This window comes from Dermacentor andersoni, chromosome 11 (genome assembly GCF_023375885.2).
Source record: "Dermacentor andersoni chromosome 11, qqDerAnde1_hic_scaffold, whole genome shotgun sequence".
In the NCBI taxonomy this organism is placed as follows: domain Eukaryota; kingdom Metazoa; phylum Arthropoda; class Arachnida; order Ixodida; family Ixodidae; genus Dermacentor; species Dermacentor andersoni.
Genome location: NC_092824.1, coordinates 41,615,817 through 41,687,905, shown reverse-complemented (window position 1 = coordinate 41,687,905; position 72,089 = coordinate 41,615,817).

The window sequence follows — 72,089 nt, the reverse complement described above, 5'->3', positions numbered from 1 at the left end:
ACATTTCTCTATCACCTGATTGATAGTGTGAATATTGACACGTGTACTTATATTTATCGGGCGACCACGTTTCGCCGTCTAACAAATCTTATCGCACAGCGCGGGACGCGCTTGCATGTATCCGAAGTTTCTGGAAAGTTATCGATGCTTCTATCCGCAGTCTGTTGTCGCGGAACCTTGTGTTATCTGATTTATTCGCCTGACGCGAATGGTGTAGAACTTTGTGGAAGGCACGCAGGTCCCAACGATTAGTCTGGAACATTCGACGATTCTGTATAAAAGCCGACGCGCTTGACCCGCTGATCATATTTTCGACGATCGCCGACTGTGTTCGCCGCTTTCGTTGTGCTATAAGTGTAGCCTGTTTTGTGGGCACAGGTTCGCCCAATAAAATCTAGTTTTGCCTTTCACAGTATTGCCACTGTGTTCTTAACGTCACCACCACGTGACATCTGGTGGAGGTGCTTTTCGTTCATGTACCGGACGCCCCCGACAAGCCGTGATCCAAGCCCGGACCGCAAAGAGAACACCAACGTAGTCCCGGAGCATCGAGCAAGCCGCCGTCTTCAACAGCTGCCCCCGGAGCACGGACTTCTACCTGAGAAGACCAAGAAGATTGTGGACAAGGCAACCCCAATGGCAGCCCCAGCGTCCCCCATCGTGCTGCAGCAGCCCAGGGAACCTCCGACGTTCCGCGGATCAACATTTGAGGACCCGGAAACCTGGCTCGAGACGTATGAGAGGGTCGCTAGGTTTAACAGTTGGGACAGCGACGACAAGCTGCGGCATGTCTATTTCGCACTGGAAGACGCCGCCAGGACCTGGTTCGAGAATCGAGAAGCCACCTTAACGACGTGGGACCTGTTCCGAAGCGGCTTCTTGCAAACGTTTACAAGCGTCGTGCGAAAAGAGCGAGCCCAAGCACTACTAGAAACTAGAGTGCAGCTGCCAAACGAGACGATCGCGATCTTCACGGAAGAGATGGCCCGTCTTTTCCGGCACGCGGACCCGGAAATGTCAGAAGAGAAAAAAGTCCGCTTCCTGATGCGGGGCGTCAAGCAAGAACTTTTCGCAGGACTTATTCGTAACCCGCCGAAGACCGTAGCTGAGTTTTCGGCAGAGGCATCGACGATCGAGAAAACTCTGGAGATGCGCACCCGGCAATATAACCGCCAGGGGCTCACGCCGCAGTACGCCATCCAAGGACTGGATTCCGGCGACCTTCAGGAGACCATCAGGGCCATTGTGCGCGAAGAACTGCGCAAGGTCCTGCCTTCGTCGCAGCCCCAAGTGGCTTCGATCGCCGACATCGTCAAAGAAGAGGTGCACCGATCGCTTGGAGTTCCCGAGCTGCAACCACAATTACCGCAGCCCCAGCCAGAAGCGATGACATACGCCGCCGTCGCACGCCGTCAAGGTCCCCCTCCGCGATCACGCCAGGGCCCTGCAACGACGCAATCCCGTCGTCCGCCGCCGCCGCCGCCAGCACGCCCACCCGTCGCCCAGCGTACCTACGCGAGGAAGACGGACATTTGGCGAGCCCCCGACCACCGCCCGCTCTGCTATCACTGCGGAGAAGCCGGCCATGTGTACCGCCGATGCCCATACTGCGACCTGGGATTGCGAGGGTTCGCCGTCGACGCACCGCGCCCTCGGGAAGGTCAACGCCCTCGTGACATCGCCGACTACCTCGCCGCTACTCAGTGGAGCCCTCGACGACCGTCCCGTTCGCCGTCACCAGGCCGCTACCTGTCGCCACAGCGCCGACCATACACTGGCCCAGCCCGGGGTCGGTCCGTCAGCCCATATCCCGAAAACTAAAAGCAGCAACCGATGGAGGTGCGGTTGCTGTTCGTCGAACTGACGAAGATCCTCCGCCGCCGACGAAGACGCCGAAAAGACTACCTCGACGACATAACAACGACGTCACACCGCCGTCCCGACGAAGTCTGGCAGGAAAGAACACGCCGACGAAAGACCACTTGACGACGCCACGTACCAACCACAGGTCAACTCGACGCAGCCGTGATCCGACGCTGAGGCCTAACTGTAACGCAAGACAAAGAACCACCGACCTCGACGTGCTTCTCGACGGCCACGCAGTTACCGCCTCAGTAGACACAGGAGCCGATTACTCCGTCATGAGTGGACCTATCGCAGCCCAATTGAAGAAAGTTAAGACTGCATGGGAAGGTCCGTTAATTCGGACCGCTGGAGGACATCTCATCACGCCGAGTGGAATCTGCACGGCAAGAATTACCATTCATGACCGGACTTACCCTGCCACCTTCGTTATCCTGCAACAGTGTTCACGAGACGTCATTCTCGGCATGGACTTCCTGAACCAACACGGCGCAATCATCGACCTGAAGTCGAAGTCAATAACGCTGTCGGAAGATCAAGCGATACCGCCGGAGAGCCCTCGTAGTCACCACGCCTTGAGTGTGCTCGAAGATCAAGTGAGCATCCCGCCTCGCTCCAGCATTGTTATTTCGGTCGGCACCGAAACACCCACTGACGTAGAAGGCGTCATCGAAGGCGACCAACGTTTGCTGCTCGACCGTGAAATTTGCGTCGCAAGAGGGATCGCTCGCCTGCACGGAGGAAACACGAAAGTGTTGCTGACAAACTTCAGCCAGGAGTTCAAGCACATCAACAAGGGCACGGCGATCGCATACATCGAGGAAATTCAGGAAACCAGCGATGCCTTTGTCATCTCGGATTCTGTTGCATCTACCCCGACGACCGTGGTTCCCGAGCCAGACTTCGACATAAATCCAAGTCTCCCCGTGATTAAGCAGCAACAGCTCAGAAGTCTGCTTCGACGATACAAAGACTGCTTTTCGACGTCATCGAGGATTCGACAAACACCAGTCGCAAAGCATCGCATAATAACCGAAGAGTGCGCTCGACCACTACGCCAGAGCCCTTACCGAGTTTCGACGCGAGAACGCGAAGCTATACGACAACAAGTCGACGAAATGCTGCGCGACGACATCATCCAGCCGTCGAAAAGCCCGTGGGCGTCTCCAGTTGTTTTAGTGAAGAAAAAGGACGGAACCCTACGTTTCTGCGTCGATTATCGTCGACTGAACAAAATCACGAAGAAAGACGTATACCCCCTCCCACGGATAGACGACGCATTGGATCGGCTCTGCAATGCAAAATACTTCTCATCGATGGACCTCAAGTCTGGCTACTGGCAAATAGAAGTCGACGAAAGGGATCGCGAAAAGACCGCCTTCATCACGCCAGACGGCCTCTATGAATTCAAGGTTATGCCATTTGGACTGTGCTCGGCGCCTGCAACGTTCCAGCGCGTGATGGACACGGTGTTAGCAGGATTGAAGTGGCAGACGTGTCTTGTTTACTTGGATGACGTCGTTGTCTTCGCCGGAAATTTCGACGATCACCTTAAGCGGCTCGCGACGGTATCAGAGGCCATCAAGTCATCAGGGCTCACTCTGAAGCCGGAAAAGTGTCGCTTCGCTTACGATGAGCTTCTATTCCTAGGCCACGTCATCAGCAAATCTGGAGTACGCCCTGACCCGCAGAAGACAGCTGCCATCGTAAAGTTCCCGCAGCCAATCGACAAGAAGGCAGTGCGCAGATTCCTTGGCATGTGTGCCTACTATAGGCGCTTTGTCAAGGACTTTTCACGTATCGCTGAGCCACTGACACAGCTAACTAAATGTGACGTCGAGTTCAAGTGAGAAACGCCGCAGGCCGACGCATTTTAAGAACTCAAACGACGCATGCAGTCACCGCCCGTACTTGCGCACTTCGACGAGCACGCCGATACTGAAATCCACACTGACGCCAGTAGCCTAGGCCTCGGTGCCGTGCTAGTCCAGAGAAAAGATGGTCATGAACACGTGATAGCTTACGCTAGCCGGTCGTTGTCAAAAGCGGAAGGCAATTATTCTACGACTGAAAAGGAATGCCTCGCCATCATTTGGGCTACAGCAAAATTCCGCCCTTACCTCTATGGCAGGCCATTCAAAGTCGTCAGCGACCATCACGCGTTGTGTTGGTTAGCTAACTTAAAGGACCCTTCAGGACGGCTGGCCCGGTGGAGCCTCAGACTACAAGAATATGACGTCACGGTAATATACAAGTCCGGAAGAAAACACTCCGACGCCGACTGCTTATCACGTGCCCCCATCGATCCCCCGCCGCAAGACGACGAGGATGACGACGCCTTCCTTGGAATAATAAGCGCGGAAGACTTCACTAAACAGCAGCGAGCAGACCCGGAGTTAAAAGGCCTCGTCGAATACTTGGAAGGGAACACCGACGTTGTCCCTAGGGCATTTAAGCGCGGGTTGTCTTCGTTCACGCTACAAAACAACCTGCTCGTGAAGAAGAACTTCTCACCAGTCCGCGCCAGCTACCTTCTTGTTGTACCGTCAGCGCTGCGTCCAGAAGTACTGCACGCCCTACACGACGACCCAACCGCTGGGCACCTCGGATTCTCCCGGACGCTGTCGAGGATACAGGAAAGGTATTACTGGCCGCGTCTGACCGCCGACGTCGCCCGTTACGTCAAGACATGCCGAGACTGTCAGCGGCGCAAGACACCACCGACAAGGCCAGCAGGGTTACTACAGCCGATCGAACCTCCTCGTCGACCATTCCAGCAGATTGGGATGGATTTGTTGGGGCCGTTTCCGACGTCAACATCCGGGAATAAGTGGATCGTCGTGGCGACGGACTATCTCACCCACTTTGCTGAAACTAAAGCTCTACCGAAAGGCAGCGCAGCCGAAGTGGCGAAATTTTTCGTCGAGAACATCCTGCTGCGACATGGTGCCCCAGAAATCCTCATCGCCGACAGAGGAACGGCTTTTACAGCAGAGCTCACCCAAGCCATTCTGCAGTACAGCCAGACAAGTCACAGGAGGACAACTGCCTACCATCCGCAGACGAATGGTCTCACGGAGCGCCTGAACAAGACCCTCGCCGACATGCAAGCAATGTACGTCGACGTGGAACACAAGACCTGGGATGCCGTCCTGCCGTACGTAACATTCGCTTACAACACGGCGGTGCAAGAAACAACACAGATCACGCCGTTTAAGCTGGTTTACGGCAGGAATCCGACGACGACGCTCGACGCCATGCTGCCGCACGTCACTGACGAGGAAAATCTTGACGTCGCTAGCTATCTCCAGCGCGCCGAAGAAGCCCGACAGCTCGCCCGCCTGCGGATCAAGAACAAGCAGAGGACCGACAGCCGACACTACAACCTCCGACGACGCTTTGTCGAGTACCAGCCCGGTGACCGCGTTTGGGTTTGGACCCCTATACGCCGACGAGGACTGAGCGAGAAGCTCTTGCGTCGCTATTTCGGACCGTACAAGATCATCCGACGTATTGGCGCACTGGACTATGAGGTCGTGCCAGACGGCATTTCGCTGTCACAGCGACGCCGCTCACGACCTGAAGTTGTCCACGTTGTGCGACTCAAGCCGTACCACCAGCGTTGACGAACTTTGGGACTTCGCGTAACTGACCTTTGGACTTGCTTTATTTTCGTTGTTTTGTTAATTATGTTTAATAAGTGTCCTTTTGTGTTTCGCTCTTATATTTGTAGCATCGGGACGATGCTTTTTAAGAGGGGGGTATTGACACGTGTACTTATATTTATCGGGTGACCACGTTTCGCCGTCTAACAAATCTTATCGCACAGCGCGGGACGCGCTTGCATGTATCCGAAGTTTCTGGAAAGTTATCGATGCTTCTATCCGCAGTCTGTTGTCACGGAACCTTGTGTTATCTGATTTATTCGCCTGACGCGAATGGTGTAGAACTTTGTGGAAGGCACGCAGGTCCCAACGATTAGTCTGGAACATTCGACGATTCTGTATAAAAGCCGACGCGCTTGACCCGCTGATCAGATTTTCGACGATCGCCGACTGTGTTCGCCGCTTTCGTTGTGCTATAAGTGTAGCCTGTTTTGTGGGCACAGGTTCGCCCAATAAAATCTAGTTTTGCCTTTCACAGTATTGCCACTGTGTTCTTAACGTCACCACCACGTGACAATATGGTATATTGTTGAGTAGCCTTTACGGAATCCTGCCTGGTCCTTTGCTTGACAGAAGTGTCAGGCGTTCCTGATTCTATTTGCGATTACCTTAGTAAATAGTTTGTAGGCAACTTACAGTAAGCTGATCGGTCTATATTTTTTAAGTCTTTGGCGTCCCCTTTCTTATGGATTAGGATTATTTAAGCGTTCTTCCAAGACTCCAGTACGCTCGAGGTCATGAGGCATTGCGTATAGAGGGTGGCCAGTTTCTCTAGAACAATCTGCCCACCATCCTTCAACAAATGTGACGTTACCTGATCCTCCCCAGCTGCCCCCCCCTTTGCATAGCTCCCAAGGCTTTCTTTGCATCTTCCGGCGTTACCTGTGGGATTTCGAATTCCTCTAGACTATTCTCTCTTCCATTATCGTCGTGCGTGCCACTGGTGCTGTATAAATCTCTATAGATCTCCTCAGCCACATGAACTATCTCATTCATATTAGTAATGATATTGCCGGCTTTGTCTCTTAACGCATACATCTGATCCTTGCCAATTCCTAGTTTCTTCTTCACTGCTTTTAGGCTTCCTGCGTTCCTGAGAGCATGTTCAATTCTATCCATATTATATTTCCGTATGTCAGCTTTTTTACGCTTGTTGATTAACTTCGAAAGTTCTGCCAGTTCTGTTCTAGCTTTAGGGTTAGATGCTTTCAAACATTGGCGTTTCTTGATCAGATCTTTCGTCTCCTGCGATAGCTTACTGGTATCTAGCTTACTGTATAACAATAGGGGGTGCTAGGGGGTCAGAGCTCCTCAAGCTGTTCTTACAGCTTTTACCTGTCCTCCTCGTAACTTTTTCTTGTTGCGCAATAAAATTGAATGCAATTCAAACACTTTAATAATAATAGTATAATCGAGACTACACATTGTCGTTTTTTTTCAACCTAGTGTTTGTCGTCTTCTTCAGAATCTTGTCACCGCCAGCAGAATAAAGTTATGTATAAAGGAACCCACTGGGGCCCATCAAGCGCTACCTTTACCCAGCTGTCTGAAATCTAATTATGTGCTAGTACACAATGCCCAGGTAACAACAAAAACCGAGTTTCCTTAACATGAGGTCGAACGAACAAGTGTAACGACCGGTGCAGTAGTGAATAATTAGTGCTCTCTTGCGACATAAGAACTGACTGGCACCTTGCGAGCAATATTGTTACGGTTAATGTTAAACCGGCTTTATTTAAGGGCCGAGATTGATGGTGAAGTCAAGATGGCGTCCCGAGGCTGCACACGGTAACGTCTTGTTCCTCTTGTGCTCGCCCGGCTCATGCCGTCGCAATCCCCGGTTGCCAGGTGAAGCCCGCTGGGCAAGTCCAAATCACTCGGAAAGCGTAGGGTGAAACCACTTAAGACGGGCAACATGTACTAACTGGGTCCGGCTAGACCGACGACCAGCGGACGTCAAGCATGCCACCACGTACGTCAAGTCACTCAAGCGATCTACAATGACGAATAGGTCCGTGTACTGGGGTAAAAGCTTTTCGCATAAGCCACGTTTACGTTCCGGAGTCCAGAACCACACAAAGTTTCCTTTAGCGTACAGTGCATGTGTTGGTGGGCTAGTTGGTTAAGCATGATTACAAAGACGGCGCCGAATAAAACAACACACGAAGAAGGGGAACACGAGACAGCACGTAGGCGCACTAACAACTGAGTGTTTTATTTCTTGACATAGTAATATATAGCTGCTGTCAAGGATCAAAACAACAAGAATAAACAGGGCAGTCATCTGCATCGCATAGGGAAGCCAAGATACAGAATAACTTTTAGGTGTCACTCTCAAGATACGCCAGTTCCTTTGTCGAAAGCGAAACTGAGGCTTCACTGATACAAACACCGCGCTTTTTTATCTCAAGCGCTTCCAATATCTCCCTTGTGAGTTGATGGTCCGCTCAGTACAGAACACTGGTTCTGTACACAGCCGTCTTTGTAATAATTTAGCGTACAAGACAGACTGGTGTCGGCTGTCATAGCGCTCTTTCGATCGGTGTTGCGATGCCACAGTACGAAGGCGAGCGATACGCCGGGCTTCTTCGGCAAGACAAAGCGTCTTGGCAACAGAGTACTCGCTGTGAAAGTCAAACGGTAGTATAGTGTCAATGCAGCTTAGCGGTGAACGTGCGTAAAGGAGATAAAAAATCTAATCGGTCGCCTCATGCTTTGCAGTAATATAAGCATAGGTGATGAAGGGGAGTACGTCATCCCAGTCCTTGTGATCGGAAGATACGTACATGGCCAGCATGTTAGTTAGAGTTCTGTTCGTACGGTCTACAAGCCCATTTGTCTGAGGGTGATAAGGCGTTGAATGACGGAACTGCGAGCTGCAGAGATGAAGCAGTTCTTCCACGGCGTCCGCAACGAACTGACGACCTCGATCGCTAATGATGACACGGGGGGGACCATGTCGCAGAATAATGAATCGAAGCAAAAACGTCGCAACGGACGCAGCTGTTGAAGATGGTACGGCCGCCGTATCCGCGTAACGGGTCAGATGGTCGACACATACGATCACCCATCGGTTGTCGTTAGGTGATCGGGGAAATGGGCCCAGAAGATCGATACCCGCCTATTCAAATGGCAGGCGAGGCGGCGGCAGAGGTTGGAGAAGACCTGGCGGAGTGGTCGTAGGGCGCTTGTAGCGTTGACATTATTCGCAACTGGCGACGTAGTGCTTGACTGTGTCCCGCATTTTGGGCCAGTAAAAACGCTCCTGTGTCCGGTTCAAAGTTCTGATGAATCCTAGATGGGCAGAGGTCACATCGTCGTGCCTGGCTCTCAGTATGCCCGTTCGCAGACTCTGCGGCACCACCAGAAGGTAGCGTGCGCCTTCTTGTAAAGCAGGCCGTCGCGGACGCAAAATCGACCGGTGGCTCCAGGACGCGATGCGGCTACAAATAGAGGTTCCAAACTAATATCATTTTCCTGCTCTGCTTTGAAAGTCGTCGAGTCTGGGAATGTAGATGAAATGGAAGCGAAACAGTCATCAAAATTGTCTTCGTCACACTCCGTCGTCTTCAGAGGAAGGCGGGAGAGACAGTCCGCGTCTGCGTGGCGACGCCCGGACTTGTAGGAAATAACGAAGTCGTACTCCTGCACACAAATTTGAGGCGCCGTTCACTACTCTTACGACAGAGCGTGGTACAAGTACATCTTTCTTTGCGCAGCTCGACGTAAGTGGCTGGACTTGCGCGTCAAACGATGAAAGGTTGGCAGCAGCGAAGTTGATGGGGATACGTGACAGCGACCAAGGCGGTAGCAGCAAATCCTTCGAAAGAACACAATAGTTTTTCACTGGTAAGGATGTGTCGGCAAGGGTGGCGAGAAGCGCGCTATTCAAAGTAATTTCGAGTGTGCCACAGTTAACGGATGCACCACAATCTTGAAGAAAGTCAATCCCGAGAATCACATCATGAGTGCACCGCGGTAGTACGAGAAATTCTGTTTTAAGATCTTCTCCTCCGAACAAAACACTTGCAACACAAATGCCAAGGGGAACTAGGCACTCTCCACTGACACCACGAAACGTCACATCACCATTCCAGTGGAACATAACTTTCCGACTCAGCCTCTCTTTGAAAGTCACACTCATGACGGAAACGGTAGCACCAGTATCCACTAATGCTGTTGCAGGTATACTATCAATTAACACACGCACTTTGTTCTTCACCATCATAATAGGCAGTGGAGTATTTCGCAGAGACGCAGTCTGTCCGGCGACCTTACCTCCATCGGCCGCGCCGGCTAGTTTCCCGACGGCGGTGGTGACGCAGCACGTCGCCGTGGTGAAGGTGAACGGCGTTGGCGACTGGTTGGGGGCGTCAGGCAGCGGTCTGAAGCTGGCGAGCCACTCCTTCTACTATATTGACGGAAGATATTCCGGGGTGGCGCGCCTGCGGTGTTTGCACTATCAGGGTCTGTCGGCCAACGGCCGTCATAACAGTCACGTTCAATATTAGGCCAAGATGGTGGTGGGCCATATATTGTCCGTCGGCGCTGGCGACAAAAATGAGCAATGTGTCCTGAGGCGCCACACCTGTAACACACAGGCGATGCGCGACCGACGTTGTAAACGTCGGGGTCAACCCTGGGACGCTGCGAATAATAAACGCGATATCTTCCGAATTCCGATTTGTGGTGGTAGCTCGATGAGTTCGTTGATCGTGCGTCGCGTCGTCGGGAAAGGTACGTCGGTGCTGTCGCAGCTGATCGTCTCGACACTCTGCAACGCCTGGCATGGCAGACAATGCGGACACAGCAGATGCATGTTCTTGAGGTTGGTTGGAAGCGCAACCAAGCTGTTCGACATCCGCCCCTTTGGTGTGTCCTTCAAGTTCTTCGCGGACGATTTGCCTTATAGTTGCCGCAAGGTCAAATCGAAAACCGTAGTTGTCACTTTCGTCAACGCTTGCCACCGTTGTGACATTTGCTAACCTGCCGAACTTAGGCGTGATACGGCACAGCTTCAAGGCCTCAAATGTGCGGCAATGCTTGATGAGGTCGGCGACCGAGGCGAGACTCCTTTCCGATAAAATAATTGTACACATCCTCGGCTATGTCTTTGAGAAGGTGTCCAATATTGTCCTCTTCGGACGTTCGAGGATTGACTGTTCTGCAAAGCTTCAGGATTGCCTCAATGTACGTAGTACAGGTCTCACCTGGTACTTGAGCGCGCTGAAGCAATGTCTGCTCCGCCCGCTTCCTTTTCGTGGTGGAATCGCCGAAGCACTCGCTAAGGTGAGTAACGAAGGTGTCCCACGTTGTGCAGATATCTTCATGGTTCTCGAACCACACAAGCGCAGTGTCTGTGAGGAACAGAACCACATTCTCGAGCTGAGCCGTGGAGTTCCAGCCGCTGTACTTGCTCACACGCTTGTAGTGGGTGAGCCGTTCCTCCACGTCCTCGCTGAATTTTCCTGAGAAAGGGTGGGGCTACATCTGATGCATCCAGGCGCCGGTTGTTCGCACTGGAGCAGCCAGAGAAGGCTGTTGGTCACCGCTGTGGGACATCGGGATCTCAAGTGGTGTTGGGGGCAGTCGAGCGAGGCGTCGGCTCCGGCGTGGTACTTGCTGCAGCAGCTCCGTCGTCTTCGTCGAAGTACCCCGCACCTCCACCACAAAACTGTTACGGTTAATGTTAAGCCGGCTTTATATAAGGGCCGAGATTGATGGTGAAGTCAAGATGGCGTCCCGAGGCTGTACACGCTAACGTCTTCTTCCTCTTCTGTTCGGCCGGCTCATGCCGTAGCAATATTATGTGTGGCACATTGCTAGGAATATTGTATACGGTCAAGCATATGACCATGAATTTAGCCACAATAATTGGAGAATATTCAGGAAGACGGGTAGCAGAGCTCCATAATAGTGTTTCAGAGTAAGTACCCTATCGCTGATTTCTCATCTTTCTGTGAAGCTGTTTTGGACACTGCATTAGTGAGGGAAAATCTTCCAGATTCTGATTAACGAGTCGGACTAGTGTCTGTTTGGTTATGAATTTAGCATTCTTCGGAAAGACGTAAAGAAATTTACAAGCATTAGATGTCTCTATTGAAGCGAAACATAGAAGTTATCCTTCTTTAACGTTTGTGTTTGCTAAAAGGGTCTGCGTAAACAAGACCTGGGGGAGCTTCTATCTCGGCCACATAGAATAAAAAGAATAGCTCCGGTTGTGCGAGATGCACCAGGAAACTTGTCTCGGGAACGTATTCGTATGTTCTAAGAAATGTTGTTGCTATTAGGAGCTCCGAATGTGATCTTTTGCTTCTAGATACAGCAGGGAGTTCGCAACATACTTAGGGACGCCAAGACACTGATGTATGGCCCGTCTCTCTAAAATAAATAAAGGGTTAACTTATAAGTTGGTGGGCCAGATATCAACACACAATTAAATTCAAGAATGGGTGTTAAGCCCGATAATGTAAAGTAGAGTATCCAAGCTTCCTGTTGCATTTTCTTGTGAATCGATTCCACCTTCGCTCACAAGTTTTTTTTATATCAGGACGCCAATCTAGGCCAGGTTCGTAAATTACTCATATGTACCTAGTAGTGTCAACCTGTGGAAGCAGTTGATTCTGATACACGAGAGATAAGGAAACCGGTTAACTCGAAAAGAATGCAGGAAAGGCACTTGTATTAATGTTAAGGACCACGCGCAAGTTATCCAGCCAGATCCCAAGAAAATTTATATGCTAGCAAGATTTGGCGAAACATGTGACTATCTTTAGCGGAAGCAAAGAATGCGATGTCATGAACACACACAAATAGCCTTACATTCGGTATATTTGTAATATCGTTTAGTAGTATATTAAACAATAGTGGAGAAAGCACTGAACCCTGAGGTGCACCTCTTGTCTTGGAGAACCACTCAGAATGATGCTTTACATCTAGGCAGAAAAATCTCCTTCCGAGCAAGAAATCCTTAATCCAACCCATGATATATGATGGTAGGTTTAAGGCAGCATGTTTACACAGTAGAATGCTGTATTCTACGCTATCAGAGGTTTTTGCAAGATTTAGTGTTACGAGGGCTGAAACTTCTAAGTTTCTGTTAGCTAACAGTATTTTATGTTCTAATTCAACAAATGCGCGGAAGAAGTGGAGTAACCAATGCAAAATCCAACCTATGCGATGCCTAATGCACTATTTAACAAACATACTCTGATAGATGATTACCAACAACTCAATTATTTTACTATGTCGAAAGTTTCTGCGATTGGCCAGATGTCCAAATCAAGCCCTTTTTCGGTGTTTTTAGAAGCCACGTAAATTTAGCTATCTTCCACTCGTTACATAGGAATGTTTCCTCAAGGGAAATTTTCATAATATTCAGCAACTTTCCCTTAAAATAATGGGCCAGGAACTTCAGCATGCTTACAGACATGCAATGATAACCCGGAACTACCGATCTCATACGAGCTACGGCAGAAGTTCCAGCGATTCCTCCTCTTTAAGGTCATTCCACTGTGTCGGCATTCTGAACTCAAGTGAACACAGTTCCTGAAATCGAAACTGAAGGCCACGTGCAATAAAATCAAAATTAGATTGGGGTACTTGGATCAGTACATTGGTCATCACTGGGGTCAATACGACGGCGTTCAATATGTTGCTGACAGAAGGTTTCTTGTCGTGCTCCACGAAAGTCTAAAGGGCTTTACTATTTTTGCAGTCAGATAAGTAAGTGTTCGCATCAGCCTTATAATCATCTTTAGCTTTTGCAATTGTCTTTTAAAGGTGGCAGCAGAAAACATTTAGTTAGTTGTATTTAGAGTGCTCTGATTATGAAGAAGGCTCTCCTACGAAGCTTTCCTAAGACGATATACCCCTTCAGGTTCTTCAGTCCACCACGGCGAACTTTTTTTGTTCGAGTTGAAACTATTACAGTAAATTTGGACTGCTGTATTTCGTCAATCAGATATTTTAGAACCTGCTCCGTAGGCTTAGCGTCATCAAGCGAAGTTAAGAGTTAATAGCAGCTTGAACAATCTTTTTATAAGTATTGCTGTTGAGAAATTTCATCGTTTTCTTAGTTACCCTCTGCGAGAAGCACATAAAAGAGAAAAATCAGTGGATCACTGGAACTTTCGCTATCTAGAGGTGCTCATGATGACACGCTAACTATAGCAGCTGCCAGAGTTTGGTCAATCACTCTCCTTGAATCTCGGCGCATCAATGTTACACACCGTCTATCATGCGGCGAACATTTTTTGATGATAGCCACCGACCATAGTTCACCACTAGTATCTGAGCGGTAACCCTACATGATATGATATGAATTAAAGTCCGTTGCAATGAGAACTCTTCCCATTTTCTCAATAAACCTTCAAAGTAGTCTGTTCTACCGACCGCCACAACAAAGTAAACATTTAGTACAATAATGATAGCACATCTTGGAAGAAATAAATCAATAGCCAACAGTTCAGATTCAGAATAATAGCCCTGTGATGCATATATTCAGGACACCATAGCAGTTACACGCCCGCCACACCCACCAATGGGGTCTACTCTGAATATGCAAAAATTATAAAAAGAAGATGATTTGACAGGTGTCAGCCAAGATTCTTGTAAAAACACTATGTCTGGGTCATTGGTAAAATAAGGCGTTGAAAATCAATTAGGGAGACAAACAGAGCGGCAATTCCTTTGGGGAGCTTTTAACTCAGCCATGATCTCTCCAAGACTGAAGAGGCAACTGCCTCTTTCCATACATCAATCGGTTTCGTGCTCGTAGGCCCTTTCTTGCTTTTTGTCAGAGAATGATCATGTTTGGTTGGCGAAAATGAGAAGCCCTGCGCATATGCACCACATTCACCATTTCCACATCAGTGCCAACATTTGTTGTAGACGTGCTAGCTAGGCCATTTGTGGTTGGCAACATTATATGTTATTTACTCAAAAGGGAGGGCACGGATGGTATGTTAGAAGCTCAATGAGGTCGGGTGGGTGAGTTTATAAATGTATGCGATTAAGTTACATGCACTTTATGCCATATAGCGTGCGATAATGCACAGGAAAAGGTAGTTTTTAGGTTATCTAGTACGCCACTCAGTGTCCCCTCCATAGCTGCGACTACTGATGTCATTGTACTTTTTTCTAGAACATCCACGGATGGTCTCAATACAATACGCATTTATTTTTGCTACACCTTAAAAGTGCATATGCGTCTGTTCTGGAGCACCTGTTGTGATGAATAATTTCCAGTATTCTCGTATCATCGGATCTTTTTGGACACTGTTGAGCCTACAGCTCGAGGCTCCAGAGCAGTTCATCTTTTTTGTTGAGACGCCGGTGCACATCGTCCAAAAGGAACACGCAATATGCATGTAGCAATATTATAGCATGTGGTCATCTTTAACCCTGCCTAAATCTAATTACCAAAGTGTCTTTGCGTTTGTTTCAATTGAAAGGCGGTCACCATGGCAGGGAGTTGAACTTGCACGTTGTGTTTTAGCACGAGAACGTCACATGTACAGGGCCACCATTACTAACGCTAGCTACACGTTTCAATTTCTTATGACAAGCTCCGTTGTCGGAAGAAGAAGGATGATGAAAAGAACGAAAGATATCACGTGCATTGACAAACGCGGAACATCAGCTAGCCATGGAATCAGGCTACAGTATATTCTGAGTTCATCGCTTGGGAGGATCAATGACCTACAAGTGGTGCCGAAGCTGAGGAATGAACCAGGGAGGGACCTTTATCATGAACTAGGAACCAGATCTCTGCTGATCGAAGCTGCCATGGCCAAAATATGCGGCAAATTCGTTCCGCTGTCGAGTAGTGAATTTACCGGCAAGGTCGAACACCGAGCTCACTGCTTCACTGACATCGATCGAGCTTAGAGTACAAAACCTTTCGGTGTCTTCACCTGTAGTGATTACTGCTGGCTATTTCTCAAAAGAAACGTAGCGAACCTGCATAATGGGCTCAAAGCCATCTAGACTTCCTTAGGCTGGACATTGCATTGTCCAGTAGCTTCACGTGCTACCGTCACGCAATGCAACCAGACAATTGTACAGGAAATATCCGTGAGAGAACGTAACATCACTTCAGATAACTAGTGGGACTTCTTAATCAAGGGGATAAAATCCGATCTACACAATATTAAGAATTATGTAGAACAAGTTCTCGATTACTTCAACAGCACTACAATTGCCGTTACGAATTTTCACTCCCATGGAAGCCGACGATTTTCAAGCTTAACGAACAATTAAACCCAAAGCTGCATCTAAATGAACTACTTAGGAAGCTTGGCCCCTAGTTTCTGTAAAAATATGACGTCGCCGTACGCAATTACGCCAAAGACGGTGTAGCCGAGATGGTCACCGACGATAAGCACAAGACCCAGTTAATAACGACCCTAACGACGGACTAATGTGTGAGGAACGTACGCCAAAGAAAGGGTGGTTTTTGTGTTTCCTCCCAATCAAGAAAATACATTTCGCTAAACGACAGCCAGTGCACCGGAACGAAGCTTTATGCCGATCTCATGGGACAGGAACTTCGGTTGAGAAGGCGTTGTATTGCTTTAGTAGCATATATGGAAAAAACGTTCTTTCCTATGGGCATTGTCACCAAAGACCGAGCGACTTTGCGTTAACTATGTCGGGTGATAGTGCCTACGACCGGTCGGCTTTGTCTAGCGATCGTCTCTCACATATTATTAGAGTGCCATTGAGCATGAGTTATCGTGCATTCCCCATGACAGTGACCAACCGCCATCATCTTGAGGAAGCCCCATCAGTTTACCGCGAAGCTACAAAGGCATTTGGGTTCCATATATGTTGACGAAATTTTAGCAGAAGTGCACTTTGTCGAAGAGGCAGCAATGCTGCGGTAAGAAGCACCGATAACTTCGCAAGCACCCCTATCAAGCTGCACAAGTGGTCTTCGAACGACCCACGCGTTTTTGGCATGCAATTGACGGCACCTACGGAATTACTTCTCGGGAAATTTACAGGACTAGTGAAGGTCAATGGATTGGTAAGGCATGCTGACACTAATGGCTTGTCGTTCAGCCTCATAAACAGTATGGAGATTGTTCCGCCAAGAACGGATAGCCAGCGCTTAATTCTTCCGCCGATTTGTCTCCTATGCCATCCTTTCGGCATGCTGCCCCCTTTTAGAAAGACGAAGATCCGTTCTGAAAAGCGTTCCAGCAAAGGCGTCTACTAGGAAGAGCAGCTGCCTCATGGCGCTCTTGAGAATGAAAAAAATCGGTGCAATAAACATTCAGAGTTTTGCGATATTGAAATTACCTTGTTCTCCGGCAAGACGTACTTGGGCCTGGTGACAAGTACGCGCTGCAGTTCTTCGTTTAGGCCATTAAGTCAGCCTACGGCGGCGTTTGCTACATTTGCACAGCAGCAAATACGAATGACAAAAGCTGAATGATAGTATTGTGCAAGTCAAGTGTAGCGCCAATGAAGGAGACAAGCCTTTCCAGACTCGAGCTGCTAGCCTGCCTCATCTCGGCAGGAATGGGAGAATACCTACGTGAATAGCTAGCTAAAGACATAACATCCCTTCAGTTTTAGACAGACTCAATAATTACACGGGGCTGAATTACCAGGAATCTTAACAGATTACCAGATAGAAAGACTTCATTTCCTATAGGGTAGCGGAGATTCAAAGCAAAACCGACATCAAATTATGGAGCTGTTCCTGGGAATCCAAACCCTGCCGATTTCTGACGTGAAGAAGGTATTCCAGACAACTAACAACAAATTCGCGCTGGTTAACAGGACCCCGTTCGCCTAATTCTGAAGAGAATGAAAGGCCACCGACCCATACACCCAAGTCCACCAATCTTCCATTGTGTTTACGGAGGAACGCCCTCGGCGGAAATCAACCTTAGAAGTCTGCATGCACTCGACCACAAGTATTAGAGGTCCATAAATACAGCTCTGTTGTTCCACTACACTGTTAATACATTTCGCATCTATGCTAAAGCGAGAATGGCAGCCCTGGGGAGGTCTTAATGCAGAACTAATAAAAACCGATGAATTATACAGGATAAAGGAGCTTCAAAGTTCCGTTTATTTGCAAAAAAATGTGTTGCGTCTCTAGTTACTCTTCAAAAAGTTTGCATCCTTTGGCTCTTAACTTGTACAACTATAATCGCCACGTTTCTTGTCCGCATTTCCTTCCTTTGAAGCTACCAGCATGGAACTTTAAGTTCAGGAACGGCGTTCGCGTCATCAGCGTGACATCGCATTCTTGACAGGAAAGCAGTGAGCGCTGTTTTCAAGAAAGGAAACGCAACCAATACAGGTGACGATTATTGTTGCGGGATAAGATAAGTCCTTTTTCTAAAGGTAATTGAGCTGAGCATATAAGATATGGGCCATTTTGGGTGCCACTTGTTTTTAAGATATGGATGGAGCTCTTCGGGTCGGCATACGTCTAATGTTCAGCAAGTTATATGAAGAATTACATCCAATAATATCACCAAATGACTAATAATACTGCAACATCCGTGTCATATAGCATCATCGACAACTTCATGCAGTAATTCGCTATACTCTTATGCAAATAAGGGAAATATGATAGATAATACGACGACAGCAGTTAGTCAAGAAAGTCATCGGAGGATACGTTGTGTCGAACGCTACAACTTCAGACCTCTGTACGAAGTAGCTGCCCCATTACCACATGAAAGAAAGACCACTTCGGAAGCCTTGCAAGCAACAAGACTAGACTTTGCCGGTCCCCTCTACGTTAAACTAAGCGAACAGGACAACATGGGCCACGGCCGAAACGTTAAAACAATAAAAATGCAATTTTCGTAAGTGGGCGCCTTCGTTTGTTCAACTAACTAAATATATATATATATATATATATATATATATTGATAAGGGCTCTACTTCTACACATAGCTGAAAACTGAATAACTCATTTTTACCTACAGTGCGTACATCAAAAATGGACAAACAAGAGGAGAGACGTAACAGCAGCACTGACTTAAGACTAAACGTTTATTGCTTAGAAACATTCACACATATAGAAAAACACTCAAGTTGAATGCATGAAGCAGCCATTTTGTCCTTGGCTCTTTTCAAAGCGGATGACAATGAACATTATAAACAACATCATAATTTGTTTTTTCTTTGTTTGGGATAATATTTATCATTGCTGTCAAAAATACCATGTAAGCAATGGGTGAATTAGCAGGCACTGGATATTATGACGGGGGTAGCTGGAGAAGTATGGGAGAGGTCTTTACCCTGCAGTGGGCGTAACCAGGCTGCTGCTGCTATTGATGATGACGGATATTATGTGCAAAATACAGCCTCCCTCCATTTTCAACTCTTTGTTTTACACAGGTGTGGCTTTGAAACTACTTCTCTTGGCCCTCGTGCCGGTTGTTTACGGCGGCGAAAGTGCCGAGTCTGCTGCTAATAGACGTAAGTATGCGTGTAAAATCCTTCTTCCTTCTATTCTTGTTTGTCTTCTGTTTGACATTTTGAGTTTTCGTTTCCATTTCTTTCTTCTTTCCAATGTTATTGATCAAGAGAGGCGGCTATTGCTGCTTTGCGTTGCGTCACAAAACTCTTACGCTGAGAGTTTAAGGAATGGTTTAAACTTTGCCTCTGGCAGATTGCACAAACATGGTCCTTGAACAGCTCCACTCGATGTGGTGGACATTACTTGCACAGCAAATCAAAATACGTTCTTCACTAAGTACGAGAAATTCACGGAGGGTTTTAATATTCCCTAATGCAACATTTCAGCGCAGCTGCTTAGGTAGCTTGAATTTACGATGTATTGAGGCAAATGATTTGTATCTGAACGGCCGCGCCTTTTTGGCGGCGGCGCTGAGCCCCTTCTCGGGCAGCTCGTTTCGCTGCAGCGGCAGACGAAGCACTTCCAGTGGTTGCGTCGTTCATTTTTCACAAAAAAAAGCGTCAACACGGGAACGCGTGCCTCTCGTAGAGTGCATTCTCTAGCGGGGTTGCCATAGACGAAGTAGCCTATGAGCTAGGGCTTTGTTTCCATACATTGCATCGGCGGACGTGATCTCCGCATATCTTAGTATTTACGTCATTGGAGACCGCATGGCGGCGCATGGTACAACGGCGCTACCTCGTAGCAGGTAGCCCCGATGGAGCAGGTCTCCTGCGGCACTCCGCTTTCCTCCTGACATGTTCGCCATGCTGTCCTCCTCCGCATTCGTACTCATGCTCTCTTTGCTATTGCCAGCTTTCATGCTCCGCTGCGATCCGCGTTCGCTCTCTTCTTTTATCCTTCGGTGACGGAGCAGCTCTAGTGTGGCCCTGCTCTCCCCCCCCCCCCCCCCCCCCCGCGGACATTAGTTGCAGAATAACTTCAGAGCAGTAATCGGCTAATTACAGATAAATTCACTAATAAGCGTGTAAATAATTACCTCACGGTACACATTACCGGGTAATGTACACAGGGATGCTGTGCACATGACCGGTGACAGTTTGCCGTGTCACCGGCCATGTGCACCGTATCCCTCTATTTTCAATTGTGCACCCTCGCCGCTAACAGACCTTCGGTCGGTGCCTCACCCACCGGGCTTACCCATTCTCCCCTTTATAAGAACCCTACTTATATATACTGTGCGGAGAAAAGAATATGTCGTCTTGAAAAATACATGTCCACTTGTCGAAACATTGGCTCCCGTTCACCTTGTTCTCGTTTCGTTCATCAATTTAGATATTGTGATACGATTTCTACACCTGCGTTCTCTTCGCAGAGGGGAAGCAGTCAGTAGCTTTCACTGTCTTTGTATCGAGGTTTGTAAGGTAGTCTTCCAAAACACTAGGCCGTTATTGGTAGGGCAAATGTCTAGCACTGTTCGCAAAAATATTCTTACACTGGGAAAAGAGAACAAGGTCGTCGACGGTGAAAAGGACGAAGTGGCAAGAGCCCCTCGGGATTCTCGGCAGCTGTGTGTATACGCTTTCTAAATACAACGTGTAAATAGCTTTATACTCGTGACGTTTTGGTGGACGTGCGGGGTACGCGTCTTCGCCACGGAGCTCCGCAGCAGACGTCTCACCAAGCCTGGGACGATGCTTCCAGTGAAAGGCACCGCATCTGCAGCTGCAATGCCGACTACGCATACCCAGTACATTGCTCAACCTCAGCAGCAAGACCCCGGCAAGTTCATCGGCCTCGATGGTGTTGACCTGGAAGAAAGGTTGAAGATGTATGAGCGCGTCAGCAAGGTGAGCAGGAGGGATCCAACCATATTGCTGGCCAATGTCGTGTTCTACCTCGACGGAACACCGCGAACGTAGTTTTACACACGCGAGAAAGAGCTGACCGGCTGGTGACTTGTTGAAAGAAAAGCTGTCCGTCGTTTTTGGTAATCCGACCGGTCGACAACTAGCCGCCAAGCAACAACTCGCCACACGTGCCCAAACTGCTACCGAGTCGTATGTCTCCTGCATTCAGGAGGTCCAGGCCCTCTGTCATAAAATCGACAAGTCCATGCCAGAGGCAGAGAAGGCTGGACACATTATCAAAGGCATCGCGGACGACGCATTCAACCTCCTGGTCTTTAGAAACTTATCGACGATCAACGCCATCATGAAGGAATGCCGCCGTTTCAAGCAGGCGAAGAGTCGCCGTATATAGAATCAGCTTACACGGCTTCCAAATACTTCAGTGACCTCCTCCTGTACCGACCCCACCGACCAATCTAGCTTGCGACCTCCAAGCGAAAACGTGACCCGAATTGTGCGCCACGAACTAAAAGCAGCGTTTCCTGCCTCGCCTCAACAGACGTCTTGGAACAACACTGCTGAGACGATATCGCTGATCCAGTCCGTGGTTCGCCACGAAATCGCTAATATGGCTCTTCCCAGTGCCTGCTCCTTGAGTCGCCCTGACACCCGCCCTGCTCCTAAGACTCGGTCCTATCGTAGCCCACTTCACAGTGTCCGTAATCGCTACACTACCAGGAATCCATCGGGCTGGTGTACAGCTGACGACAGGCCGATTTGTTTCTGCTTTGTTGCGGCTCCGGCAGTGATGGGAAGCGATGCGGAGCATCGCTTCCCATCACTGCTGGGATGGGAGCATCGCTTCCCATCGCTTCCCGTTGGCCGTCCCCTCCTCGAAACACCTTCTGGAATTCAAGTTGGTTCCGAAGTTCCTCTCCCCGTCGTTTCTACGATGCTTCCGACGCCACTACCTCGACTCGCCGCTATGCTCGCTCGCCCTCACCTCCACCTCGCCAGCCACGTCCGCCCCAGCTTCACCGCTCGCCCTCGCCGACTTACCCAGGACCGTCCCAGCAGGAAAGCTAGGCAATGCGGCACCTCGAAGTGGTCCATCATACACTAAAAGGTAGCCGGGGCGTTGCATAGCCCGAAAGGCATAACCTTAACGTGGTAAAGGCCATCAGTCGTTATTAAGGCGGTCTTTTCACGATCGAGATCATCGACAGCGATTTGCCAATATCTGGACCGCAGGTCGACAGACGAAAAATAGTGTGCCCCGTATAGGCAATCCAGGGCGTCATCAATGCCAGGTAGTGGGTAGACGTCCTTCTTCGTGATGCGGTTGAGGTGTCGGCAATCGACATAGAATCTCCATGAGCCGTCCTTCTTTTTGACCAGCACGACTGTGGAAGCCCAGAGACTTGACGATGGCTCAATGATGTCTTTCGCTAGCATCTTGTCTACTTCCGGTTTGATGACGTGACGCTCCGAAGCTGAGACTCGGTAAGGTCGCCGATGGATGGGTGGATTATCGCCTGTATGGATACGATGGATACGATACGATGGATACGAGGCTCACAGGAAGCGTTGACGACAAAAGTCTCAACGCAAGTAAGTTCTCAAGCAGTGATTGTAGCCAGGGTGATATCTTTAGGTAGAATTTGCTTAGCGAGTCCGAAATTCACCACAGGGAGATACGTGCGATTGTCTGTGACCCTCAGGATTGTATGCGGGACAGTAACGTTGTGGGTGAGAACGATGGCAGCTATGGGAGCGCGGATATAATAACCATCGGGCCCTGGCGTAGAAGGCGACATTTCGATGTATGTCAACACCTGTGGTGGAACGTAACGAAATCAGTCGGTCTTAGGCGAATTTCGTGTGTCGAAGGAACGTCGACTAGAAGCAAGTCAAGACGCACAGTACTTGAGGAACAGTCCATGCGCGCTGAATGGTCAGAGAGGAAGTGTAGGCCTAGTATGAGATAATGGGGGCATCGGCCAAGCACAGTGAAAAGGACAACAATATGGCGGCCGGAAATACTCACAAGTGCAGTAAACATTCCGACCACAGTCACCAGGCTACCGACGGCGTTTTGTACGAACCGAGTAACTGCAGGCGTAACAATTTTCTTTAAATAGCGGCGTAGGCAACTGGTCATAATCGATATGTGTGCTCCTGTATCTATGAGTGCTGTGACGGGTGTGCCATCAACTTGGACGTCAAGAAGGTTATGTCTTGTAAACAGCGTCAAAGGAGGATGTTGCGGCAAATTACTACAAGGATTCAAGTGGTCGACTTGTCTGTGAAACCTAGATGATGTGATTGTGTTCTCACCCTCCTTCAGGACACACATTGAGCGTCCTTCAGCTGTACTTGCCGTTTTTCGCAAGGCCGGTCTACAGCTCAACTCCAAGAAATGTAACTTCGGCCACCGTGAGATTACTGTTCTTGGACATGTCATCAAAGCGACTGTCATCCGACCGGACCCACAGAAAATTCGCGCCATGAAAGAGTTCCCCGTTCCACGGTCCGCAAAAGATGTCCCAAGTTTCGCGGGCCTTTGCTCTTACTTCCGCCGCTTTGTTAAAGATTTTGCCACCATAGCGCGCCCGCTCACGGATCTCCTGAATAAAAGTTTGCCGTTTTCATGGGGACCCTCTCAGGCCACAGCCTTTTCTCGCCTTACCACCAAACAAAACTCAACTGAACTCAATTATTGGGCGAAGATACATGCAATAGATCATAGTGAGGGCATGCCGACAAAATCCTGATCGATTGCTGATAAGTCTATGCGGCATTCCTACTGCGCGTGCTCTCGTTGTGGTAACAGGCTTCGTATGCGGACTGCAATGATGCTTTTTAGTGCATATTGCAGCGAAATATTTAAGCGAATTCACATGCGGGATACTCGCTTGTCGATAACGAATCGAAATTCGCACAGGAACGCTTTGAGGGAAAATTACGCAAGCACTTCTCATACTAAGGTAAAGGATAACGCCATCAAGCCACAAATCTAGGATACTCATACGAGGCCGCACAGCATCACGTAGGCGACGGAGGACATCCCTGTAGTACTCTTTGGTGATTGTTTGAACCTGTAGTGCGTACTCGTGGTGTACCAAACCACGGGAGTAAAAAAAATGGCTGTGGCTTAGCTAAGGTTAAACCCAGGATGCGAAGCATACTAGCCTTTATTTTAGTTGTTGAACTACTGTTTAGCCTGGTGAACTGCTGTTTCTTGGCTATATTTGGTTCGGCTAGACGAAGAAACCGCCGCGACGCCGCGAGTGGGAGCCCCGTTTCTCCTCTGTCGTGACGTCACGGTGTCACGTGGTATTGAAGGCGACACCGCCGCGCCTGAGGAGCTGGGTTGAGCTCTAGTAATATGCTTCGCATAAAAAAAAGCAGTCAGCATCACTGACGTTGCTGCGCACTTGGCGGGCCTTCTTTGGTCTTGGTGACGTGGAATGCTTCCACTGTGACGACTGGGATTCGGCTTCCGGGTTGTACCCATACAACCAAGACTCGTCGCCAGTGATTATGGTTTTCATGAAGTCGGGGTCACTGTTTGTTGAATCCAGCATGTCCTATAATACTTCAACACGAAGTTGCTTTTGCTCTACCATGAGCAGCTTCGGCACGAATTTCGCCGCAACTCTCTTCATGACCAAATCTTCGGTCATATTGGAATATGCAGAAATAGTGCTGATGTCCACCTTTTCCGCAATTTCTCGGATAGTCACACGATGGTCCCGCATCACCACAGCGTTCACTTCGGCAATGACCTGGTCATTTTGGCATGTTGATGGCCGACCGGAGCGTGGCTCGCTCTCCACTGATGTGCGGCCGTCTTTAAACCGGTTGTACCACTCCTTAATCTGTGTGCTGCTCATAGCATCGTCACCGAAAGCCGTCCGAATCTTCCGAATGGCTTCCACTTGACTGTCGCCCAGTTTCTGGCAAAGTTTTATGCAGTAGCGCTGCTCCAGTCGCTCCGCCATTTTCCTTGCAATCAAAAACCGACGAGAGCACTGCGTACTACCTCACACAAACGCTGGATCCCAGTGACTGACGCTATCGGCAAGCAGGAAAAAATTCGCGCATGCGCATGGAGGTTCAAGGTCGGCTGATGCAAGCGCGCTTGTTTCGTATTCATCAGGTGTTTGCCAAAAAAATTAAGGTCTGATACTTTTCTAACAGACCTTGTGCAGGCTTGTAGAATTTGCTACAACGCATGTCAATCTACCGATACATCAAAAAAGCTTAGTCGTCGGCGTATACGTACACATGCATATCCCGCTGCACAGGAACAGTACGCAACATAACATTAAAAAGAAATTCCGATTGCACTGATCCTTGTTTATACCTCTTGACTGCTTATAGGCTTATGAAGACAATCTGTGTTAGAAGCCGTAAATTTCCTGCTGTTTAAAAATTCATAAACCCACCCAGCAAAATTGTTTGGCTGACCTGCATTTTGAAGCGCCCTTATTAGGCTTGCATGCTCTACATTGTTATATGCTCTAGTGAGATCCAAAGTAGCTAAGGCTCCATATTTTTTTCTGGCATCGAGCTAGCTCGACAAAACCTTTAGGCCGACTGGGCACATGAATCGAAGCACCCACGTCTGAAGCCCATTTGGCATGGGTTCAATATCATGTTAACTATAACCAACTTATCTATGGGGTCATGTATGGGGTCATGTACTCTTTGGATTAGTTTTAGCAGGTCAGATGCAAGAGATATTAGCCTAGTGTTATCTAAGACGTAAAGGCCACCTTGCTTTTTGAATAATGGGATTAATGTTGCACGTCTCCATTCCGAACAATCCATGAATTTTTAAATAAAATCGTTTATCCTGGTGCGCATCGCTTGAGGCGATAATTTAATAAAGTCTTTATCATTGGCATAGTAATGCCATTGCGACCTAGAGCCGAATTGGGCAGCTGGCTCACTAATTTACCAGCTCCGAAATTGTCATGTCTTCCCGATATTTACCATGAGTAGGCAGCGCAGTGTGATAGGGAAAAATCAACTTGAAGCGAAATTCTAGAGGTTTAGCACTTCCTTCCAGTAACTTGTTAAATTTGCAAGGTGTTTGAGCCACAGCGTGGATGTATTTGTGCCGGATGGACCTTCTTTTTCTCAGAAATTGAAATAATGCTTTTCTGTTGGTGGCCTTTGAAGGAAAGACGACATGCTTACAATAAAAACTGTCTTTCACATTTGCAACTGCTCTTTTAAATGTTGCGGCCGCGAACGTATATTGTCCCCAATCGCTAGGACACTGGTTATCGCGTTAGCACTGTCCGCTCCACTAAGGATTAGAAAACCTACCTTTAGCTTAGTACACCGTAAATTGAGACTTTCTGTAAGGAATTTACGACTCATATTACAAAGCAAACTTGCTTTACTAATCGAGTTTTGAGACGTCCTCTTCGTCTTCTGACGCCGACACACCAGACAAAGCCTGCGAAAGGTTCCATCTGTGTGTCAACTTTGCAGAGACGCGGTATTTGCCTTCCTCTCAAAAGAAAAATCACCCCGATGCTGGTGGCGATCACTGGTGAACAGTGCCTTGCACAGTCATTTCCTGAAGTAGGGTTTCATGCGTACTACGTACACAACTTCAGGCCGGTGCTGGGGACGCCTAGTGCAATAGGAGCTATCAGGGACCACGTAGTAGTACTCGATACGGTTCCTGAATATCGGCTTCACATTTTCTCGGAAATCTTTGGATGGGCGTCCACATCGACACTCTGTAGCCGGTTTCGTAGGTTACCGGTCTATGGGGTGTACTGCAGCCGCCTGAGTCGTAGTCTTGCTGTTGGCAGATCCTCTCGTGTGTACCTTCTGCGGTGCGTTGTGTAAACGCATCTGCATCCGTGTCAGTGCTATCGCATTCGTGTGGGAGCATGGCATCAAATATTGTCGTTATTCCTTGTCCGTGAACAAGACTGAATGGAGTCATCCCTGTTGTTTCTTGCTTAGCGTTGTTGTAAGCAAGCGGTATATAAGGCAGGGACTCATCCCAATTTTTGTATTCTAGCTCACCGTCCATTGACGTTGTGTCTACAAGAATTTTCTTAAAGGGACGCTAAAGGCAAATACAAAGTCAAGCTAATGTGATAGATTAGTGCTCGAGAATTTCTAAGGGGTCAATATTATAGCGAACAAAGCTTTAATAATCGAGAAACTGAGGTAAATGCAGGACATGATTAGAGACTCCTCCGGGGCAATCAAGCACTTGCGCGATGACGAAAGCACTCCTCAGTTAAATCCTGTCACTGGTACTCAACTACCCTTTGCAAAAAAAAACATCATCGTATTGTATTATAAGATGAAATAAAATGCTACTAGTCTAGTTCGGTTTCATGCTCAGAAAAAAGAACTCATTGAAATTACTGTCGACGACGACGGGGACGAACAAAGGTTTCGTTTTTACTCGACTCTGCGCCGCCCAGGCTTTCGAATTTCAGTACGTTCCTTATCGCGTAGTGCTGCGCTGGTTTTGCTGGTTCGCTAAAGTCGCACAGACTGCAAGTAGCTGAGAATTCAATTTCCATGAGATGTCGCGGGATGCCTGAACGGTCTACGCCACTTGACTAAAAAGCAGCTGCAGCGGCGAATCCGTCGCTCTGTCTTGGCTCAGTGCCGCCGTCTGTCGGGCACCGACAGCAGCAAAGGGTGGTAATGGCGTATCCAGCCTCACCACTCCCCCGATTGGGTAGCAGGAGATTTGAATTTCGAAAAGAGGTGTTCGACCGATCAGGTACAAGTTCCTCGTAAACTAATTGTCTTTTCGGCATAAAGAAGTGTTTAGAGGTTTCTGTAATAGTATTTAAACAGTCCACGTCGACATAGTAATTGTCTTTAGTGTCCCTTTCAGCGCTCTATAAGTCCTATCGTTTGTCGTTGGTAGGCTGTTGTTGCATGGAGTATTAGAAGATTATCTAAAAGCGTTGTCATGAATGCTGTTCCTGTGTCTTTCGTTACGATGGTTGGTGCACCATATCTCAGCACAATCATCTCATTGAAAAATCGCGCCATCTCTGCTTCTGTGCCTCCCTGGAGCGCCTTTGTTTCAGCGTAGCGAGGTAAATAGCCACTCGCCTCAATAATTCATCAGTTTCCTGCACTACACGCTGGAAGTGGGCCCAAAGGGACAGTTCTATTTGGTAAAATGTGGTGCTTCGGACCTGAAGGGCTTGTAGCAGGCCGGCTGGTTTTGCTTGTGCGATTTGCGCCTCTGGCAATCGAAGCGAGTCTCTACGTTATGTTCCAGGATTGTGACGAGTGTTCGCCAGTAGCACTTTGTCGTACGCTGTTGAGAGTCCACGTGTAGTAGCCTAAGTGGCCAGAAGTGACCTCGTTGTGTCATACTTACAGTATTTCATTCAGATGGGGTGTAGCAACGACCAGTAAAGAGCTGCATATGATGGGCGAAAATTTTCTTTTGTAGAGATCATTTCGTAATGAAAACGACGACAGTCCTCTTGCAAAAATTGTAGGCGCCTTTGTTGCTCATCCGTCTACAAATTAGTAAGGGCTAACAACTGAAGGGCATCACGTTGTTAGTGTGCAACGGTGGTCGTATCAAGAACATCCAGGAGCGGCATCTCGGCTTCATCGGATGAAGATGTCGACTCTTTCTTTGACCGGGGCAGGCAATCAGCGTCGCTATGCCTGTTCTCCGACTTGAATATGACTGTCCTATGGACCCTTGTAGCCTGAGGATCCAGCCCATCGATCGCCCGGGAGGATCTTTCAGGTCTGTGAGACAGAATAGCGAATGAGGATCGCTTACAACTTTAAAAGGGCATTGGTACAAATATGGGCGAAATTTTATATGCGCCCATACTTAGGTGAGGTATTCTTTCTTAGCTGTCGAGTATTTTGCTTCTACTCACGCGAGCGTTCTCCTTCCATAGGGAATCGCCATTTCAACGTCACCGTGCAACTGCACGAGTGCAGCTCTTAGGCCAACCTTGTAGGTGTCAGTATGAAGTGTCATAGGCACTGCTTCGTCAAAATTTGAAAGTACTGGGGGCGTTTGTGGGCGTAGGTGCAGCCCATTAAATGCAGTTTTTATCCCTTGCCCCACACAACCGCCATGTCTTCTTTAGTGAGGTGAGCTAATGGCGGAGCAAAGCGCCCTAAACCTGCTATAATTTAGTGATAATACGCGCAGATGCCCACAAAGCGCCCGACAGCTTTCTTATAGGACCGTACGGGAACTGGACGATGGCGGCAATTACGTAATAATCAGTACGAACACCAGCATGACTGACGACTTGTCCTGGAGACTTCAGTTCTTCAAAACGAAATTGGCATTTGTTTGGCTTCAGCGTTAGGCCCACCAACCGGATGGCTAGCAGAACGATTTCGAGTGGCTGTAGGTGCAAGTCAGATGATTAAAAAAAACGAGATGTCTTCGTTAAGATAAACCAAGCAGTTTGTTTTTACTTTAGCCCCTAAAGAACAGTGTCAATGTGCCTTGGAAAAGTAGCCGACGCAGAACTCAATCCAAACGGTAAAACTTTAAATTCGTATAAATAATTTGGCATCACGAAAGCGCTTTTCTCACGATCTCTCAGGTCCACCTTGATTTGCCAGTATCCGCTTTTCAAGTCCACTGAGCAGAAGGAACGAGAGTGTCGAAGCCGGCCAATTGAATCATATATACGTGTGATTGGGTACACATCTTTTTTTGTAAGCTGATTTAGCTTGTGGTAGCCGATGTAGAAACGCAGGGTACTGTCCTTCTCGAGTTAAACTGCAGGCAATTCCCAGGGGCTTTTTCATGATTGAATTGGGTCGTCTTTGCGCATTCTAGTTACTTGCGTCTGTGTTGCTTCAGGTTCCTTTAGAGCCACATGAGGATGGCTCTGAATTATTGGCTTGGACTTGTCTTCAGGGATTATCCAGTGCTTGGTTTAGGGCTTGGGGCCGACTCCTCATGTAGATACAAAGTAGTCCTGGATCTCGGCTAGTAACGCTAAAGTGTTTCTTCGCTCTTTCTGAGGGAAGGTAGTGCTGACATCAAGAACATGAGTTGAATATTGCGCAGATTTCTTCTTCGAGCATTGAAAAGCCGCCTTTAAGATTTAAAACACCATCGAAATAGGCCACAGTCATGCGTCTTCGAAGGTGCCATTGCTCCATGATGAAATTTGTCCACAGCAAATTCGTGGGCCCACGAACGACGCTGACAATACGTCGAGTGACTGAAGCACCATGAATTGACAACAGCGGGGCTATTTGATCGGCAACTCCTTCCTTGTCGAAGGGCGCGTCGCATGCCACAGAAACAAGGGTGCGCAACCGAGACGAGATGACGACGTCATCATCATTCTGGCGTAATTGGTTGTGCGGACCTTTTATGCGATGAACTAAATCCATCCTCATGATCAAATCTTTACAGCAGGCAGCGAGAATGACGAAAGTGGTGGCGAAAGATTCACCTCCTTGGTTGACGCTCATCGTATAATGTCCGGCAGGCTTCAGTCTCTGGCCACCTGCTGTCCTTGTGTGGGTCCCTCTTCCCGGTGTCTTTACTTTCTTGCGACGAACGGCGAGGTTTTCACTTATGTTGGAGACGATGGCACTAGTGTCGACCAAAGCTGTCACTTGGTCCTCGTCTACAAGAAATTGGCAGTGGCTTAGCTCGGCTATGCCAGGATATACGTAGCGAAAGCTAAGGCATAGCATGATTAGCCTTGGTTAATATTGATTGCACGTCCACGTTAGTCTGGTTGTCTAGCTAAGTTGCGGCATTTTGCCAGTCGTCCGGCGCTCTGTTCGTCTGTTTCCCTGGCGATTCGTTTCCTCTTCATCTCGTTCCGATGTCGATTCCAGGCCTCTTCCTGCTTATCAGAATTGTCACGGTTCATACTGCCGCCTCAAGTATGGTTGCAGCGCACGGGAGCTATCCTTTTCAATCCTCCGACATATTATCAGGCATGCGACGCAGCTGGCGATGCGAGCAGAGGCGAGCGCAACGACGAGGAACGTGGTGTGACGAGGGATGCGGTGTGACGTTATGCGCCTCCTCGGAGCACGGTCACGGCGAAATCGTAAGTTCGTGACCAGTAAACCTTTCGCTTTAAAAATCACGTCCGTGCTTAAAGCTTTTTCGGTGTTATGGCTCGTCGGCGTCATAGCGCCCTGAAGCGGAAGTAACGGATGCTTTTTATCGTGGTGAGGGCTTGCAACCTTACACCCTGAGGTCGCCGCCTTCAGTTTCCCCGGTGTAGGCTTGTGACCTACTGCCCCAGAGGTCAGTGAAAGTGTGCCGTATTCAAGTAGGCGAATGTGCAGGAAACGGAGAGCGCGACATATGACTCATGTCGGCCTGGTGGCTTGGCAGCGACTTTTCTTCATTGCCTCCGCGATCGTCAAAACGAAAGCAGGTTGGTGGAGACGCTTGAAAAGAAGCTCCGTGCCAAGGCGATTAGTCGTGTTGGCATGTCGACCCCCAAACTATCGTCGAAGAGAGCGAAACGGTGCGTCGTGATGTCAGCAATGGCACGAAGTGTGGCCGCCCCCACCACAGTTGAAACATTCTTCGAGCACTGCAGACGTCTCTGAGACTGTTCGTGTGGTTACCAAGGTGCGGCAGTCGAGGTCTCGCGGTACGGCGGCATCGACATAACAGTTCGTCGGCGTCGGACATCAGCGCCATAGTTCATAAGATGCGGATCAGAATTAAGGGTGGGAGACGAGAACGCTTGCCTGATTACGTCACGCATTACTTCACCGACAGACGCCACTGGAGGTTCCATGGATGGGGTCGCGAATTTCTGAATTTCTTCACGAACAATCTTCCTAATCAGAGAACGCAGAGAGCTCTGTCTGTGAACAGTCATGGCGGCGGCGTTGACCTAGTTGCTGCTGGACAAGCGATTTGTACTGCCTGCATTATTGATTAGGGCTCGCTCCATAGCAGTTCTTTTCAAGATAATATCAGCCATGGTACTTGGTTCATCACACACCAGTCCGGCAAAGTCTTCTCTTTTAGGCCGCGCATGAGGCAACGTAACTTATCATTCGTCATGCTTCGGTCGGCTCTATGACACCGACGAGTCATGTCCTCGCCGAACATTGTGAGGGGTTCGTCAGTCTTCTTATCCCGTGAGTGAAAAAAGTTGCTGGGAACGGTCCCATCGGTCGACATTCGCAAAGCTGTCAAGGAGCTAAAAGCAGAATTCACTCGTCGCTGATAGACTGGCTTCTCCGCTTCCATACCATGTACGAGGACTATCGTTAAGAGCAAAGTAGAGGTTTCGGAGCTTTCGTCGAAGAAGCCACCGCGAACTCGATCCAGAAACGGTGGACGATGAAGGGTTAACTGTGGCTGGCTGGATCAACCGATGTTTACATGATCCTGGGGCGGGCTAACGCCTGCCATGGGCTGCGATAGGTAGCGTCTGGGCGAACGTTCCTGCAGGGTGTCAGCTAGTTTGCACGGTCATACAACCGACGACTGAAACAATGTCCATACGTTGCAATGAGCAGTAATGTTTCCGGGCTGCATGAACAGCTTCCAAGAGGGGTCCGGAACATCGGGTAGTCTGTAACCAGCAGCCCTATCACTGTCACGGTGCAACGAAAGTAGTAGAAAAGGACTCGTACTACAAAACCACCTTGTTTTAGTAATCGAACATAGAGATGTCCTCTTCGTCCTGTAATCTATCCTAAGCCAATGGGCGTGATGAAGCGAAACAAAGGTCCCATCCTCGTCTTTCTCTTTGAAATAGAGGAGACCCAGCCGTATTAAAACCAACCTCTATGGCACCGCTGGTCTCCATCACATTAGTTTTTGCCCTGAAGAGCACAACAGGCGGAAGTTTGACTTCTTTTGAGGCACACAGAGAGTCTTGGCAAATGGCTGGCATCGTTATCAAGTCCCTGCTTTTGGTTTTGTATCTGGAAGTGAGACGTCAGCATTTTCGGTAGGATCCACGAAATGCTCATCACACTGGAATGAACGCCGACCTTTAGAGGTCTTTTGCCTGTACCGTCTGCACCTGGCGAAACGGGAGCCCAGTAGAGGCGAAATGTGAAAGAGGAAGTGAGTGAATATACACTTGTACACTTGGCCTTCGTAAAAGCAGGCTCTCGTTGCAAAACAAACTTGTTCACAACTTTGACAAGAAGGTTTTAAAGAAATATTTATTCGGCCGCATTATTGTTGTTTTTTCTGGAATGAGAAATCCTTGGTCATACCATCAGCATTACCATGCAAATTCCCCTGTTTGTGCTTCACAACGAGGGCATATAGTTACATACCAAAGTTCCTAGGAAGCCGTCGATTATGTCTATTTTGCATTTGCTTGAGCCATGTGAGTGGGGAGCGCGAACTGACTGGAATAAATTGTCGCCTGGTCAAACAAGAAAAATTTCTCAGCCACACACTGTAAACACTTTACTTTTGAATTGTGCTAGTACGATTGTCCTCGAAGAGCAAGTTTTTAGCTCACGTACACTGCTGGGTGTTCGCACTCGTATTCACTTATTCATTGAGCACAACCCCTAATCGCTCTTATTTCATTGCATCTTGAAGTGTTTCGACCTGGCCCAGGAACAGTATATAGTGCTGGCTGCTTCTTGGTGCTCTTTGACATTGTCAAAAGAGGATTGATTGGCGCTTTCCCATTTTAGGGTCAAATGGGAAAGGGTCAATATTTAATGAGGGTCAATTAGGGTCAATATTCTTCAGGGCGTCCATAAGCACGCACACTATTTATGAGAACCCCTTGGTGCAGTGTTGATAATGACCACCCAAGTCCATGATGACGCGAATTCGTGCTTGTTGCTGGCAGAGAACAAGTTTATACGGCAGTACCTACATGTCCTGCGGGCTTCTATGGTCTTGGTTGATTCAGTGCCGAACCCGAGTAAACTAGAGCGTAGAAACTGACATTTTTATTCATTTACCTATTAGTTCTCTAGTGTGAAGCCTTTAAATCACTTGCCTAAGGTGCCGCACATGTTCCTTCCACAATTCTAGAAAAACCGTGACATTGTCTACGTAGGGTTAAAGCAAAACATTCTACCCCTGTACAAATTTCATTCATCGATCTCGCAATGGCGAAATGAGCTGTTTTGAGGTGGAATGTAAGCAACAATGGTTAGAGAATGTGAAGCGATTAGCATTGGTGGCTTGATTACTAGCACAAGTGCTGAGCGGCAACTGTAGTAGGCCCGAATAGATTCAAAGTGGTAATGATCTTGAACATGAGGAATTGGATAAACTTTGGTAGCTGTCAGCGAGGTTAGGCTTTCAATGACCCATCCAAGGGAATGGTTCCTTGCCTCTAACCTCAACGTCAGTCACAGCGATAATCACTTTGACACTGGTTCAATAAAACTGAGGATGGGAACTTGATCGACAGCCTCCCCACAAGTTATTGTTATCGCGGAGAGCAGGGGTAAGCTCGACAGGTAATGGAATATACATTTCACGTTGTTGCTTCCCATGTGGTGTATGCAGCTATGTTGGTTCTTTAAGCCACGTTTAGGCTTGAAGGTAGTGGTCAATTGGCAGGTAATCACACCACCTAAATCTGATTGGTTTTTCTTTGGAAATCCCCCTCAAGAAAAAAAAAAAGAAGGGAATACCATCTATGGCCTTTGAGGGCGCCTGCTGTTGTTCTAGGCCCTCTTGAATAAATAAATGGTTGAGTATACCAATGTAAACAAGCACTTGTATCCAGCCTTCATAGCTGGTAAACGCCCGACAATGTGTGTCACAAAGGTTCTATAAAGTTCGGTTATAGTTGTGATTATTCTCAATGGTGCCTTCCTTTTCTCGCTTCGTCAAGCAGTGCGCTCACAAACGCTACATTATTGAATGAATTGCTCACAATCTTTAAAACAGCCAGGCAATTAGCTTTCGGTTACAAACATTGCCCTAATATCTTTGTTGCTAGAAAGTCCTTACCCACCCGCCCGGTGGGCGAAGTCCAGGAGACTCTGCGTACTTCTGAGGCAGAGCAGTTTGGCCGACAGCCATTCCTGTTTTCCAGCAGAATTGGTGGAGCAGAATATCGTTTTTCTACGGAAATGTTGGCTTTTGTTTCCTGCGTGGAAAACGTTTCTGAAGATTTGGCCAGTACAGAGTTGGCTTTTATTGCGATAGCTATTGTCTAGCACTCCAGGCGCATTTCTGTCGTCGTCGTCACCGTCGCCTAGTGCGAAAGCTTGTGAGGGTGAGCTGGCGAACGCGGTTGAATTTTGCGTGTGCAGCGACGAACGCGGCCTGGATGCGTGGCCTGTCCTGTGGCGCGCGAGGCAGGAGGGTGAGGCGAGGGAGGCGGGGCGTTCTTCTCCGGCGGCTGCTAAGGTGCCTCGAAGTCCTCCTCGCCCGCCGCTCCGTACAGAGTGGTGGGAACAGCGGCGTTTACTACGGCGTTTGTCACGCGGATCGCGGACGCCGTAGTAGACGCCTTTGTCAGACGCCTTAGAAACGCGTGGCTGGTGCTCGTGTGTCTTGAAAGCGATCTGCGACGTGGTGAAAGTCCGCGCGGCCTGATCTTCAAAGCGATCTGTGATTAATTCAGGATGCGCGTAATGCCGGTAGCTTCATATGCAAGGCGCTTTCAAAGTTTCGTTCGCGTTGAAGCGACATATGCACGGAGGACAATTGGCTCGCGGCCGTTTCCGCGATTACTAACTCCAGCATTTTCACATACAGTTTCACCTGTCATCGAGTGAGATGAGTTCATGTTTACTTGGGCGTGTGTGACACCGTGCTTCTTAATTTAGTTAAGACACGTTCAGGGGCTAGTTGGTTTGAATCTATGACAGAATATGTAACGGCGACTGAACAAGGACGTGGAAAGAAGCAGACACACAAGGACAAGGCTGCCTCTGTGTGTCTATTTCTTTCTACATCCTCGTTGAGTCACGCTTACACATTATATCATTGTTACTTTTGTTATTATTAGATTTTTTACAAATTTATACGGCCGATAAAACTACTATCTTTACTTCGTACAGCTATCTAGTAATTTCATATCGCAATCGGTGCTTCGTCTTTCGGACGGAACTGCGAATTTTTCTTACACTATTATAGCCAACTTTTCGACTGCTGCTAATGCATCCAACTAACTGCTCGCTGGAGGAATGGATGCCAGCTAATTCCATTCGTTCTCCACTGTCAGCAAAACGTGAACCAGGTTACTATATTTCGAAGCATGTGATCATGCGGCTACATGGGCATCTGTGAGTAGCACAGGGCCCCACACCATTCTCAAGTTCCCTCTTTGTTGTATGCTTCCTGACAACCATTACATGGTGTATCTTAGGGCCTATGCCTAGTTGAAAGGAATCCTTCGATGGCCGGTTCGAGAGAATTTAAGTAAGCCCCTACTTTTATTTCACCAAAAGATCCTTTCGGGACATCCTTTGCGACGAGTGAGGTGATTTTGTCTGCTTCAAATGCGTGTTTCAAGCTTACGTAAGGACGCGGAAAGTCCTCCCCACTTATGAGAGAGCCGCGTACAGTCTCATAGCGCGCCGCAGTGATGCGCAGGACCGTACGCTTTTCCCTGTTCATACCACGTCACGAAGATGGTTTCAGGGGTACTGGTTGCTTTTCGTGAACAAACTGAATGGAAGGCCTCTTTTGTACCATGCATCCAGCCAACACATGTCAGGACCTCTGACAGTGGCACCGTACTATATCGTACGCACCCACAGTTTTCAGCCAGTTCCCCAGAAAGCTCTTCAGCTTATAACGAAGCCCGAATAGCTTGCATCTGACTTTTTCAGGGCCTCTAGAAACTTTATTTAAACACCTCGGAAGAGAGATTAAGCTTTCTCAACAAAGCGCCCTTTATATCTCTGCGACTGCCTGCCTGTTCGGGACTAAGTATCGCCTTAACGTCCGCTAACTCAAACTAATCTTGGAGCAGGTACGCTCAAAGTTCGTGAAAAATAAACCCTATTCGCTGCTAGCAAAAAAGGCTGAAAGAAATCTCTCATACCGTAATTCATAAGCTTGATGCCTTCAAGTGACTTCTCGAAGTTGTGCTTAAGTTATTCCATGCGAAACTGCTTTTCCTCGTGGCTTAGCAGATGTTTGTTTCTTAGCCTGAGTTACAGCCCCAGCAATTTGACCTTGCTAGGCTTCGCAGCTTGTATTTTCCTTTAGAATCGCTGGCTTTAGCATACGTGTCCTAAATCTCGACGTGATCTGCTCAACTACGGCCAATAAGTCCACTTTTAGCAAGCTATTGAGATCCATTCCAGCCCGCTGCATGGGCTAGGGCACGTTGTGGTCACCATACCCGGTTCAGCTTCACCGCGAAACTTTAACATATGGTAGAACAATGCGCAAAACCAAAAGTCCCACTAGACATTCTCGCCGGTCTTCCAGGGGCCTCAAACCCCGTCGCTGAGCGCCAGCTGTTCCGTTTGACAGGGAATACGGGGGCTTTAGGCATGGAGGACGCCAACTGTGGAGACTTTCAAACACTCCCTTATTGGATACTTATTCCGAGGTGAGTCCGGAGTAGCAGCATCGAGAGAGCAGCTTTCAGACTGCCGCGGCTGTTGCTGGGTGCAGCAGCGCACAAAATCCGAAGCACTTTTCGCGAATAATACAAACACCTGCGCACTGTGATCCCACAGTAAAACTGATGCTCGTGGATCTCATACGTTACTGCACTTGCCCTAACTCCGGTTAGCAGATGCCGCTAAGAGAGCTTCTCTATAATAACACGAACCGCGCTGCGGTAGCGTCTCCATAGCAGTAGCATGTGTTTCGTAGAAGCCGGAAATTGTCGGGGCTAATAGGACTTGTGCCCTGTAGCAGCGTGCAGGGCAACAAGGCAGTTGAGTTGAGGGGTGCATTTCAGAGTGTCCAATGCTGAAAAGAGGCAGGATAAATGAAGTGTGTACGCTAGAGAAGACAACATCACTGTAATCGTGCGTCAAATACGAATAAGATAGACAAAATAGCGAGACATATTCCACCTTTATCGACGCATTTCAACACGCATGTAGCATGACCATGTCTAGATTCAGGGTGATTCTCAACTCCTTAAACCGGTAAGAATTCCTATGCCTACCCAACAAGAAGTTTGTCCGCCCGTCACGTAGGAGGAATGCGATCGCTCATGCCACCCTAAACGATAGCTCATACCGCCACAAGCAAGCAAAACAAGCAAAACATGTGCGAGCACGTCGGCTCCCGTTTCTACAAAGGTTTTGGACCAGATTCCTTGCCTCAACCCACATGTGCATCAATCGACGCAGTTTGCCCCAAGGAACAAGCGGCTATCTAAATCTTACCGGTGGGTGGATTTTCGAACTTTCCCGAGAATTTTCCACCGCACGGCACGTTGGCGCGCAGGTACGCCTAACGTGCCAAATCATACGGGGCGGTCGGGCAGGCGGCGAGCCTAGGCCCAATGCGTCGTCGAGCTCAAAAATGGCTTCCAACCCCAATACTTCGGTTGTAGAAGGCATGGAAATCAATACGGAGGAAATGGAGTGCTCAGGGTGGATCTAAGTCGTGAGAAACAAGAAACTTCCCGAGCGATGTGATTGTGACGCGCCAACGTCAGCGAAAGGAAGCGGTAATGGCGGCGCCCGCACTGCCGCACCACAGAATGACGTGTCGTGGAAGTTTCCATAAGCGCGAACCTTATTAGGGACCACTTTAAGATCATTATACGGCCTCGTGGAGGGTTGCATGTTAAGAAGATGGACCTTATTATCTTCAAGCGTGAACTCTCCAGGGCGGCTTCCGAAACAGCGGAGCAGGCGTTCGACGACAGGTTGTGCACGAACCCCTTCGCGAATATTCTCGGGGTTGCCACGGGGTGCGCGCCTACGCCAAGGTTCAACAGATTTGTATGGCAAATATTGTCTAAAAGTGGCGGCCTGCTGCGTCAGACGGCACATGCAAAGGAGTGATCCGCGGAATCAACCCGGATATCAGTGACGCAGAACTTACGCAGATGATCATCAACCGGAGAAACTGCGGCGCTCTGGGGGTTCGAAGAATCAAGAAGACACCAACAGTGATCGTGTTGTTAGACGGACACAATGTCCCCCTAAACGTCCTGTGTGATGGTGTTCGCTACCCTTGTTCCTTGTATCACAGGCAAGTAGACGTTTGTTAGGCGTGTGGAGAATTGGGCCGCATGGCGGAACTTTGCCCGAGGGGCGAAGATCAGAAAAAATGCCGCTTATGTGGCACGCTCACACCATCAGAGGATCATCAATGTGATCCCAAGTGCACCATCTGTGGTGGGGCACACGAAACGGCAGACCGCAAGTGCAAACAGCGCATCCATGTGCCATACACCGTGCGCCAAAGACGGCGGCGACGCAGGCGCGCACAGCACGCGCAGTTGGCGGCAGGACCACGTGGCTTCGACACAGCTGGCGGCGGAGATGCAATGGCGGGAGAGAAACCCTTCTACTCCCCCCCACCTTCAACATATCGGCATCGAAAGAGCACTCCCGCTCCCATTCCAGAGTGCGCCCAGGCAGCAGATCACGCTCTCGCTCCAGAAGGCACCACAATAGCAGCAGACGCTCCCGTTCGAGAGGACGATCGGATTCCAGGGTCCGAACCCAGGAACCAATGTCCTGGGCAGGCAAGGCTAAAATGAACATCCCAAGCGGCAAAAATGTAACACAGGGCATCTCGCCAGAGCATAAAAGTGCAATGTGAGATTTTAATCCATAAGAAAGAATATGCAGAGCTAAAAGAGGCACTACGAGCGCTAAGGTCTGAGTTCTAGATCTTTGGTAACTCGCGTGAACTCCTCGAAGTAGCCTTACCCATCCCGGTTCAAGCAGAAGGGTCGAATAAGCGCAAAGCTATTTCCGTCCCCGCGACCACGGAAAGAGAGCTCATGCAAACTGACGAGTCCCCCGCTCAGGACCCTAAGCCAGAGCCAAACATACTCGCGCCTTTGAAGGCAATTGAGGAATCGCTCACGCAGATGAGAGAAGCCTTAGCTATTCAATCTAGCACTGTCGAGCATATGGCCGGTAACATCTCCCCCCTAACACGTAGAGTTGGCATCCTCGAGTCTAAAATGAAAGTGATAGACTCTAGCAAAATCAAAACCATCACCACTGGCACCATTCCAAAGCCAAGAAAGTACAGCAGGATCCTGATAACACGAGTTCCCTGGAGGCTATGAAAGTGTAATAGAAATCAAAATGGCGGGAAAAACCGGAAACATAATTACCTGGCAGTGGAATTGCGCCAGCTTTTTAAGGCGCAAGGCTGCTCTATTGCAGCTAATCAAAGCACAAGCGTTAATGCCACACGTGCTGCTCTTGCAAGAAACACTTAGTGAGAAGGTAAATTTAGCGGACTACCGTTCGGTTAGCCAAAAAGCAGAAAATGGCAGAGATATTGCCACATAATTCACGAAAGACACCTCTTTTCAGGAGCACGTCGTCAAAATTTGTAACTCGGATAAGAAATCCGGTCTCGAGGCACAGTTAATTGAAATCATCCCCCACGGAAAAATCCGACCTAAAATTTTCATTCTTAACTTGTACAGCTCTCCTTCCGCTTCTAAGCATAATCTCCGCTGACTACTAAATAGGTTCGCAACCACTGCGAAATCGCATCCCATAATAATCGCTGGAGATTTCAACACTTCCCACCCGGGTTGGTGTTATGTAACACGAACAAAGAAAGGGGCCAACTTAGTTGCAGCAAGTACAGACCTAAACCTAACGCTGGTCTCGGACCCACGTTTCCCCACGAGGCAGGGAAACTCAGACGCCAGGGACGCGATGCCTGATCTCAGCTTCACTAGAAATGCGGTGGCCAAGTGGTCCAACTTACAGGAGAACTTGGGGAGCGACCACTACATCATAGAACTCAGGATGGAAATAATAGCAGCTTCTCCCAAAACCTATATATACACAGACTGGGACCCCTTTAGGAAAATAAGAGGTGAAGATGAGGCAGTATACGACAACTTTAGTGAACTGCTATTACAGATCCAGATGAATGCCGAGAAGGCCACCAAGGAAATAGTTACAGATTTTGATGTCCCAGGGATGGACGCAAGGTTAGCGCACCTCCTGGAAACCAAACGCTCTCTCCTCCAGAGATGGAAAACACAATGACTCAACCGCGGGCTACGGAAAAAGATCGCGGAGCTCAATAAACACATTGACGAGCATTGCTCCCAAATTAATAAACAGCAATGGAGAGACGCCTGCTCGGCAGCGGATGATAAAATTCGCAAAGGAGGCAAACGGACCCTCTTCAAACATCTCCTAGACGATGGACAATCCAAATGTAATCAGAGACTAGTCATAGATCGATTAATTATAAGGGAAAAATGGAAGGCATCTCAGAAGCCTCCATATATCGGAAACTAGCCAACAAATGCCTTACTATCGGCCAATGTCCAGATTCGCGCTCCCCCCCCCCCCTTCATTATGAGGGCGCGCCTGCCCCAGAGCTGGACGTCCCCTTCTCGGAAGCTGAGGTCAGGGAAGTGCTGCACAATTTAAACAGAAGTGCTGCCCCAGGCGCCGACGGAGTTACGAATGGGGTCTTAAGAAATTTGGACGACAAAGCAATCCAAGCTTTAGTGAAGGAGATAAATGAGGTATGGGAGGAAGGCGTTGTACCGAAGAGTTGGAAAAAGGCCACAGTTGTTCTAATCCCCAAGCCAGGTAAATCATCCAGCTTGGGGAACCTCCGTCCTATCTCCTTTAATATTTGTATTAGCAAAGTAGCGAAACATGCAGTGCATAACAGGATATCTGGACATATCGAGTGGAACGAACCATTCCCGTATATGGTTGGTCAGGCCCTTGGTTTCAACGCAGGATGCCGTGCTCCTGCTCAAAACACAGATAATCGACTCTCAGAGCAAAGATGCAAAACGGGTCCTCGCACTGGATCTATCCAAGGCCTTCGATACAATTGCACATGAATGTATCCCCTAGGAGATATCGGCCTTGAACTTAGGAGTTGCATTCTTCTCCGTTGCATCCTTCCTCGAGGGCAGGAAGGCGGCCATAAAGTTGAGGCATTTAGTCTCGGAATATTTCACACTCGGAAGAAGCGGTACTCCCCAAGGGGCACTTATCTTACCCCTTCTGTTTATTATAGCAGTGCGCAAGTTGTCGGCAAGCCTTGCAGCGATTCCTTACCTAGGTCATGCATTATATGCTGACAATATTACAATCTGGTGTCCTGGAGGATCGGAGGCAACGGTTTAACAAACTCTACAGGAGGCTGTGGATGTTACAGAGTCTTTCTTGGAAAGTACAGGACTTGAACTCTCGTCTGGAAAGTCGGAGCTCCTGCTGTACAGACATGCTAGACGAGGTACTAGGAGACTCACGCCGCTCGATCAGGTGGTCATTAGCGTTCGTGCCAGAGATAGGCACACCATCCCGAGAGTTGGCTCTATCAAAATCCTAATCCTTTCAATAGACTCAAAGGGCTGCAACGCTAAGACTAGAGCCCATCTCACCACGAAAACTGGAAACATTATTAGAATAATTAGGAGAGTGTCTAACAAGAAAGGCGGCATAGGCGAGGATATACTCTTTAGGGCTCACCATGCTTTCCTCATGAGCAATGTCATTTACCTAGTCGCGGCCCTCATTTGGACGAAAATGGAAATAGATAAATTAGACACGCTTATGCGCAAAAGTGTCAAAATGGTGATCGGCTTCCTGACGTTGGGAGTACACAACACAACTTCGGAGTAATAGAAGCACGAAGATCAGCATGAAATAATACATTATGAAACTCCACAGCAGGCAGAAGACTGCTGGATGCGGGAGGCCTCCGTCCTAGCTTCAGTCAGGGAGATACCACGCAACTTGATATTCAGACAAGGAACTCCTTTATTGTAGACGCTTTTCCAAGAAATGTCCACCCCCAACACAATAAAGGTCGAAGGTTAGCGAGGGCTAGAACTTTCTTAAAGGACATATCCGGAACGGAGACGTTTGTTGACGCGGCGCGACATGCCAGTGCCAACAAGTTCTCCGTAGCCATAGTCAATGACAGGGGAGAACTCCTCTCGGCAGCCTTGCTGAAGACCTCCTCGGTCGATGTGGCGGAACAGGCTCACAAATTACTGGACTGAAAACGCACTATGGTGTACACGGACTCCTGAGCAGCCGTTAGAGCATTCGAATCGGGATTGATAGCCAAAGAAGCAGCCAGGATTCTGAACGGCAAAACCCCTCTGACATTGTTCAACACATAGTTTGGTTCTCAGCTCACATGGGAGGAGACGTATTACCGGGTCACCTGAACCCTAATGAGATAGCCCACGACCGTTCGTGAGGTTTCATATGCCGCGACGGGATGGTGTCTCGGGCGAGTTCGGGAGAGCTCGTGCACAGTGACCCTCTAGTTACTTTTTATGAGATCACATCTCATTACAGAGGGAATAGGCAAAGCTTTCCTTTCCGCCATCATAAGCTCAACAGGCCACAAGCTAGCACGCTCCGCATGCTCCAGACGGAGTCCTACACGACTACATCAAGGACTTCCTAACCGACAGAACGGCAACGGTAGGGCTGAGTTGAGAAACGTCACCTTCTCCACACCGTGTAAAGGCACACCCCAAGGCTCCGTGATATCGCCCGTGCTATCTAATGTGGCGATGATCGGCCTGGCAAAACGACTCGGCGAGATCCAGGGCATCCAGCACGTGATGTACGCGGACGACGTCATGGTTTGGGTCACGCAAGGTTCACTGGAAGAAAAACAAGAGAAGCTACAAGAGGCTGAGCGCTGTGTCGAAAAGTACACCAGAGAGAGGGGACTGGTATGCTCCATAGAAAAATCCGAACTACTGAGAGTAAGTAGACACCCCACCGAAGCAACACTGGAAGTAACGCTTGACGGTCAAAACATCGCGGAAAAGAACATGATCAGAATCCTTGACATGTGGCTACAGGGCAGCAGAAAATGCAGCCACACCATCAGCCTGCTGAGCAAAGCGACGGAGCAGGTGGGCCGGATGATCAACATGGTCTCCCAAAAAAGATACGGCATCAAAGAGGAAGACACACTCAAACTCGTCGGCAGCCTGGTCGTCAGCCGAGTCACCTACTCGCTACCGTACCACGCGATGACCAAAGGAGAGAGGGAACAGGCGGACACGATACTCAGGGAAGCATACAAGACGGCTCTCAATGTGCCAAAAAACACGTCAAACGAAAAACTGCTCCAACTGGGCATTACCAACACTTTCAGCTAACTGGTGGAAGCCCTGCTCGAAACGCAAAAAGCCAGACTCAACAGCACCCGTGGTGCAGGGAGAGCGCTCCTGACTAAGCTGGGACGGGACACGAGCGGACACGTAGATAGATACGCAGACGTGCCCGACTGCCTAAGAAAAACAACAAGCGTTAGGCCAGTACCTAAGAACATGGACCCCAACCTCCACGAGAGCAGAAGGCAGGCGCGAGCCGAATACGTAGAAAAGACACTAGCGCAACTAGACAACACGGTATACACGGATGCTGCCACGTACCCGCGAGAAGGGAAGCGCACGGCCACGGCGGTGGTGGTGGACGGCGACGGGAATCTGATCACATGTGCGACGGCAAAGGCAGCCGCAAAGGGGAGGCCGAAGAAATTGCCGTGGCGCTGGCGGCAGTAGAAGGATATAGGACAGGCAGACCTCTAAACATCTTAGTGGACTCGAAGGAAGCGTGGAGAAATTACACGAGGGGCAGGATTAGCAAAGCCGCCCTCAGAATTCTTGGCGGAGCGAACTTCGCCGAGAGGAACGTTACGCACAAGTTAATATGGATTCCGGCCCACGCAGGCATAGAGGGTAACGAAAGGGCAGACAGCCTAGCTCGAGAGACCACGTTCCGAGCAGAGAAGTCGCACGCCCCGGAGTATCCCCCACACGCTTGTGAAGGAGGATACACAGAAATCTTAAACTTACACAGAAGGACGAGAGCCAAATATCCCCCCCCCCACACGAAGCTCTAACGAAGGAGGAAGCAACGAGTTGGCGCAGATTGCAGACAAACCCCTTCCCAAATTTATACATCCTAAACAAAATGTACGCAACAATACAGAGACACCTGCCCATGGTGCGGGGCCGCACTCACACTCTATCATGTCACATGGGAATGTAAACACAATCAATCATTTCATCAACACAATAACCCGAGTGCGGAGCAATGGGAGAGTCGGCTTACCAGCTGCGAGCTCACGTCCCAAAGGGCCTTAGTGCACCACGTTAGTGAGGTAGGTAGGCTCAGTGGAGCCCTGGAATAGGGGCCCACCCTTGCCGTAAGAGGCTCCAAGTCGCCGGCGCCCAAGAAGACGACGGAGACCTCGAGACGCTAAATCCTTGAAAGAACCAAATAAAGTTTCTCTTCTCTCTCCACCCGAACATTGATCCTCTCTGCCCAGATTGCGGCACTGAATTTAGCTCATTAAGTCACCTGCTCTGGCGGTGCCCTGTTTTACAGTATTTTAACCGAGAAGAAGACTGGACGAAGGCCATCACAGACTCGAAACAAGACGCCCAGCTCCTGGCTTTCCAGAGGGCCCGTGAACCAGCAGAGAGGCATGGCCTCTCTGTTCCGACATGGGACTAGCCAACGGCTGGGTAGGAACCTACCTAGCAGGTCTCCGCCTAGCTTCTCAGGGCCCAATAAAGTCGTTTACTACTACTACTACTCATACTCACGTAGGGAAGAGGCTAGAAGTGGCAGCGAAGTGAAGCGAACAGTGCATATATTCATATAAATCACCCATACAACACAAAACAATCTACGTTTCAATAAAGGACAAACTCAAACAAGCCTCTGAAGCATCAATAAAACATCGCATACCTTCCTCAGCCAGTGTACTGGTGGTTTCGCAATAGCTTCGCTGGACATACAGGTTGATAGGTACCGAAAAGGGCCGATAAGATTCGTAACATGTTCGACAAGGTTGATAACGGCTGATCAGGGTTGAAACGGGTTTATGCTGGTCGAATCAAATTTCATAACAATGATTGTGACCCTGGGCTGCGTGGAGATGAGCAACTGGCACAATGCTTACGTATACTCAGGCAACTCCCAAAGAAGTTTCTGCATGAATTTTTATCAGAACACTGAGCAGTAATGATGGGTGCTTGCGGATGTGTGCTTCATCTTATTAACTACGATTTTAAAGAATGCAGTTGCCTTCAGCTGATACAGTTTTTATGTAAGCCTTCAATAATTGCGAAGCTGATACGTACACAGGTGGACTGAAGGGGAGCAGACAAGATGCACAAATACTACTTTAACATGCCTCAGAAGCCAGCATAAAACGAGATATAAATAATTATATTCCGGGGTTCTATGTACCAAAGTAAACATTGATTAAGGGGGACGTTATTACAAGGAAGTCCTGAATAATTTTGACCATCTGGCCTTCATTAATGTGAACCTGAATCTAAATAGACAAGCGTTTGAATTGTTCCCCATTGAAATGCGGTCGCCTTGGCCGGGAATGAATCATTGAGGTCGAGCTCAGCAGCGCGACTTCCCAGTCACTGGGTTAAGATGTCTGGTAGAGCTAGAGCTCAGCAGTTTCGAAATATTTAGTCTTTTTCTACATAATGGACTTCTGAAACTCTTACGCGAATATCATTTTTAACATAAATGCTTGTGGCATTGAAAGCATGTTTTTGAGAGTAATGTTTTTTCTCTCTCCCAGCAATTAACGATATGCTAGCGGCGTGCAAGAAGGTGGACCCATGCCCTAAGGGTCATGTATTGTTATGTTATTTTCAAAAGTCTGGCATTACAAACCCGTTCCAGCATAGGTGTGGTAAGTATTCCTTTCACCTCAAAGACTGTTATGCCGCGTTGTACACTTACATTGAGATGATTGGGCCGATATTGGCCCAAATAAATCTACGTATTCTATTTCAACACAATTAAAAGTGGCGCAAAACCCATTTAGGACGACTATTTATTTCATTTGTCCCAGTGAATCATGTGAATCGGCGAATGTCGAGCAAAGCAGTAGAAATGGTGGCATTGCGTGCACTTGAAAATTTACCCTGGTACCTCTACTAACCCGAGCTTCGCTTTTTTGTGTGTCTATTTTAGTTCGAACACTGAGAAAAAATTGAAATTTTTTATAGAGATATGTAACTTCGGATGATTTATCTGCACAAGCGGACATCTGTTGAAAGATGACCGGATGAATTCGTTAGTTGATTAAACATACCACTTTATTCTGCTGCTTATTGACAAACACTACAGCTGATGTTTGAATTAAAATTTTTAAATAAATGGTCATACAAGTCCACTTTCGTGTTTTGGCACTTCGACATTACCATGTTAACTGGAAGGCCTGCTCTCAAATTATTCATTCAGTTTACCTCATTACGTATGCGCGAGTGCGAAGCACAATTTCTGATCCAATTAATGTGTGGTGCATGAAGGTGCATAGATAAAGTTGCTGTCACTATTCTGTTTTGCACAACATAATGCCGCCACCTGTTTTGGTTAGCTCTCCATTCAACGAATATCTTTTCAGACGCAGAGGCAGGGGCGGGCCGCTTTGTGTCACCATATATCTATACAGTGGCGTATTTGAATTAGGTTTTTTAGAGTTGGTTTTTCAGAAATGTGCGTGAAGTAAAAATGTGCGCTTTATTTCTCAGCATTAAGCTGGTTTCTTTCCTATATTTCATGCTCCTTCTAATCTCATTATGCAGGAATGGCTTCATTAAACCGCACTATCTGCCGTAAACAACCCAACTGAGGCGAGTCAGGCTGCTGCATTATTTGGTTTTAGATCTTCTATCGCTTAGTTTTCCTTCATTAGCTCCGGGAAGCTTTCTGGGAAAGTACAGGGCATTGTTTGCGAAGCAGGTAACATGAAAACCGCCAGCATATCATCTTTTTCTTTCTTGGCAGGGTGGACTGAATTGTCAATAACTTCGATGCCGATCTGGCTTGATCGCAGAAAATTTACCACGTTTCAACAGTATAAGACTCGCGTATAAGATGGCCTTCTCACAGGGAGAAAAGGGCCACTCCAACCCCTTTCTCTCTGTTCAACTCTTCTTTTCTAGGTCACGTGGCCTCTTTTTAGTGAAGTCCGAGAACGATGGCACAGGGTCCGCATAAACTGCTTCACTGTAACATGGTAGTGACACGCCGAGTCACGCTAACATAATATGCACCAAGAGTACTTACGTGGCGGCAGTGAAGAATTCTGCGAGAGAAGCACAGGATTTTCTTTAAATGTGGGAGACGCGCAGGCACTTGAAGCACAGAACGAAAAAGTAAACAAAAAGATGAAGCGCTCAGCAGTCTCACAACTTCGGAAATGACGACGCTGAAAGTGTTGAGGACGTAGAAGAGAATTTGCTTGCGACAGTTCACTTGCACTGAATGAGCCTGCGACAGAGCACGTATGAGAAAGAACTGGAAATCCAGCAAATTCCATACCAATAGGAGGGGGAGAGAGAGAAACAAGCTTTAATGATATGCTGGAGATGTTGGCCTCTGTTCTCCTGACTGCTCCAAGTACCGGGTGATTATTATTCTAGTTGATTAGGATGGTGCAAATTAAAAGGATGAAAGGCACGTTGCGTTTCTGTGTTGACTACCGCAGACTCAACAGCGTCACGGAGACAGATGCCTATCCACATCCTCCGTAGGCGATCACTCGAAAGAGTGATCGCCTACGCTAGTCGTACCTTGTCCTCTACCGAATCGAACTACTGGACTACGGAAATGAATGTCTCGCTGTCGTGTGGGCCTAGGCTAAGAACCGGTTATATTTGTACGGCCGACGTTTCCAAGTAGTCATTGACTAATCACTCGTTATGCTGGTTTCCCGGTCTCAAAAACCTCTCAAGTGGCCTCACTCGATGGAGTCTTCGCCTTCAGGAGCTCGACGTTACGGTCGTCTATTAGCTGGGGCGCCAGCGCACAGATGCCGATTGTCTGTTATCTCGACAGGTTATATCACTCTTGCTGAGTGTCTGCGATCCCGAGTTGCGACAGGTTATATCACTCTTTATCGTGAAACACGACCAGTTCCGCGAGGTACCGGTAACGACGTCGCTAATTTCTTCATCCATGATATCGTCCTTCGCCATGGTGCACCAGCAGTGGTTCTTTATTTATTTATTTATTTATTTGTTTATTTATTTATTTATTTATTTTGTTTGCAGGTACTGTTGGACGATTGGGTCGTTGCAGGGGTGGGGTACAAATATGGCACTAAACGCATCATGGCTTACAGAAAATAGCACTGTATAGCTAATACATAATCACAGCGTGCCACTATACATACATATAATATAAAATCTGACTTAACCACCGCTATGGGAAACATAAAGCAGCAATGTGTAGCCGAAAAATGCATCTTGTTACTCCATACTACAACGTACATAATACATATTACATCACACACATCGCAACATTATTCAAAACAACACTGCATTCTACAACTTAGACGAGAAAGGTTAGATCATGAAGATTCATTTAGAAAATATTTTGTAACTTCGGTTTCAAAATGTTATACAGTTTGAGAATCACATATGGCGTTCGGTAGATCATTCCATTCTCTTATGGTTCTAGGGAAAAAAGAGTATGCGTATGTGTTCACACGAGATTGACATACTAGAAAGTTGTTGTGGTGGTCACTTCGTAGGTTCCGGACTTGTCGCGGAATTAGGTACTGCGATGCATCAAAGTTAAATAAATTTTGAGAAAGCAAAAACAAGAATTTTAGTCTGGCTATGCGATGGCGTTCCAAGAAAGGCGGTAAATTTAGTTCTTGCAACATCTGTGTTACAGAATCAGTACGGGAGTACCTTGAAAGAATTAATCTAGCCGCCCTTCCTTGCACTCGCTCAATTTTATGAATTAATCCTTTTTGGTAGGGGTCCCATATGATGGTTGCATATTCCAATGTAGGCCTTACTATTCTTAAGTATGCTGTTAACTTTACGGGGGCTGGAGCGAGTTTTAGTTTGCGACGTAAGAACCACAACTTTTTTTCAGCGGTAGAGCAAATATTAGTGATATGTTGAGTCCAGTTGAGGTCTTCAGATATTGTTACTCCTAAGTATTTACATTTGTTAACGGTAGTTAGCACAGTGGAACTCAGTTGATAATCAAAATTTAGGACGTGCTTAACCTTGTTTGCAACACGTAAAACAACAGTTTTTTTCTCTTTTTTTACTTGCATTTTCCAAGTTTCACAGCAGTGTTCAACAGACTCCAGTGCCTCGCTGAGCATCTTTTTATCCTTGTGGTTACATATTTCTCGATAAATTAAACAGTCGTCATCGAACAGTCGCACAGTTACGTTTTCATTATTATCTGAACAAATATTGTTAATATAAGCGAGAAATAATACCGGTCCAAGGACAGACCCTTGAGGAACGCTTGAAGTTACAAATAAACGATCGGAATGGTAACCGTTTACGTCCACGTACTGCGTCCTACCTGGTAGGTTTGACCTGACCCATTCCACTATATTGTTATTTATTCCAAGCGGTTTCAATTTGATAATTAATTCATTATGATTGACCCTATCAAAGCCTTTTGAGAAATCAAGGCATATTGCAGCAACCTGCTTTTCGTTATCTATTGCTTTTGAAAAGTCGTGGATGGTTTCAACCAGCTGTGTGAAAGTTGACAGTTTTTGCCGGAAACCATATTGGTTCGAATGTAGTGCTTTCTCATCTTCTAGGTATTTATATATGGCCTTCAATATTATATGTTCGAGGAGTTTGCAGCAGACGCAGGTTAAAGAAATTGTTCGATAATTTTCAATTTTCTGCTTGTCACCGCTTTTTTGTATCGGGATAAATTTTGCAACAAGCCAGTCGTCTGGGACCGTTTTTGTTGCAAGGATGCATTAAAGATAACTTCTAGGTATCTAGCAACCCATTCAGCGTATCTTGGCCAAAAGGCATCTGGAATTCCATCCGGACCAACAGATTTATGTTCTGTGATGTTTAGCAGCAACGATAGTAATCCTTCATAGCTAATTCGTAATTCTGGCATATCTGACTTGTGTGAAAATGACGCCACTGTAGTAGGAGTACTAGAATTAGAAACATTTGAAAAGACAGACTGAAAGAACTCATTATGGTAAGACGCAATTTTGAACAGTCAGTTGTGATTTCGTTGTTAACAACAATGCTGTATTGGCTTTGAGTGGTTTTCGACAAGTGACGGCAAAACTTTTGCGGAGAAGATACCATGAAGTTAGGAAGTGTTTCCTCGTAGTATCTCGTTTTTGCTTGCCTAAGCTTTATTCGCAGCTGCGCTGATAGGTTAGATATCTTTCCACGATTTTTTACTTTCCTTTGTCTTCCTATTTTTCGCTTCAGGCGAACAATCTCTTGTTATCCAGGGGTTTCTTTTATTTCTTCTCTTTTTTTCTTATTGGTAGGAATGAGTTTACGCCGTGCGAGATAATGGTTTTGAATCTCGCCCACAACGCATCGATGTCATCGTCAGAGCTCAGACTGTCTAGATGAAACGACAAGTAATCAATGATGCTCGTGTCGTCAGCTTTTTCAAAATTGCGAACGTGCGTAGTGCATTCTTTATGATTTGTAGCCGGAACCTTGGTTTTGATTTGTACAAATATAAGATGATAGTCTGATATGCCAGCTTCAACTGCTACTTGATTATTTTCAAACCGTCCATCAAGACACACTAAGTCCAATATGGACTACTGTTCCCGTTTTTGGAGTGCTTTCCTGCACTACCTGTGTTAAATCGTTAGCGATAGCAGTATAGAGCGACACTTAGCAGTCAGCTTGTTCCCGTGACTGTATAGTATTCGAGTTCCATTCAACCCCTGGCAAGTTAAAATCCCCGGCAATTATGATCCTTTGGTTTCGCGCCTTCTGTTTTTATAAGAAGTGTTGGATGGCCTCTAAATATTCAATGGATGTGTTAGGGGATTTATAGATGGCTCCTATTATGACTGAAGTAGTTCCCAGTTTGATTTGGCACCAGGCGCTCTCGTGATTAGGGATACCATTCATCCTTACACAGTCAATACTTTCCTGTATTATTATTGCAACCCCTCCTCCTCTAGTTTCTCTATCATTACGTATTATCCTAAAACCTGGAGGTAACTCGCTATCTTGTATTTCTGGTCGCAGCTATGTTTCGATAACAAGAAATACATTGGGATCATAACTGGCTAGCACATGTTCTATATCGCCGACTTTATTCGTGAGGCTACGAGCTTTAATGTTTATAAGACGGAAGACTGTTTCCTGGAAAACGGTATCGGTTCAATGGTTACTATCCGTCGGTGTATTCTTTGAGTGTGTCAATTTGGCTTTCGAGAGTTGCCGTATCTTGACACGGCTATTCCTGGAATAATCCTATACGTAGACATTGTTATCTACAGTAAACCTGTCGTGGTTCAAGCGCACGCGCGAGCCTTCTTCTTTTTCTTTCAAGGCAGACTTCCAGAGTAGCCTGCGCTTATTGAGTGTTTCTTTTGAATAGTCGTTGCCAACAGAAATACCACTTCCTTTCAATTTTGCGCAGTTTCTAAAAACATTTTCTTTTCCCCTTTAATCATAAAGCTTCAGTATTATATGACGAGGCTTCAGGGTTTCTTCTGCGGAGTTGTTCTTATACGGCTTTACGATTCTGTGCATGCGCTCCATTCTTTTCAAGTTAAGACCGAGCTTTTTCTTGGATATTACTACAACTTTTCTTTTCAAGTTCTTCTGAAGCTTTATTGCCATTCTCTGATATCCCAAACACCATTAGATTGTTTCTCCGCATTCTACCTCTTAAGTCAGCAAGCTTTTCTTGATGTTTTTCCAAAGTTGAATTCAGCCTATCGTTTGTCTCTTGTAGTTCAGCAAGACTTGCCGCTTGGTCCTTGAAAAGCTGTACAGTCTCTTCCAGTGCCTTAAGTCTCTCGCTTAGGCCGCTTAGGTTGGCCTGAATAGCCTTTTGGCCTTCACACAACTTTTGTACAAGTATATTTAATTCAGGTCCCTGATTCGTCTCAACGTCCCGTTACAACAGCAGACACAGCGATGTAAAAGCAGAAAACAACAACCGCTATTACCGATATAGAGACCGCTTTCACAGCCCATGTACTAAACGAAGTTATGACCCACAGCAGCACTGTTCACTGTCGGGCGACTGAGTGTCATCCACAGGCGGACGGCCAAACGGAACGACTCAACAACAATGTATGTCTAGCCTTGAACTCTGAACTCTATTGAGGTATCACTCAGGCGACAACAATCAGAGGCGTCTCTGTGTCATAGGGCGTGCCGCTCCAGAGTACATTTCAATTCAGGCAACTGCAAAGCTCTGAGGAATCACGCGTTGATAGCTTTTTCTAAACAATGTTTATTTGGCACCCGGGCATCAAGCTTTAAAAAAATAAGGCACTGTAATATACCTCGGTCGAAAGTGCTGTTAACATGCATAAAATGAGCTGATGACAGTAGTCGCCAATATACCATGATCAACCAGACCCTTGCGACGTGTTGAAAGTTTATGTGCATTCTCAGGTCTCGAATGCTACCTATGCGTGCAAGGGCACCTCACCTGAAAAAGAGAGCTGAAAAACGAACAACTACTATTTGCAACAGCGACTTCATTTTCTGCAATAACAGTGCATGATGAGCAGAGCCGATAGCTTCCCGGAGAGTTTCGGAAGCACGGGAGAGCCCACGGGAACTAGCGCACAGAGAAGGCATAGGTTTGGTTACAGAATGTAAATGGACACACCTTGAGTTCTTAGTCTACACGCACTGTGTTCATAATACGTCCTCACTCAATATCCACCAGAACGTCGGTTGCCAAGCATGATAATCTCAGAACACGTTTGAAGAGAATGAGTTTGATGTGCGTGCACGAAAAAATAGTTAACTTCATCCATTCGCGATAGTTGACCGGCTCGAATACGTACTTTTCTTTCATAGGCAAGTTTGATCATGGGTGCTTATAGTTCCGAGTTTGTCACCGAGTGCTAAGAGTCAACAAAAGCTTACGAACGTACACGCTATAGCTTCAAGCACTTTATGTTTATTCTGGCAATGCAAAGCGGATGCGTCTCTGTAATCGCAGTGGCGGTGTCCACGAGTTCACCATGGCTGATAATGCACTTCACGCTTGCTTCCGAAAGTTTTTTTTGCAGCCGATTACAGCGGAGTGGCAGCTTATCCACTTTGAGTCATCTGGCATCCAAGCGATGCGAGACAGAACCCGCTAGAGTCGAACTATTTCCCCATTAAACCACTACCTTTCCAAGGTGCCGCTGGGAGAAAACAGAATCCGCATATACCAGTGCGAGGAAGAGAGCGGTGCAACGTGGTGGTTCAAGGCAACGTTCCTGCTCGCCCATAAAACGTTCTATAGGTGCGAGGGTGGCTAGTAGCTTTGTGCGCGCTGTTTGTTCTCGGCGCTCGCTTTCCGTTGAAGCGATGGACAGCACGAATGTCACTTCGCTCGCTGCTGCTTCCGCATTTCCTCCTGCCAGCGTTTTGACAGTGAGTGTCCGCAGTCGTCGAATGTGATGTGTTCATGTTTCCTGTGTGGACTCACATTATGCTTATTGATTTAGTTAGCATGCGAATATTTACATATCCATAAGGCCGATAAAACTACTATGCTTACTTGGTACGTCTGTCTGCTAATTGTCTATCGCAATCGATTCTGCTCCTTCCGGGCGAAACTGCGGCTTTCTTCAACAACTTGTTGACAGACATTGAACTTATACATGTGGAACAACTCTACCATCACGCGTATGCCTTACCAGAAACACCTTCATAAAACCTGCTCCCGTTTAAAGCGGCAGTACATCCACGCTAACGGCCGAGTAGGCCGAGGTTGCTGTTTTGAGATGAACTGAGGGCACAGGCGTGGTCACATGGGTGGTTACTGGCGCAAGGACCCGTATAGGCCAAGGGATTGTCGTCCGCATGACGCCGGAACCTGCGGTGGCTTGAGCGAATATGTTGCCGGGTTGTAGACGTAACTAAATCACGGGAGCACATATTTCCGGAGTTGTTGCATGGGGCAAGGTAACGCAAGGATAACGTTAGTTCCGCAGAAGATAGCCCTCCTTAAAATCCTTCTCAAGGTAATGACGATTTGAGAGAACACTGTGCGGAAAGCAAAAAATGCAAGTAAGAAAAAAATGAAGCAATACTTAAACAATGATAGTCCTGTCTATCCTACTAAATCTGGAATCTAAATCTGGACGTCAACTATGGCGTATGATAGTGTGGTGGGGATATTCAGCCGTGTTTAAATAGCCTAGTTTTCAATTGTATATTATGATTGCAGTACTGTGTGATTGCAGATTATATTGCAGTGGTATATGTAAATATACCACTCGCTCCATTAGCTGAACGTAAAGCAACCAGCAGGAAGACTGCGCTGACTCGCGATATGAACGAGTCCACAACATTGCGTCACCATGTTAGGCGTACCACGCGCAGTGCGCGGATCGGACAACTAAGCAGTGCGACAATCACTGTCGATATTTTTCGGCACGCCGACACCGACTGCCAGTCACAGCCAACGATGAACAAGATTCATAGAAAGTCGGGTTTCCTTTGGGACGCTGATTTCCTTTATGACTTTCCAAGTTTTTTTTTTTTTTTTTACTCATCCCTGCTGGAGTTGTCCTACCGCTTACGGTGCGCACTTTTAACGACATTTTTCCCCAAGTCCCTCTATCTCTGAATACTTAGAGATGTTTTCCACAGTGCTTGGATAGCATCTTTTCTCTCCCCCTCCCTTACATTCCCGCATGCTATGTATGCTGGGCCCCATCGAGCATTTAGCGCATGCGAAACCATCTGTGTATGTTTTTACGTGCGTTGCGCCCTTTGTCGGCCTATCGACATACGCAGTATACACCGACAGAACCACCGCAATCCAAAGGCTGTTCGTGTGCGGCTTGTTCCTCACAAAGCGAATAGGGAAGTGGTAATATAAGTGTTGTATCCGTAAATGATGGCAACGTTAATGTTCACATGTATATATCGCTAGGCTAGTAAAGGGCAGTGAAATATGACGTTTTACGTGTCTGCGTATTTAATGAAAATTCGGACGCTAATGAAACATCTGGTAAAAAATGGCAGAAGAGATAAATAAATCAAATATTCTTTTTGTGTTGTCAAATTCATCCATATTGACACCTGCACTTGTTTGTCTTTATCGGGCGACGCTCCACCGCCTCACAAATAATATCGCGCAGCGCAGGACGCGCCTGCATGTACCGGAAGTTTCTGGAATGTTATCGATGGTTCCATCCGCGATCTGTGACCGAACTTTGTGTGTGGCGGTTTCGCGGGGGGAAACCGCAGACGAAGGAAGAAGGCGCAAGCAAAACCAAACCCAGTTTATTGCATGACGGCTCGTAGTGGGATGCAGTCCGGTGGCCACATGACAGGGTTAAGATAACAAGCTGTCGCGATAGTCGCGCAGCCGCTATCGCTCTAGCGGCGATGATAATACCATACTGCTCCCTTTTATTTTGCAAATAAAATTATCGGGTTTTACCTGCCAAAACCACTTTCTGATTATGAGGCACGCTGTAGTGCAGGGCTCCGGAAAACGCGCACCTAAATCTAAGTATACGGGTGCGCATTTCGCCCCCATCGAAATGCGGCCGCTGTGGCCGGGATTTGATCCCGCGACCTCCTGCTCAGCAACCCAACACTATAGCCATTGAGCAACCACGTCGGGTCCTTTTATTTTAGATGGCGCACTTGTATCCTTATACAATAGTTAAAGAAAGAGCGTAGTATAGCTCGGGAGGACGTCTTTCCTTTGACGGGTAGCGCCTTTGCGGAGCTGATGTCTCTGATGGAGGAGCGGCAGCTGGAGGGACAGACTCCACGGGCACCGGCTCTTCTGACGTTCGCTGCTCACCACTCTGGCTTTGAGGGAAGACCAAGAACCCCTCCGTGAAGTCGGAGTCGGATGCCTTTGGTGTCATCATAGGGCCTGCGCAAGCCAGCAGCTGGTCGAGATGTCGACGCCAGATGAACTTGCCTCGGGGTGTGGTTACCATGACTTTGTAAGAGACTGGTCCAGTCTTCCCACTTCCAAACCCACTTCCAAACCCACTTCGTTGAGCGTCTGTAATTGCGAACTAGAACACAAGTGAATTCGCCGCCACGGTGCGGTCGGCCATGCCCAGGGATGCAGAGGTGCCTTAAATGGATCACTCTGTTGTTTCTGGCAGGCTTGGCAACTTCGTACCTTTGTCTGTATGCCTGCATTGACGGCCACCACACGTAGCTGCGAGCCTGCTCATTGCTTCGCACAATGCCGGGATGACCTAGGTGCAGTTCGTCGAGCACGGATTCCCTAAGAGGGGACGGAATAACAACCCTCAGGTCATACATGAGGGACCCTTGACGCACGCTGATCTGCAAACGTCTGTAGAAAAATGGTTTTAAGCGCGCATCTTGCAAGTGTCATGGCCAGCCTATGCTTGGAAGCTGGAGCACTTTACTGAGCACCGGATCACGTACTGTAGCGATCGCAATCTGTTTGGCGGACACAGGCATAGAGGGCAGACGCAAAGCATAAAACGATTCCTCACCTTCGTACGTGCCGTCTTCAGGACCCTGGAGCGGGAACCTTGAAAAAAATCTGCTTCTGCGTTGTCAGCGGACTTTTTGTACACGAGCGAGTACTTGTGAGCAGGCAACGTGACAGCCCATCGCTGTAAGCGTGCGGCTGCAATTGGTGGAATGCCTATTATTTGCCCCAGAATTGTGTTTAATGGCTTTTAATGCGCCAAGATCGAGGATGACGCCAACGCATTCTCCATTTCCTCGAACGCCCCTTGAGACGGTTCATCCCAGAGCCATCGCTGGTCGCGACGCAGCAGTTTGTAAAGTGGACTTGCCCGAGTAGACAATCCAGGAACAAACTTCCCGTAGTAACTTACAATGCCCAGAAACGATTGCAGTTGCTGCTTGCCTGTGGGTGCGGACGCTTTCATCAGTGCTTCTATCTTGTCTGGCGTTGTGCTGACACCTGCTGCACTGATAACATGACCCAGATACTGTAATTCCGTTTGGAAAAAATAAAGACTTTTCTTTCTTTACTCGAACCCCGCGCTCAGTCAACCGCTTCAGAACCGCTTCGAGGTTTGCAAAAGGCTCGTCTGACGTCTTGCCGGAGATGAGAACGTCATCAAAATAGCAGCTGGCGCCTTTCAGGTCTTTCAACATTGTGTCCGTAACTCTTTGGAAAAAGGAAGGCGCCGAAGAAACCCCGAACGGCAGCCTGTTAACGGAAAAAGTCCTTTGAGTATTTAGTGTAAAGTACTTTACTGAGGACTCCGACATTACTACCTGCTGATAGGCTCAATTTACGTCAATTTTAGAAAATTCTTGGCTCCCTGCGAGCGCTGTGAACAATTCGTCGATTCTGGGAAGTGGATACCGATCCGTTTCAAGACAAGGGTTTAGGGTGCTCTTATAATCGCCGTATAGTCTTATGCCACCGTCCTTTACTACTGGCACAACCGGCGTGGCGTAGTGACTTGTCACGACTGGTGGAATGTCTTCCAACTTCTTAAGCTCTGCCTCGACTGCCGGTTGCAATGCGAAGGGCACACTTCTTGCCTTAATAAATTTTGGCACGCTACCTTCTTTCAAAGACAATTTCGCTCTTGAGTTTTTGTCCTCTGTTCGTCCTGAAACAAAATCTGGTACCTGTCTAGATGAGCGCGCAATCTCGAACATGCAGAATCGTCCCACCTGGGAATAGCGTTGAGCTTGAACATACGGCTCCAGTCGAGTCGGATGGCTAGCATCCACTGCCGACCTTGCAGAGGGGGTCCCTTTTCTCTCGTGATGTAAAAAGACAGCTGGGCCCTCTGCTTTCCGTACTGCACGGCAACGTGAACAACTCCGACAGGCTGGATGATGGCTCCATTGGACACCCGCAGCTTCAGCATCGTTGGCATCACCTTGATTAAGAGAAACATACGACTAAGCTGATCCGAAGACATTATGGACACAGTAGCCCCAGTATCCACTGCATTTCCAAGGGTGCGTCTTGTACGTGCATTGAAATTTTATCGGCTCCATACCAGGCGAAACTATTCCCTTCACGCTAACAGAACATATAACGGGACTCAAAACCTTCATCGCTTTTCGACGCCCTCCCTTCGTCGTTCTCTGCTTGTTAGCTTGGCACACTCTTTCAATGTGCCCTTTCTTATCACATTTGAAACGGATGGCCGCAACGTGCCAGCACAGTATGCTAGCATGCTTCGCAGACCCGCAGCGGTAGCAATTTCTGTAGCAAGCAAGTGACTCCCCTCAGGCATAATGTTCGGTCGCCGCCAGGCTCGGTGGCCTGCCAAGCTCGGCAAGCAACATTGGTCACCGCACTGCAATAAACACCGACGAGTACAGCTGCTCAGCGGTCAGTCATCGTTCAGCACCGCCACGCTGCGGAGCGTCCGTCTAACGGAGGGCTCCTCGAGCCCTCCCTTGTTCCCGAACCCGGGTGGATCGTGACGCTGGCGACGAGTACCCACGGATCGTCGCACGCCGCCGCGAGCGGCGAAACAACACCCCCCGTTGCTGCCGCCTTGCCGCTGTTCGGAAGGCTCGAGCTATTCGAGGGCGATGGCGAATTTACGAGATGCAAATCCACGTGTTCGTCCGGGCAAACGACACGCCCGAGACCAAACAGTGGCACATTTTCCTGTCCAGCTGCGGCACCTGCGTCTTCAGCCTCTTGCTCGATTTCTCGAGCGAGCCACGCCGCACGTTAAGACGCTCGGGGAGCAGCTCGCCATACTGCGCTTGCATTTCAACCCAGCACCGTCCACACTAATGGAGCATTTCCGCTTCAACAACCAGAGGCGCCGGGAAGGAGAGACCCTCGGCAGTTCGTTGCTTCGCTACGAGGGTTAGCGAGGGCCTGCGTTTTCGGGGACCAGCTGTACTCGCGACTCCGGGACCGTTTCGTCTGCGGCACCAACAACCCCGCCATGCAGACGCGACTCCATGAGCTTTCCGACCCCTCTCTGGACGACACCGTGAAGGCAGCGCTGGCAATGGAAGCTGCCGCCGAGGGCGCCGGAGAGATTTCCTGTGCGACTGGCTCACCGTCGGCGGAAGCGGCTTTGAACGAGTTGGCGACAAAGGGCAGTACCTGCTGTCGCTGTGGCGGTGCCCACTCCCCCTCACAGTGCCAGTTATCTTAAGCACAATGCTTTACGTGCGGGAAAACTGGGCACCTGGAACGTGTATTCTGAAGGGGGAGGACGAATAGTAAACAGCAGCAGCAGCCTGATTGAAGCCCAGTTACCACAATGCCACGCGGCCAGGGTAGCCGTCGCAAGCGTTTGCGGCGGGGGCGTGTGGCAGCAGGCTCAAGTTCTTCCGCGGCCAGGTTCCATGTCGTGGCGGAGAGCCCGCCGATTTTCGACATGTGTCACACAGGCTTTGTACCGTCGTCTGTGCCTCCGTACATGCTGACCGTCGAAATATGCGGCACGCCATTTACATGGAGCTGGACAGAGGGGCCAGCGTGTCGGTAATGGTCGGGAAACTCTCAAGCGTACTTTCCCCGGCGTGTCCGTCGAGGCTTCGGGCGTGACGCTGCGCAGCTACTCCGGGCAACTCTCCCAGGTCCAGGAACAGGCACAGGTCAGCGTTCGCTTTGGCGACAGGGAGGCAACCCTTCCCCTTTACTTAACGCAGGGGTCGTCGCCGATGCTGCTGGGCCGAAACTGGATTCATGTACTGGGCGTTTGTCTGTCAGAGTACCAGGAAGCCAGTTTGCATGTGATGAAAGACATCCCCAGCCATCTGACTGAGTTCAAGTCCCTCTTCCAGCCAGGGGTGGGCGCATTTGCCGGCACGACAGCTGGCATCTATGTACCTGAGGGAGCCCAGCCACGTTTTTTCAAGCCTCGCCCACTGCCGTTCACCCTGAAGGACGGGGTCACCCAGGAGCTGCAACGGTTACAGCGAGAGGGCATCCTGGTGCCTGTCGAGACATCTGAATGATCCGCTCCCATCGTACCAGTCCTCAAGCGAGACGGCAGTGCCAGGATCTGCGGGGTTTTCAAGGTTACCATCAACCCCGTCGCTACCGTCGAGAAGTATCCGCTGCCCCGGATTGAAGATCTGTACTCAGCATTGTCCAATGGACAGAAGTTTACCAAGCTCGACCTCAGAGATGCTTACCAGCAGCTGGTGCTCCAGGATGCCTCCCGGAAATATGTCACAATGTCGACCACTTTAGGGCTCTTTCAGTACACGCGCTTACCGTTTGGCGTGGCCTCGGCCCCAGCCTTATTCCAGAGGGAGATGGACAACCTGTTCAGGGGCATGAAACACGTGGGGGTGTACTTGGACGACATCCTGGTTACTCGCAGCGACGACGAGGACCACCTGCAGAACCTGCACAACGTCCTGTTACGACTGCAGGACACCGGCCTTAAGCTCAAGCTGGAAAAGTGCGTTTTCCTAGCTCCCAGCGTTGAGTACTTGGGAAATGTGATTTCCCAGGCAGGCCTAGCCCCGGCTGCCCGCAAAGTTGATGCTGTGCTCAATGCACCTAAGGCCCAGAAGAAGGAGCTTCAGAGAGCTACCTCGGCCTCATCAACTTCTACAGAAATTTTCTGCCGAACATGTCGGAGCATCTACAACCGCTCCATCTTCTGCTTGGAGATGGTCAGCAAAGTGCCTGGAAGAAAGAGCAGCACCGGGCCTTCCAGCGCATCGAGGAGCTAATCACCAAGGCTCCACTGCTGGTGCACTTTGATCCTGCTAAGCATGTCGTCCTTACTGTAGATGCGTCGCCGTACAGTGTGGGAGCCGTCCTGGCACACCGGGGCAAAGATGACCAGGAACACCCTGTGTCGTTTGCTTCTCGACGGCTTCATGCGGCAGAGCTACATTACAGCCAGCTGGATAAGGAAGATTTGGCCTTCATGTTCGGTGTCGAACGCTTCCACCAGTATCTGTGGGGCCGGATGTTCGAGGCGGTCACGGACCACAAGCCTTTGTGGGGGCTGCTGGGGCCTGACAAGGCAGTTGCTGTGAAGGCATCACCTCGAGCGGTACGCTGGGCCTTGAGGCTCGCGGCTTAGAGTTACCTGCTGATTTACCGTCCGGGAAAGGACCTGGGACCTGCTGATGCCCTAAGCCGCTTGCCCCTGTCAGAGGTGCCTGATGCTGTTCCAGAACCTGCTGAAGTGTTCATGCTGGAACACTCGTCCCCGGAGGTGCTCTCCAGATCTGCGGTATCTCAAGCGACCAGTCGGTACCCAGTCCTCTCTCAGGTGGTCGACGCGGTGTCCCGTGGAAAGAAATTGATGCAGCAGGCCTATAGCCACAAGGCCGCTGAGCTGAGCTTGCAGCAGGGATGCGTACTACGGGGTTCTAGGTTGGTGATCCCGCAAAGTCTCCGGTCCAGGGTCCTGCAGTTGCTGTACGCGGGTCATCCTGGCGTAGAAAAGACCAAGATGGTGGCCCAGTCCTTTGGCCCAGACCAGGACATCGCTCACATGGGGCACAGCGGCCTTATCTGCCAGGAGCATCAGCGAGCCTTGCGTCATGTGGAAATCACTTCCTGGCCGTTCCCACAGAGACCGTGGTCCCGCCTACATGTGGATATTGGGGGACTTTTTAAGGGCTTTACTTCCTGGTGGTGTTGAGGCCTTTTCAAAGTGGGTGGATGTTCTACGTGTCACCGCTTCATCAGCAGGCGCGACCATTGCAGCACTACGAGAGGTCTTCGTCGCCCAGGGTTCGCCGGATGTCATCGTGTCCCCACAATGGCCCTGCTTTCGCCAGCACAGATCACCTGGCCTGGCTGACGAAAAACGGAATCCGCCGGGTGATGGTTCTGCCGTAGCACCCTGCTTCAAATGGTTGCGCCGTGCGGATGGTGCAAACGATCAAGGACAAGCTCAAGAAGAGTCAGACTAGGGATTTCCGGACGCAGATTTCCCGGATACTGTTTCAGTACCGGACAACGCCCCACGATGTCAATGGCCATGCCCCCTGGATGGTTAAGACACACTTGGACGTCTTATCCGTACCTCCGATACCCAGTGCTCTTGAAGCAGCTGAAGCAGAAGGTGGCTGCTGACCAAGGGTGCCGTTCCGGGCCTTTGCCAGAGTCGGGAGCTCCAGTTTTCGCCAAGAACTTCCGTCCTTGGCCACCCTGGTCTGCCAGACAGGTGGCGTCTCCTGCCAGCGCTTCATCGCTGCTCGTCCGCATACCAGACGGGGCCATGTGGCACAGACACGCCGACCGTGTCAGGCCTCGCCTCGTGGCCTCAACTGCCACCCTCAACTGCCACTTCTCAGTTCCAGCTCGCAGGAGGACTAGCGGCAGTACCAGTCGCTTGCAGCGGAGCACCACCCACCTCGGAGGCGGCAACCGCAGCCAGTGGTGCGGCACCCGTTGGACCGGTGTTGAGCCCGGCACCATTCACAAGGCCGACCACTACCGACCCTCCGGATGGCGCGAGGCTGGCTCAGGCAGCATCCGGCGTTGCCACACCCAACCCATCAACACCGGTGCCCAGGCGGAGTACTCGACAGTGCAGGCCACCGGGCCGTACTCGCCTGGATAGCAGGCACCGCCGACCCAGCTAGGGTGGAGGCAGAGCCTCGTATTTTGAACATGGACGTTTGTTTCTTAAATTTAACAAACACACTGGTGGTAAGGGGCTGTAGCAAGCATGTGATGCACCCTCAGGCATAATGTTCGTTCGCCGCCAGGCTTGGTGGCCTGCCAAACTCGGCAAACTCGGTAGGCAACATTGGTCACCGCACTGCAATAAACACCGACGAGCACAGCTGCTCGGCGGTCAGTCATGGTTCAGCACCACCATGCTCGAGCCCTCCCTTCAGCACCAACGGCCTTGAGCCCTCCCTTGTTCACGAACCCGGGTGGATTGTGACAATTTCCCTGCGTCATATCAGTTTCCCCAACTGCTCCGACTTTGTGAACGTCTGATACGCGTGATTCCGAAGCGTGCGCTTCTGCCACGCTCTTTTTCGCCGCTTCCATGGCTAGCGCTCGTTCTACGGCTTTTTGGAAGGTTAGCTTGTTATGTTCCGTGAATAACATGCGCTGTATATCTTCTCCTCCCAGACCGCAGACAAAACCGTCCCGCAAAGACTGATCGAGGGCGGATTCAAATTTGCATGGCTGTGCCAATTTCCGCAACTGCGCAACATATTCCGAAATTGATTCAGTCGCAAGTTGCGCTCTTCTGTGAAATATCAAATGTTCGCTAATTACCGACGTCTTCGATGACAAATCGTCACCAAGAAGTGTTTTTAAAGACTCGAAACCTTTAGCTGACGGCAATTCCGGTGCGGTCAACAACTTCAGAAGACTGTACGTCTTTGGGCATATGAGTTTCAAAAAAGCGTGCACTTTGTCGTCCTCGGGGATACGGTTGACCTGAAGAAACGACGACAAGCGTTCCTCGTACAACGGCCAGTCGCTTGCGGACTCGACAAAGGGCTCGATGTGTTCCGGGCAACCCACGATTTGCGCCACTGCACCCGCCGCTGCCGGACCTTCCGTTTTCATGTCAGCTTGCCGCAGAATCGGTCATCCTCGTCGCCAGTGTGATGTTTTCGCGGGGGGAAACCGCAGACGAAGGAAGAAGGCGCCAGCTGAACCAAGCGTGGTTTATTCCATGATGGTTCGAAGTGGAATGCCTCCCGGTGGCCACATGACCGGGTAAATATAACAAGCTGTCGCGATAGTCGCGCCGCCGCTATTACTCTAGCGGCGATGATAACGCCACATTGTGTAATCTGATCGCATGTGTGTGCGACGCTGACGCGAATAATGTAGAACTTTGTAGACTTATGTATAGAAGCCGACGCGCTTGACCCGCTGATCAGATTTTCGACGATCGCCGACTGTGTTCGCCATTTTCTTTGAGCATTGTGTGTAGCCTGTTTTTTCTGGGCACAGGTTCGTCCAATAAAGTTAGTTTTGCCATTAACAGTTTTTTTTGCGGTGTCCTCAGCCTTCACTACTAAGTTACAACATAGAGAGGAAGGAATAAATTATAGAAAACACACTGTTATATATAGAGAAATACTGAGCTAGAGCGTTCATTAAATTTTAGTTGCACTGAGTAGTACTGACAACAGTGGCAAATAACACTTACAGCGCTCAGTCCTCTTTGTCCCACGAGCTATTCAATAGTTGCCAGTAGAACTCAGTACCTTACAAGACGCACATAAGGTGTTCGAGTGGTCTACCCTACATATATAAAATTAAGTATCTCAAGTATACAAACGTGGCAGGTCTCATTTATTGCACCGCGAAGCTCTATCTTCGCGCAAGTATTCTTTCTCATTTTAAATGTTTACATTTAGAGTCGTTCTAAATTAGCGTAAGACATCTCATTTCTAGTAATAAGCAACTAGTCTTCAATTTCTTGATTAGTGTCTATCAGAAATTTACTGATCTCCGGCACCGGTAGCAATGCTTCGTGTTTACTTGGCGTTCTATTTTTTTTCAGTTAATAAAACGGGTACGTATATGGCATACCTCATTCCTGTATTTCATTAATCGTTGAACGTAAGTAGCGTGTTTATTGGCTAATTTTATTTCTGATGTTTAACGTCCTAAAATTATACAGTGAATTCTGGGGACTCTCAAAGAGGAGGGATAAGGAATAATGTTGACTGAAAAAAGAAAATGTGCATGAACCTTCTTGTATTTCCCTACATCTAAGGGCGACTCCTGCGTCGCGAATCGGACCCTCGATCTTGTGCTCAGCAGAACCACGTGACCAAGTTTTGTCAGTCAAGTTGCTTTGCGTGCTTGTCAAGAGTGCGCCTTTCCAAGCATTTGTCGCTGAAATACCGTTCACTAAATATCAATATCATGTAAGAAAAATGTACCAATATAAGAAAACTCATATGGTTGCAGAGTTTTTCCTACTATGAATTGAAAGGTACCTGAAAGCTGAACCGGCTGATATGTAAGTGCAATTGAATGACGACTACTTCTTATAATAAGAGAACAGAGACTGATCAGTAGAGAAAGCTTAGCCTGCAGGCCAACATTATCCAAAGTACGAGGTCTCGAAGTAGCTGCTCGAGACAGGAACGCAGCACCTCAACGCTACAACCTTTGCCGTGTGCAATGCCATCGACACGACGAACATGTAAGGTGTAGCTAAACGGTGAGTAACAACATCGTGAAGACTTTTGCACCTCCGACAGGGCGAGTGGCCCTTCGTCGCCGTAGGCGCTACATCTTTGCCCTGTACGCACTAGCACGAAGATGAAAATACAATATACCCAGTGCAAGCTTGCATCGGCAAACCGTTGGTAGTAGTAATTGGCTATTTATTTTTACCAAAACTAGGAAGGGAAACTAAAACAAACTGCTGACTGCGCTGTACCTGTCTGGCTACATTTTTAGAGACCTTACGGTAGTCGTCAGTGAGGATGGGGCCGAGCTAGCTGAGCGTAAAGGAACCAGGTAAGGGCTAGACTAGGCACAAGGGAAGTATAATCACAATGTTCAGTTAGGCAAAAATAATATTAAATAAATAATCCAATAAATAAGTAGGTGGAATTATTAGAACAAAATAAAAGCGGCTACGTAAACATGAAACACAACAATTTGCTTGTGCTGTAATTTCGCTGAAGTATTTGTTAATCCTGCCCCGCACAGCGATACTGGTTAGGCGTTAGCCGTGGAACGGAAGCTCCTACGTTGTTAAATAAGAGGCAGAGGTCAAAAACAACACATTTGCCTTCACGAGGCGAGCAAATGCTTTGACGAGCGGATTGCGCGAGCATCTAAAAGGTGAGAGGGGGAAACGTATAAAAAATTATAGGAGGAACCGTCGTTGTTGATTATCTAACTCACAGTGAAGCACCTCTCCAGCTGACCTTGTGCACAGCGAGAACAATTGCACGTCCCTCCGGGGAAGCACTCACTCGAGGACCGGCGCAGGCGCGTGTCGCCACACCCCGACAACATCCGATCTGGACCGGAGGCTGTCGCTGACGCTACACGCCGCAGCAAATTTGTCTTCGACAAAGTGCTCTTGAAGATATGCGTCTAGTTCTCGTGAATGGCGGTGTTTCAATCGGCGCCGCTTAGTTTCGGCTGCGGCCATTCAGCGGTCGTTCAGCGACCGTTCGCTTAGCCTACCATTGTTTGTCGTCCACGCGTCACTTCTCTTGTTGCTCGCGTTCAACGGTCGTGCATAATCTCGTTGAGGTGTCACTCAGCCTCTTACCTCGTCCATTCCTGTACGTATTGCGTACCTTTACACTCTCTGCAGGGCCTTTGTCCTGTTAGGGCTGATTCACACAGCCGTCAAACAGTCCGTCGTGTCACCTGTACGTCAAAAAAACAAGACATACCGGAGCTACGATTGCGCAGTAAACGAATAGGCGACAGCGGTGGTGATGTCGACAGCAGGCTAATGTACAGTATTCACTGACCGTTCCCCCGTGCTCCTAAAGCTAGAGAAATATAATCTAAATCACACATTGAATCTGTGAATAGTTTAGTGTTGGTGTAAGGTTTGCACAGACCAAGAACAAAATGGTAAATAGTACATTTCGGCGTTGTGCATGTCGAACATTTCATCCCCACTGACACGCAGAGCTCAGTATTCTATGTGCCGCTTCTTAAACGCTAGTATATACAAAGCAGCAGCTGTGTTATTGCCAGCTTCAGCTTTATTAACGACTGTAGTTAGCGACGGCTTTTTAATTTCTGATTGGTACATTTTGTAGGGATGAGGCTCCGTCACTGGCACGGTGACAGAAACCTAGAACACCGCTCTACCTCCCCGGTGATCCGTTACTGAGGATAAAATGACTCGGAAACCCTCTTCCTTGATGAAACACGTAGCCGTGACGGTGATGCAACGAAATGTTTGACGGCTCTGCGAGTGAGGCTTTGCGCTCCTTTTCCGATTTATAGTTTCTAGACCTCATTGTTGTATCTGCAAGTAGAGGTCTACACCCAACATAAAGCAGAGAAAACAACCGAATCATGCCTACTTGTGGTTGTCGCACCGCTACCGTCGAGTACGCAAGGAGAGGAGTTGCAAGGACAGTAGCGGTGTTCGAGCGGCCACATCGGACAGCGCGTGGACGTGCGTATAGGAAGGAGAGACCGAGCCAATAGCGGTCAGCGTCCGGACCCACAGTGGTGCGCGCGCTTCGGCGACAAGCTCTGGACTTCCGATGACCTCGCGCCTAACGTTGACTGCGACTAGGCTAAAGAAATGCTTCGCACAGAGAAAGCCGCTGAAACCCATAGCTTCAACAGTTGTGCTTTACTTTGGCCGTGCTTCGAACGTGTAGCACACCAGTGGAGCAGACTTGACACCCACCTGCAACGTGTCACACAGTAATAGACCCCGTTAGAGGCGGCTGCGTTACAGCATGCAGCGCAAAATTGGAAAGGTAGCAGCCCGAGAAAATTGTGCGTGTGGTGGTAGTGTAGCTGTCGCACATGTCATGGCGCGATGTTGGGCTGGAGAGTTAAACATGTTTCTCGAACTGCAAAAGAAACACACGAAAGCGGCTGTCTTTTTCATAACTCGTCGCTCTTCTGGTGTCCGTGTTCATGAAGAAGAGAACATCATGAACATTTCATGAAGAGAACAGGTAGAGCTTTGGACCGGATGTATTTTCTAACGTTCTATTGCTTAAGAAGCAGCTATGGGGCGTGTGAAGTTAGATATTTTTATGAGTCAAGCCTGTCTGCGGAGGAATAGAGTGGGCAATCTCTGGCGTTTTAGGCACGGCGGAGCGCTGTAAGATATTGTCGCAACATGAAAAACAGCGGTCGTAGAGCGCTATTCAGGAGGAACAGCGGCGGGTCACCTTTTTAGTACCGAGCGCAACTGCGACTTCTGCACTGTGGCTCGACAAAAACACTCGTGCCCAGACGGGTTGTTTTCTTCTTCATCAGAGTACATGAGTGGCATTTGCGTTCCTGCAAAGGAAGCATCCTCTCTATGAGCAGTTTAATCGGGGCAATGGGCCAGTGGGACAGAGTAGAGCAGGACAGTCACACACAGGCAAAAGAAAAACTATAAAGAAGCAAAACTTACATCAACATATACGACTTCATTCGTGCCACATGCACCAATTCGGTTAGGTGCTTGCGGCGACTGGAGCTATTGTCACTGTCGGGAACGACTTTGTAATTCACGTCGCTCAGGCGGCAGATCACTCTGCACGGCCCAAAGTACCATCTCAAGAGCTTTTCGGAGAGTCCACGACAGTGTATGGGTATGCAGAACCATACCTTGTCGCCGGAAGAGTAGAAAAGGGACCTGTGTTGAAGCATTTTGCATCTTGGTCTTGCTGAATGGAGGTATGTACGCGGGTAGGCTGTCTAGCTTTTTCGGCGCACTGAGTAAATTCGTCGGTGTCGGCCGGTAGGTCGTCAAACTCGTGCGGCATCATGGCATCCCGCGTTGCCGTAGCTTCGCGGCCCTGGACCAAGCTGAATGGTGACATTCGAGTAGTTTCCTGTTGAGTGGTATTGCAGGCGAATGTTACGTAAGGCAAAGTCTGATCCCAGTTCTTATGTTTTATGTTGACATGTATGCATAGCAGGTGTGCCACGGTCCTATTAAGACGCTTGGTTAGTCAGTTCGTCTGCGGATGATAAGCGGTTGTTTTCCAGTGGCTTGTACCACTGAGTCTGAGAAGCGCGTCAAGAAGTTCGGCAGTGAAGGCCCATCCCTGTGATGACTACTTTTGGAGCACCGTGCCTTAGGATGACGTTTTCACTGAAAGAAGGAGCTGCTTCGGCAGCTGTGCCCCACTGTGTAGCTTTCGCCTCCAGGTAGCGCGTCAGGTAATCGGTGGAAACAATGATCCATCTGTGGCCGGCTGTAGAAGTTGGAAATGGGTGCAGGAAATCCATTCCAACTTGTGCGAATGGCTGGCCTGGTACCTCGACCGAATGTAAGAGACCTGCGGGCTTGCCGGGAGGTGCTTTGCGTCTTTGGTAGTCCGCACATGCCTGTACGTGATGTTTTACAGCAGCGGATAGCTTCGGAATGTAGTCCTTCCGTCGGACTCGGGCAATTTTCTCGTGTAGCCTAGATGACCTGCGGTGGTTTCATCGTGGCATGCTTTTAGTAGTTCTTTTCGAAGTGATGCCGGTACGAGAAGCAGGTACGTGGTGCCACTGGCAGAAAAGTTCTTGTATAGGACATCGTTCCGGAGAGAAAACAATGGCAGTCCACTTGCATATTTATGGAACGTCATTACTTCGGCCTTCCAAGAAATTAATGAGTGGGAGCAGCTCTGGTTCGTGGCGCTGCTCCTGTGAAATAGTGACGGAGTCGACGACGCCCAAAAATACAGCGTCCACGTCCACGCAATTGTTACCTGCGGGCTCGAAGGGTAACCACGAGAGGCAGTCGGTGTCAGTGCGCCTCCTTCCTGATTTGTAAATGATGGTCATGTCGAACTCCTGAAGCCTAAGACTCTAGCGCGCCAGACGGCCAGATGGGTCTTGTAATTTAGTCAGCCAAATAAAAAAGAATGATGATCACTGGCAACCTTCAATGAACGGCCGTACAGATACGGGCAAAATATGATAACCGTCCACACGACGGCGAGGAATTCCTTTTCGGTAGTTGAGTAGTTTTCCTCCGCACGAGAGAGCGTTCGGCTAGCGTAGGCGATTACATTTTCGGAGCCGTCTTGCCATAGCACCAGTACGGCACGCAGACCAACATTGTTCGCATCAGTGTGAAGTGCTGTGGGAACATCTTAGTCGAAGTACGCAAGAACAGGAGGCGCTTGTTGGCGTTGGCGTAGTTCGCTAAATGCTACTTGCTCATTTTGCCTCCACCAAAAGCGAACATCGTCTCGTGTCAGGCGTGTTAACGGCGCCGCAACGCATGCAAAATTCGTAATAAAGCGTTGCTAATAGGCACACAGCCCCAAGAAGCGCCTCAGTGCATTCTTGTCGGATGGTGTGGGGAACTTTGCTACAACGTCAATTGGGCTGGATCAGGTTGTACACCCTCTTGGCTGACGACGTGGCCGAGGAAGCACAGTTCATTGAAACCAAAATGATATTTATCGGGTTTTAACATCAGGCCAGCCGAGCGTATGGTTTGGAGCAGAGTGAGTAATAGGCTTAGGTGCGGCTCAAACGTAGCTGAGAACACTACTACGTGGTCTAGATAGAGCAAGCATGTTTGCTGCCTGAGGCCTGAATGCACGGTGTCCACTAGACGCTGAAAAGTGGCCGGCACTGAGAAAAAACCGAGCGGAAGGACCCTAAATTTGTAAAGGCCGTCGGGAGTGACCAAGGTAGTCTTCTCACGATTTCTCTCATCCACCTCAATCTGCCAATACCCGCTTCTTCGGTGCATTGATGAAAAATGATGTGCATGCCACAGCCTGTCCAGCGAATCGTCGATGCGTGGCAATATTGTCACGTATACCCTGCTGTAGTATACACGCTAAATTAGGATCCAGGCGTTAGCACGTTACCAAACGTAAGCGTTGACGCGCGATACCGAGACGAACGTCGTTTTCCTCTTCTTCAATCCCCTTGCTGTGACACACCATGTGGCATTACCCCCTATTAAAAAAAAAAGAACGAAAACATGGATAGGCTTGACGTGAGAACACCGAGATGGCCTAGGACGAACACATAGGCTAAAGTCGCAATCACTGTGGTGTGCGATATAGTCACAAGGCACTGAGGGGCTAGCAACAACAAAAACGAACCTAAGCGTCTGAAAACGTCGAATATTAGGGGCTATACTACGGTTTCGACCGCACAACGTGCACAATCTCAGAGAGAGAGAGAGAGAGATAAGAATACAGGAAGGCAGGGATGTTAACCAGTCAATAGTCTGGTTGGCTACCCCACACTGGGGGAAGGGAGAAGGGGAAGAGAAAGAAGGGAGAGAGAAGGTGTAGGTACGTGTACGGATAGCACTTCAGTTAAAGTCGCTCGAGCAAACCAGAAGTTCTGAGAAAACACAAAAGTGCCTTCACTGCCTTCTGAGCCGATGATCGGTCGGGACGGTGCTCTAATATTGTCTGTTCACTCAGAGGACGATCGTCTAGTTTCCTCAATGTGTCGGACAAATACTGTCTTTGTGCTTGAAATTGAGGACAATGGCACAATATGTGGTCAATGTTCTCCTCGCATGCGCAAACATCACATGCAGGACTATCAGCCATTCCAATTAGTGCTGAGTAGGCATTTGTGAAGGCCACTCCAAGCCATAACCGACACAGAAGAGACGCTTCACGCCGGTGCACACCGGCTGGAGGTCTGAGTTGAAGT